This window comes from Balaenoptera acutorostrata, chromosome 20 (assembly GCF_949987535.1).
Source record: "Balaenoptera acutorostrata chromosome 20, mBalAcu1.1, whole genome shotgun sequence".
In the NCBI taxonomy this organism is placed as follows: Eukaryota; Metazoa; Chordata; class Mammalia; order Artiodactyla; family Balaenopteridae; genus Balaenoptera; species Balaenoptera acutorostrata.
This window is the reverse complement of record NC_080083.1, coordinates 45,740,484-45,791,219: the sequence shown is the minus strand read 5'-3', so window position 1 is coordinate 45,791,219 and position 50,736 is coordinate 45,740,484. Positions and strand designations below refer to the sequence as shown.

The following is a 50,736-nucleotide window of genomic DNA, read 5'->3' as shown; positions in this document are numbered from 1 at the left end:
CCTGCTCCAAATAAAGTCCATGTCACAAGTCACCTGTAGCCACTCACATGCCTGCATCTCCAGAATCACCTTGCAACATGGGTGCCCCGTGCATCCCCTACTTGCCCAATGCCCACCCTCCCACGGTTGTGGTTACTTGAGACAGTTTGCAAGACCTTCCGCTACAAGGGTTTCCTCCCCACCACAGCCACAGAGGGCACAGACCAAGCGCAGATGGAACAGGTAAGTTTTATTTGGACTTTCAACTTGTTCAGAGAGCTCAGGGGCCCCACTCCCCTCTCCAGTCCCCCTTCCCCATTTCCCCTCCCTGGGGGAACACTCAAAGTACAAGGCCATGTGTCTCTGGAGTCCTCAGCCCCTGCCCTGCCCCACACACCCCCTCACTCCCCTGCACTGAGGAGGAGGGGAGGGGTGTGAGGAGGTGGGGGACCTGGAAGAGTTGGATCAGAATGGTACATGCACTGACAGTGGCGTCCACTGCCCGCACCGGGCTGGGACCCGGGAGAGGCTTGCAGTGAAGGGAGGCGGACTCATCGTGGGGCGGCAGGCTCTTGCCATAGCAAGCTCCACACCTCAGCCCTGGGGACCCCCTGGCCTCCTGCTTACCCGTCCTTCTGAGGGTTCGACTCTGAGGTAGATTTCACAGAGGGAATGTGGGTCACTGGGGTGTGGGAAGGGGGTTAGCTCTTTTGAAGTTGATCTCCACAGCACCCTGGGCCCATCCTCAGGTTCTGGACTGGGAGGTGGGGCTGATGACACCCACCCAGCTAACAGAGGCTGAGTCACACCCGGGCTCCAGGGCACCTGTGGTGTCGGGGCTTGAGTGGGGTCAGGGTGGAGGGAAGCATCTGCCTTAACAATCTGTGCCTTGGTGCCGGGGGCTCCAGGAGGAGGGCATGGGCCTGGGAGGCTGGCACAGATAGTTCCCTAGCCTGAGGGTCATGGCGCCTCAGGGCAGCCTCTTTAGGCTGGATGCTCCCAGTCCTCCAGGATCCTCCCTCTTCTCTCCCACCCTCCCTATTCCCCAGGGAGGGCAGAGGGGGAGAACAGGGTTGGCCTGCAGGGAACGGCGAGTCCCGACCTGGCCGTGGGATGGAGGAACTGGCGTCAGTGTGCAGGGAAGGCTCTGAGACCCCACAGGGAGGCATTCCCTGGACAGAGCACAGCCTGAGAAAGATGGACATCTGGGGAGGTGCTAGGGGAGCTCCTGAAGTCTTCTGATACCCTCCCCTCCCCCAGGCCCAAGCACTAGACACCTTCTTGGATCCAACCGTTTGAAAACAGAAAGGCAGAGGGAGAGGCTGGGTGGGATATGCCCCTTCCCACCCCAGCCCTGATCCCCACCTCCCCAGCAGAAGCCAGGGAGCTGGGGAGAGCCCCAGCTGACCTCCCGGGAAAAGCCAGGGCTGAGTGGTGCCTGGACCAGGGAAGATGGCACACACGTTGACTCGGTAGCTAGTGGAGGTATCTGGGGGTCGCAAGGGGCAGCGGCCCCCTACGAGATTCATGCAGCATTCAAAGTGAGTGAGTGTTTGGGGGTGATGGGAGAAGGTGGAGAAACAGCCAGCGGGTGGGGGAGGCACCCTAGATCTTGCTGTTCTCCAAGTGAGAGTCAATGTGTTTGATGAGGGCATCATCGGGGTACCCAACAGGGAAACCCAGTTGGCAGAGGGGGCAGCTGCGGATATCAGAGCCCACTGTCTCCATCAGCAGCTGTGGGGAGAGAAGGGAGTCATTTATGGTCCACAACCCTCCATCATGGTCCCCACATCCCAGCCTGCTCTTTCCTGGGACCCGAGGCAGGGAGGGCTGCAGCATGCAGAAGGCATCTGGGCACCCCTTCTCCTGCATCACCCCCTTCCTCCCCCTCCCTGACCACCTTCTACCAGTTCAGCATCCACTGCCCCGACCCCGGGCATAGTGTCCCCAGGAGGTGTGAATGGGGAGGTAGGTATGCTCAGCCTCCCAGAGCATCTGCCGTAATAAGGGAAGCCAAGACCCAGACATGCCCTCAGAGTGACTAAGACACAGCTCTCAGATAACTCAAAGCAATGGATAATCCTAAACAATGTACAACCCAAAAATAATTTTCTGTCTGGCTTTGGAATATATTTTGGTCCTTTCAGGTGGCAAGGGTTGGCTCTGACGTCCAGGAAACTCATTATTTCGGTGAAACGATACAGCTGTGAGATAGGGTTGTCTTCTAGGACAGACAGAAAGGGGCAGGGGCTCTGAGGCCTGATGGACAGAACTGGATGAGCAGGCCTGTCCCTGTCCGGAACCAAGACCCATGGCATCAGCATAGCCTCCATCACCAAGTAATAGCAGATGTTTACTACTGAGCCAGGCACTGTGCAAGAGTGCTTTGGGCTCACTGCCTCCCTCTTAAGAACTCTCCAATGGAATTAGATAATAAATCATTGACCTCATTTTTGCAGATGAGAAAACTGAAGGCCAAGAAGATAAGTAACTTGCCGGAGGTCCCAAAGCTACTAAGTGGTGGAATCCAGAATCAAAGCCAGGACTGTCACTCTAAAGACCCGGGCCTTTAACCGTGAAACTGAACAAGTTTTAATGGTGCGGGGCCCCAATTCACACCAACAAAAGGCCACTGGAGAGAGAGGGGTTGCTGCGCCCCGGGGAAGGGGGAGGTATCAAAGGAAGGGAGCCCCGCCCATCAATCAGGCGTGAAGAAAGGGGCGGGCCCCCACCACCACCAGCCCCCGCCCCCCGCCGGGTCTGAGGCACGTGCGCACGTGCCCACTCACGTTGATGGACGGCCAGGACTGCGCGTGCTCGGCGTGGGTGTAGGCGGTGGCGGCGGGCGACTCCGGGATGGGGAAGCCAGCGCAGAACGAGGCGCAGCGGATGGCGCCAGCCTCCGGGCTGGGCGGGCTGGCGGGCACGGCCCACTCCTCCTCCTCCGACGGCTGCTTCTCGAAGCGCAGGCGGATGCCCTCGAAGGCGTGCCGTGGGCTGAGGGGCCGGCCGGGGACGTAGAGCTCGCTGCCGTAGGCCCGCGGCTTGGGCAGCGTGGCCGCCTCGGCCTGCAGCCAGGGCGGGGAGGCGCCCGTGTAGCCCGCGCCCTCCGCCATCTCCGAGTAGCTGCGCCGGCCCTGGAAGCCGGCCTTCACGTGGTGGCTGGGCGGCTTGGCGTAGGCTCGCTCGGCCAGTGTCCCCTCCCCGGGCGGCGGGGGTGGTGGGGGCCGGGGCTGCGGGGCCGGGCAGGCGGGAGGCCCTGGGGAGCGGCACTGCGGGCTGGGGGACTGGCACGGCGGCGGCGGCGGCACCGGCGAGCGGCGCTGCGGGACGGGCGACGGGCAGGAGGGCGAGGCCGGCGAGCGGCGCTGCTGGGGCGAAGGGCAGGGGGGCCCGGGAGAGCGGCGCTGGGGGACAGGGGACTGGCACGGGGGGCAAGGGGGCGCCGCTCGGGCCGGCGGGGAGTGCGAGGGGCACTGGGGGGCCGGGGAGTGGCGCTGCGACAGCGGCGAGTGCCTCTGGCCTAGAAGAGAAGGGGGACAGCGGTGGGGAGAGAAGACGTCAGAACTGGGGAAACAGGGCCTTGCCAGCGGCCAGTGCCCACCTACTCTCCTCCGAACGCGAGTGGAAAAGGCCTGGGCACGGGGAAGGAAGTGAAGGGTGGTCCCCGGACGCAGGACGGTGGCCACAGCTACCCGCTCCTTCCGGATCCAGCTCCAGGCCTCCCCTGCCCCACCTCACCGCCACTCCGAGCCTGCTCCTGCAGCAACGTCCTCAAGATCCTCCCCTGCAGGGAACTCAGCTCCCGAAGCCGGCCCAGCTCCTCTGTCAGCTCCGTGTAAGCCAGCGCCAAATTCACCCTGAAGGACACCCAGTCACCCAGGTCAAGGCTTGACCCCAGCCTGCCCTGACCCTGAGGTCAGAGGGCAGGGAGTGGGGGAGAGGAGAAGGGAAATGGGTTTACTGCCACAGCTGTGGAGAAGAACTGCCTCTGCCCCAGCATCTGGCCCTCCCCTCCCCTCCCCGGCCCTGCTAGCCCCGCTGCAGAAATTCTCTTGGGCTTTAAGGGCCACCTCAAAGGGAACCTCTTCCAGGGAGCCCTCCCCCGACCCCGAACCTTACCCTGGGCTAGGGCAGTGGTTCCCAGACTATGGGCTGGGGATAGAGAGCTCAGTGATTTGAAGGGATCCCTGAAATTGTGTATTCACTGAGCATTGTCTGTGGCCTGAACACATCTCATACAGGTATGTGTGAATGTTTTTCTAATCTGTGCAGAAGCTGTGGTGACAAAACACAGATTCATCAAAAAGCTGCACTGAATTTATAGTAGGTTTTGTCCCTGTGAATTTCCTCAAAGAGTTCATGGTAATAGTTTAAGTGCAATCTGTGTATTGGGGGCAGGGGGTGCCTGAGGAGTCCTCACCTTTGAAAGATTAGGGACCACTGCTGCACAGCCTATGAAGAGCCCCATTCCATAAGTGAAGACATGGCCTTCTGGCTTGGCAGAGGTGCCAACTGATAAACTTGAACCCAAGTCTGCCTATTTCCAGGTTCACTGCTCTTGCTCCCACCTCAAAGCTGCCTCTGAGCTCGATTCAGCCTTGCAACTCCCAGGATCAGCAGGGAACCCTTTACATGGAGTTGTTGTGCACCGAACACCTCCAGGGGGCGCCACTCACATTAAGCACCTAACAAAAGTTGCCTGTTCTGGAACTTCACTGGGAGTTCCTCAAAGTTGGGGTCTATATCACTGTATTCGTATTCCCAGCATCTTGTCCAGGGTCTGGTACCCAGGAGCTGTTCAGTAAGTGAATATTGAATTGAGCCTCTCTATCCATTTTTCTCTCTTCCCTTTTTTTCCTCGCACTTCGTGCTCAGGCCTCCTGGTCACCCACCCTCATGGAGCTGGAACAGACTTAGCAAAGACTTCAACCACTTCCTTTTCTCTTCCTTTCTCTTTGGGTCCCTGTGACCCAGAATCACTGAAGGTTATCATTCTCAGGACTGCCCCTCCCCTCTCTCCCACCCCAGCCTGCACACCTCCAAGGGGCCTGTCCTGATGTCACATGAGGCTCTGCCATGGCCTTGGGTCACTGCTTTCATCTCTGATCTGGGGTTGGACCGATCCTGGGAAGCAGGGGATTTTGTTTCCTCAGATCTTGCCCCCTCAATCCAGAAGGGACTCTGGAACTTTGTGGAAGTTGGAGCTGGAGGGAAGTGGCAGGCAGAGGCTTGGCCAGTCCAGAGGGATTTCCTCACAGGGGAGGGCCTCTTGCCCCAGTAGCTGAAGGGCCCTGGGCAGCAAGGAGAGGAGGGTGGAGGGAGTTCTCCAGACTCTGAGGGCCCTGTCCTCATCCCATGGTAATGGACGTGTGAGAGGATGTATGTGAATGGGAGGGAATGAAGGGAGGTGTGAGACCACTGTGGTGGGTGTGAGGAACAGGGTGAGAGTGTGTGTGTGTGTGTGTCTGACCCCGGAGAAAAGGAGGGGAAGTCGTGAGATTAGGGCTTCAGAGGGCAGGAAAAGCCGAGGTGCAGAGGGTAGATGATGACTGAACTCCCTCGCTCTCCACTCACTGGCGGGCTCTCTCTCGCTCTCTTCCTAATCCTGGGGCGGAGCTGGGTGGAAGGGGGAGCCCCTCCCCCAACAAAGCTATTTTTAACCCGTTTGGACCAAAGCCAAATTCTTGCAAATAGGCTGGGATTCTGGGGGACAAGCCCACTTCTAAAGGCGGGAGAGTGCCCTCTACCCATCTGATGGTGGACACGGATGGACAGGAGCCGAGAGGAGGGAGTCCTTTTGGGAGCCCCTGCCAAGGTGCTGCAGCCTCTATCCCATCACATCTCAGCCGTCGTGTGTCCTGTGTTCCCCCACCCTCTTCTTCAGCGTGGGTCTGTGGGAAGAAATGGCATTGCCCTCATCAGACTGGGAGACCAGTCTGTGTCCCACATTGGGGACTTCCCAGTGGAAGTCTCCCCTCTTCAAACTGAGGGAATCTGAGGGCAGGAGCTGCATCTCCCCCGCTCAGACTGGGGGCTTTTGGAGGATCATGCTAGCCCCTCAGTGGTGGGGGCAGGAGGGAGCCCTGGGCAGGGCACTGATGGAACATCCCCTCTGACCGAGCAACCACAGTTTCTCTCCCTATCCGCCTTCACTGCTGTATCTCAGGTGACGGATACAGGTCGTCGCCTTCACACCCTGCCTCAGAGATCTCACCTGCCACACTCAGTTGCCAGGCCCCATCTCTCCCCTGCTTGCCTTCCTCCCCATGTCAGGAGCTACCCCAGTTTCCACCGCCCAGCTCCTGGCACCCTCCTCGCAGCAAAACAGGGCAGGAGGAAATGGAAGGGAGAAGGCCCTAGCCCAGAATGCCCAGCCCCTCTTCCAGCTCTGACCCTGTGTCCTCCTGGAGCTCCAGGCAGCCAGCCCTTGCAACGACCTCTGAGACCCCGGGCAAGGTGGGGGGACCCGACCTCCTGATGCCCCATGGCCCTGTGGGACCTCCCCCTTCATCGGGCATCTCTTCGTCTCTTCCCACCTCAAGATGCGCAGGCCCAGGCTGCTAAATGCTCTAACGACCTGAATGGCTCACATTAGAAAACACTGCCAATTCAGTGGAAAAAAATCTCAACTTCACAGCACAACCAACAGTCGCACACGTGCACCTGAATACACATTCTACTTCCTGGCTTCCTGGCCCACACCTGAGTGCTATTTTCCACCATCACGGCTTTGGGATGTTTGGGAAGGATGGGTCAGGTGAACGGCAGCAGACGGCTGCATTTGGGTGCTTCTTCATTGCTTAAATTATGGGGGAAAATCCTGTCTGAGTCTCTCAGAACTTGGGAAGGACTCAGGGAGAAAAGAATCATAAATAATCTGTATGAGCCCTTATGGGCCAGGCATTGTGCTAAGAATTTAATCTTCACAACAACTCTACAGTGTTACCACTCTTATTATCTCCACCTTACAGATGAGAAAACTGAAGCTTACAGAGGTTAAGTCACTTGACCAAAGCCATAAAGCCCAGTAATAGTGGAGTTGCTGGAAGGGGAGCTCCTGTCTCCTGGACTCCAAAGTCGAGGCTACTGACCACTAAGCTATCTACTGCCTTCCTAAAGGATCAGGGAAGGGGGGAAAGGAGAGGTGGGAAGGCAGCAGAAGGGAAAGGTAAGGAGGAGGAGGAGGCTGGGGACCTGCAAAGTGGCCTGGGAGCCCTGAGCATCACCAGCCCTGCCCTGGGAGGGGAGAGGAAGGCGCTAGACACGTGTGGAAGTGGAAGGACAGAGTTTATATTAAGAGGCCGGGTCAAGGGCACAGAGCAGTGGTGGCACAGAGCAGCGATTCAAACAGGCTCTTGGCACCTCAGCCTGCTGAGCTGGCACCTTCGGAAGAGCCAGAGTGCAAATGGCAGCATTGGCAGGAAAGAGGGCTCCCACCACTGCAAACCTTTCCACCCTTTGTTGACTTATCCTTTCATTCATTCTTTCCACGAATAATTGAGGGAGCTCAAAAATTCATCTGGAAACAATCATCTTCACTGTTACTGACAAAGCAACTGAGATGAGAAAGGTTAGAGACCTAAGCGTCTGCCTCTATAAAAGGCCTCTTTCTGCCCCAAACCAGCTGGGAGACACGTGGGCTTCCGAGTGCAGTGTCTTCCCCAGGGAAGTTCACTGGGTGCCCTGTGCTGCGCTGGAGCCTCCGTGAGGATGCGGATTTGAATGCAGACACAGATGCGGCAGGGGTGAAATTCAGACCAGCACTGGGTCATGGGATTAGAACTAGGGATGGATGGGCTCAAGGTCAGGATTAAGGCTGGGGTCGGGGCCAGATTAGTTCATTTTCAGTCAGGATTGTACATGGAGCTGGGGACAGGATGAGGGATAGGGTTACAGGGAGGGATGGGATCAGTATTAGGGTTAGGACTGGGGGAAGGATCAGAGCTGGTCATGTGGTCAGAATCCCTGGCTGACAGAATCAGCAGGAAAAGAGAAATCCAACATCCCCACCCCCTCCATCCTTGCCCATAGCTGCCCCCTGCTGCCCCCAGCCACCTCACCCCCGCGGGGGAATTGAGGGACCCAACTTTCCACCACCCACAGGCACACCCAGCATTAGTCTTCCCACCCGGCCCGACCCTCAGGGAGGGGACCACAGGCACCGGGCCGTGGAGGGACTTGAGGTTGCGGGCCGGGGGAGGAGGAAGTCGCATGCAACAACCCAGCGCTCCACCACTTCCTTTCAGGCGCCTTGAGCCCCTTCACTCTCCTCGGCCAGCTATGACTTGCGGTCCACAGAGCCCGGCTCTTCATGGCAGCCCCTGCCATGCTTCCAGCTCAGCCAGATGTTCTCTGTGTCTAGAAAGCCTCCCTAGATACAACCAAACCGAGAGGCTCACAGCAGGGCTAGGAACCAGGGTCCCCATTTCGGTTGGGGGGGCCCACACATCCCAATTTGCCCAGGGCTGTCCTGGTTCACAGGAGTCACCTGGCATAATTATTAATAGGGCCCCCTTTCACTTTTAAAAATGATCGGGTTTAGTCAACAAATCATCTGGCTGCCCCTCATATAAGGGCCTCCTACTTGGATAAGAATGTGAACCAGAAAAACACCACAGAGGTACTGTCACCCCATCTGCTCAGGACCTGTTTGGAATTTGCACTTAACTTCTCTGATTACTTCTTTGTAACCTTGGTTTGCTCAGCTGTAAAAGGGGACAATACTGTCACACATTTTTTGGTGAGAATCAAATGGGATTTTGTAGGTAAACTGCCTCGCACGGTGTCTGCTGTGGATGAAGACTCAGGGAGGTGCCTAGGAGACGGGTGGAGAAAGGGGGAAACCAGTTTTGATCCTTTTCTGGAGATACCAGCTCAGTGAGTTTGGTTTGAATGAGGGGAGGACGTGGAGTTCCCCATCGAGGGAGAGAGCGTGGGTAAGAGCTGCTCTCTGCCTCCCTGGCAGGGAAAGGGTCAGAAACAGTTCAAAGCCCACCAGCCCCTCAGACCACAATTAGGTGGGTGTGGTGGGCCCCAACTTCAGAACCCCTCCCCACCCTTGGGCAGCCCCGAGGCTGCAAGTGCTCAGGGCTTAATTCCTGTGGGCCGGGTACCCAGGCTGAAGGAAATTTGAAAGAAAGGAAGTAGGGAGGGTGAGAAGCGTGAAGGGGGAGGCCCTGGGCCCGCTGGTTCTGGGGCATGAGACTAAGCTCAGGGTACACGGGGGTCTCCGACTTCCGTCCTGACCCCCCCCCACTCTGCCCTTGACCTCTGTGCAGAGTTTCCATCCTCTCTCTCCGAGTTCACACTTCTCCCCCACCACTAACCGCAGCCCACGCAGAGGCTTGTGGGTGGAGAGAGGGGTGGGGGGTGGGCGGAAAAGCACCCAGGCTGCAACACTGAGCCCCCCACGTTGGGGAGAAAGGCCTCTAGTCCCCCCCTCATCACTCATACCGAATCCCCGTCTTCTCACAGGGTGCTCCCCTCTTGGATGAACCCCCTCCCTCACTGGCCCTCATTCCCCTCACTGAGCCCCCTCAAGGACCCCCCTCTCCACAATCTCCCTTCCACCCTCAGCGCTGGCCACGCCCTCAGGAAGGCCGCACTCAGGACCTGTGACCCCGAGTGGGGCCCAGAGGGAAGGAGGCCACGGGTTCTGCACCTCTCACTTGGCTGGGACCCTCCTGGGGTCCTCAGCTCCCTGCGCATCCTCAGGAGCCGGTGGTCTCCACTCCCACCTCCTCCTTCATTATTGCCTTTGGCCCCCGAGTCACCCTCAGCGGCTCTTCCTCTGGGGCAATTTGTCCCCCTGGGCACCGACCACCAGATGCTGGGCGGACCAAACAGCAGGGAAATCTTGACCGGAGGTCAGACCTGGAGGGTGGCAGTCTGGTCTGGGCGCCCATTTTCAGAGGAACATTGATGACCTGGACTTGTGAGCCAGGGGCCGGGATGGGAGGGGCTGGAGGCCTTGGGGCTGGGGCTGCCTCCCAGGACTGCCCCCTCAGCACCTGGGGGGCTCACTGCGGGGAATTAACAGAGGCGGTGGCAGTACAAGGGAGGGCGTGTGAACAGCCAGGACTCCCACGGTGAAACTGGCCACCTGGAGGCATCCACACTGAGACGGGGGAGCACCTCTCGGGGGTATACTGGGTTCCCACGGAGGACTCGGCTGGACTCAGGAACCTCTGTGGCTCCCTCCTGAGCCTTCACACCTCCACCTGGATAATCCACCCGTGCAATCCTCTCCTAGGAAGGTCCACATGTAAAATTCCCACTAGCCTGGAGGGTTAGGCAGAAGTAGAAGGAAAAGGAGGGGCTGGTGGGGGAAAAGGAGCTGAGAGCAGGTGACTGAGGCCTCCTCAGGTGGGAGGACGGGGAGGGAGCACTTGGGAAGCGGCTTATTACCAAAAGGAGCTGAGTTTATAAGAAAATAAAACTACCGGGGGAGTGAGGACTTCCTCTGAGAATTAACTCTTGCCAAGCTGAGGCTGTCCAGAGATGCTTGGCCTGAAAGGAAGTGTGAAGCTGGGCAGGCAGGGCCCAGCCGGCTCCAGGGGTAGACATCCAGGAGGCCCTGAGGCAGAGCCCAAGCCATAGAGACTGAGGGGAGGAGCTGGAGGTCACCTCTGGTAGGACCAGCCCTGGAGCAGAGCCCAGCTCCCTCTGGCCAAAGGGACAGGGTCGGGGGTGGGGGGGATGCCGTGGGGTGCGAAGAAAAAGCGGCTGGCCGGGCCAGAATTAGTGGCGTAGACGATATATGACCTCCAAAAGCATCTGCGGGAGGGGTTCTCTTCTACTCACTCGCTCAAGTGGCCCCTCGGGACCCACCGCCCCCTTCTCTGCCTCCCCCACATCACCTTCTGCCACTTCTCCCAGCAACGATGGACCTCTGAGCCCATGAGGGAAACCTGGGGCCAGACAGGTGAAGTGGGCAAAGCTAAGCCACTCGGCATCCCAGGAGGGGTCCCTGAGATTCAAAACCTGGCTGTTCGGACTCCAGCCAAAATAAATCCTCTCTCTGAGTTCAACCAATTGAGGGACGCTTCACTGCTGGTCTTCTAAGAGGGAGTTGGATTCAGTGAGCCATAAAGGGCCCCACGGTGTGACTTTAGGGGCAAGCTAGGATTCTAGAACATGTGCGTATGTGTGTATGTGTGTATGTGTGTGTGTGTGTGTGTGTATGCGCTTTCCGGGTCTGGGCACACGGGCTAGGATGGACCCTGAGCCCCAGCCACAAGCTAGGGTGGACCCTCTCTGCAGAGGCCCCTAACAGCTGAGGGGTCCCGCCCATCAGTCCCACACACTGGGTTCTCACTCCCCAGCTACCACAGCCCCACCCAGGCCCTCACCCCAGGGTGGAGAGGGAGGTGAGAGGTACCCCCAACCGGCCAGAAGCCGGGAGGAAGGTGAGGGGGGAGCCTGCTGGGAGGAGGACCGGGGGTCCTGGAGCTGGGTGTGTGGTGTGGTGGAGGGTTAGCTCCTGCCCTCGCTGGGCCTCAGCCTTCCCCTCTGATGAAAGTAGGGAGTCTGTGCCACACGTCTCATCTTGGGGGAGAAGGCTTAGGCGGAAGGAGGTTTGTGCTCTATTTCTCAGAAAGTGGGAGAGGATGAGTTCCGGTGCGGATGTGAAAGGCACCAGGCTCACTGCTGCCAGACTGCGCTCACCTTCTCCCTGGCTGCCCAATGCCTCCCCGGAGGCCCCGCTACTAGGCTCACACTGACATAGCTCCCTCCCCACCTACTGCTGCCACTCTTTAATGGCAGGATCCCCAAGGAACACCCCAGCATAATACGTTCTAATTCCCTGCATGCTGCTGTATGAACTCAAGGAAGTCCATCCTCTCCCAAGCCTCAGTTTTCTCTCTCCTGAGATAGGAGACGAGGCACCACAAATCCTAAAAGAGACCATCTCCTTCCTCCTTGTCAGGGAGGAGAGGGTTAACCCAAGTGGCTGGGCCTTGTTACTGGGATAGAAAATGGGCCCCAGAGAGGCCCCAAAACTCACCAGGGGACACTGAACATAGCAGCAAAGCTGCTGAGGAAGTCTCTCTCAACACCTGACACCTCGAGAAGACACAGGCCTGGGTGCCAGAGGAAAGCAAAGGGAACCTCCCAGAACCTGAGCACCTCCAGAAGCTCGCCTCCTTCCTGTGAAGGGCGCAGAGCCACACAAGCAACCCAAACCTCACAGCCCTGACAGCGTGGAAGAGAGGTCCCCCAAACAATGTGGAGGGGGGAGGAGAGAACCAAAGGGGGAACCTGGGAAATGCCATCCCCGGGGGTGCAGAGGTTAAGAGGAAGAGGATTACAGAGTGACTTACTGATCATCCCCAACTCTTTTCACCCACGCCATGTCACGCTCTGACTGGTTGGAGGCCAGATCCTAAGGGAAAGATCGAGCAGTCAGACCCCAACCTCACCTTGCCTAAACTTCCCTTCTTTACCATTCCCAGGGCTGGTCGGTACTCAGTGAGGAAGTCCCAGATCTCTAAAGTTGTTTTCAGCAGTCCCCAGACCTTCAAGGAGATCTGCAGGTGCCAGAGCAGGGACCCTGGGTCAGCGCCCCACCCCCCTTTTTACCTGGGCCCGGGTCTCCTGCAGCTGCTTCAGCTCCCCCTGCAGCCGCTCACACTCGGCCTGGAGCTGCTCCTCCCGAAGCTGAGCCCCCCGGGCCTCTCCCTGGGCAGCCTCCAGAGCCTCTTCTAGCTGCCGCCGCTCCAGCTCGCTCATACTCGGCGTGGGGCCTGGCCAGCCTGCCGGTAGAGGAAGGGACAATGTCAGGCTGGAACCAGCTGCGGGACACTCTCCACCCACTCCCAGATCAATACAAAGTGAAACAGGTGAGAACTGCAGCAGGAAGGATCCAAGAGAGACATCCAGAGGGTAGATATCCCAGGATGAGAGAGAGACCTCTACTGAGGGCAGACGGGAACGATGGGCTGAGCTGCTTTTTCTAATCTTTCTGGAGGCCAGGGGAGAAATAAGACGGGCTCTGGAAGGGTGTCCCCAGCCAGACTCAAGTCTGCAAGCATCCTCGGGGGCCTCTCCTAATCACAACGGAAGACAGGCGGAGGGGACTCTGGGTGGGGCCGCCCTCTGCTGGCACATACAGGAATTGCATGGGAGAGCCTGGGAATAAAGGAGTTAAAGGGGGGGGATGTCAGTGGGAGAAACTGGGATAATAGTTGATGAGGTGAGGGAACAGTTGGTAAGGAGGGATGAGGTGATTATGGGAGAAGTTTAAGACATTGTAACGGGTTGTTGACTATCAATCTGAAACACCGGAGGTGCCCAATGGTGTTGAAATGGGGGGCTGGCTTGGGAACTTCAGAGTATGGAAATCAGGGGTGGCTGAGATCTCACCGTGACTCAAGCCAGATCCGCCTCTCAGTGCCAAGTAGTGCAGGTCCAGATCAGCACAGGGCAGGGCAGGGGCAGTGGGGGGGCTCAGGCTGGGGAAGGCTGCATCCCGGAGGCCTTGTTGCTGCCGCAGCTGCTGCTCCAAACCACAGATCTGCCGCAGGTGGGTCTCCACCAGGGCCCGCTATGGGGGGGAGACAAAGGGGTGAGGGTCTGCATCAGGTCAGGGCACCCCTGTGGGCCGCCCAAACCCAGAACTTCTCCATGTCTGGGTATCCATCACCCCCCTAAACTGAGCAGAGACCCCAGGTCACATATCCCAACTCCACTCTCCAAGTGGCCATGAGTCTCCTCTCCCAGCAACTGCAATGCAGATGTTTCTGGCTACTGCCCCTTGCAAGGTCAGAGTTAATACCTCTTCCTTGTCACTAACACGCAGAGACACTTATAAGAACACTCAGCCCCCTGTCCAGACACCACCACCCGCTCAGGAGCATAATAACTTCCATTTGCATATGTGACTTAACCACTCTGGGCTTCACCTACCTCATCTATAACATGGGGCTAACCACACCTACCTCTTAGGTAAGTTTGTTACGAGGATTAGAATGAGTAAATATATCTAAAGAGATAAGAATGATGCCTGGCACACAGTTAAGTGCCATGTAAGTGTTTATGATTGTTAAGTCAAAGCATTTTTTACACGAATGCCCAACAGCTCAGCAAGGTTGTTATTATTTGCCCCACTTTTCAGAGGCAGGACAGAGGCTAAGTGACTTGGCCCAGCTCACAGCTAGGAGTCAGCAAGAGACCATGCCTCCTGATTCTGACACCTGCCCACCTGCTCACATGCATGGCCATACCCTGACTCAGAATCACACACAGGCCAAGGCCCATCCCAGCAGCCACGAACACTTTCAGTCACCTCTGCCCTCACCCACACAGCCTTCCAGCTCAGTGCTATAGGCGCAGGGTCAACGCACTGTGAGCACCAAACATACACACAGATTCACAGTGTTCTACAGGGCTACTCACATAGTCACCTCCTGTCACTGCATGGCCAGGATGTACACAGAGCCACTCACAACCTGTATGATACACACAACCCCACTCACCAGGCCAAACGGGCACTCACTCACGGACAGACACGAACACGGTGGGGTGCATTCCACAAGCACACAGCCAAGGTCACACCCTCAAGCACCCGGGCTCCCTGGACCTCACCATCTCCCCCAGCTCCGTCTCCAGGTCACTCTTCTCCACGCAGAGCTTCTCGTAAGCCTGGATCATCTCCCCGAGCTGTTCTTCCTGCTCCTTATTCTTCTGCAACTGGATGGGGCCCGGAGGGGGTGGAGCGCAGCCAGAGTCAGGCCCATCTTGACTTGGGGGCAGAGCAGCACCCTGTGCCTCCCACCCCCACTCCCAGCACCCAGTGGAGGGGTAGGAGGAGCTGCAGCTGGTTCTAGGGAGGACCATGGCCATCTCTGATCAAGGAGATGGAAGGTCAGAGGCTGGGGAGGTTATCAGAAATGGACTGGAGCAAAGAGCTCAGGGAGGGCTCACCTCGTGCTGGAACTGGTTGAGCCGTTGCTGCAGGCTGACTTTCTCCACCTCCAGCAGGGAGCCATCCTTGATTTCATACAAAGAGAAGCCGTGCTCCTCTCCAAAGTCATTGATCAGTGGGTACTGCGGGTGGGGCAGGCCCTCAGGACAGCTTCAGCCTTGCTGTGTCCCCATCCCACAACCTGCGTCAGAATCCTCGCCTCTCCCTCCCCACTCCAGTGGGATCTGTACATCCTGATTCCCATGGCCCTGTAGGCATCTCCCACCAACCAGATCTTTTTTAGATCCAAGGTCCAGCACTCCAAAGCGGATCCCTCCTGATCCTTTCCCGATTGGTGCTGGGGTCTCCAGAGTTCCCATCCGTCCAGAGCAGCCACATCCCTCGTGAGGGATTCTCAAGTTCCCAAGAGTCTGTACCCTGACCCCTCTTTTGGATCCCTGGAATCTCTGCCAGATCCCCAGTTCCTGACACCCAGCAGCCCCCTCCCCTGTCACACACACAGCCAGACCCCCGTCATCTCCAGGTTCTGACCTTAATCTCGTAGACTTTGAGGCGGCGGCGGAGGGTGGCATTCTCCCTCTCCAGGCCCCCCAGCCGCTCTTTGATGTCTCCGTAGGCCGTGATCAGGGCAAAGTGGGAGGCGGAGCACATGTCCCCCCCCAGCGAGGGGTCTCCAGGGGCATCCAGCCACACCTCACTGGGCCCCAGGGCCTCCTGGGTCAGGATGCTGATGTCATCCTCAAACATGGACTCCATGGCAAGGGCCTGGGCCACGGCCCGTCCTGGGCCTCCTGGGAGAGCAGGAGCAACGAGCAACGGTGGAGAGGGTGGCCCAGAGCTTGTCCCTAATACCCCTTGTCCTGGCCTGAGGAGCTCTGCGGCCAGCTGAGATGCAGCCTGGTGCTGCCCCCGTGTCTCACAGCCCTCTCCCAGACCCATCTTCTCTTCTCTGCTGCCTTTGGGGGAAGGAGCTGGGACCAGACGGAGGTGGGGGGGCGGGGAGCAGTGACAAATAGGGACAAGTAAGCGAGGCCAGCAGCAGGGAAGGGCTCCTTCCGGAACCCAGGGAGAACTGTGGCCAGGAGAGGGCTGCCTCCCCAGCACACGGGGCCCAGATGGGGCCTGCCTTGACTCACTCCTCAGCCCCTTCTCCACCCCAGGTCTCACTTCCCCAAATACCTCTCTTCCAAGCTCCTCATGCCAGGCCTCTGGCACCCCTGGCTCCTCCCTAAGGAAGGCCCAGTGCTTCTGGGAGTGTCAGCCCCACCACTGTCACAACATCCTCTGCTGGGCCCCCGCCCAACTCCCTGGCTTCCTCCTCTAGGATCCCAGAGTTCAGGAAAAGGAAGTGCTTCCCCCACTCACACCGGCAGCTGTGGCAACCCTCCAGGCCCCCCTCACCCCTGACTTGGGACCCACAGGAGGTCATCGGCTGAGTGTCTGAGGGTACACAGAGGGGAAGGGGGCTCTGGGAGAGGGCCCGGCGCAGGTGGAGAGGGCTGACAGAGAATTCCGAAGCCCGGCCTGTGTGCCTGCACACAGGGAAATGGGGAGCCCTGAGAGGGGGCAGGAATGACTCAGGGCTCCCGAAAGAGTAGGCGAGGGGGTGCGTGTGTACTTTTCCTGGCCCTGTTTATGAATGTGTGTCTGTGGTTGGCATGTGTGGGGGGAATGTGTGTGTCTGTGAATGAGTGTAGGTGTGTCACAGTCAATGAGTGCTTTAGCGGGGCTGCGGGCGGGCGGTGCGGGGGGTCGGAGGGTGGGGAAGTGGCCAGGAGGCCGTGTGTGTTTGTGTGCGCGTGTGTGCACGCGTGCGTGAGCGTGTGTGAAGGGTGGGCACGTTCGGGGCCGTGTGTCACGTGAGGCACTATGGGAATGTCCGAGGTGTGTGCGCGCGCGCCAGAGCGTGTGTGCGCGTAGGAGAGGGGGCTCCCGAGGTGTGAGTTGAAGCAGTGGGGTCCGCGACCTCCCAAAATCGGGCAGCAGGAGCCTGGGGTGGAGAGGGCCCAGGCCCAGGCCCCAACACTGCCCCGCCTTAAGTGCCAGGGAAACGCGTGTGACCGGGTCTGAGTAAGGAGTGTGTGCGCGTATTTGTACGGCTGGCCCCACCTTTAACCCTCTCCTCCCCAGGCCCATCCCCTCTCCCCCAACTCCGCTCGTCCGCGCTCACCACACCAGCCCAGACCCCCGGCTGGCCGGCCACCTCGGGCCCAACCCCACTAGCCGGGGCTCTGGCCCCTTAGCGGCCGCGACCAGTGTTTGCTTCCTCTGCATCCCCCCCTCGGCCCAGCGACCCCGCGCGAGAGCGACAGCAGGCGGATGGGGAGGGGGTGCCTCCTCGGCCCCGGGCCCCTTCTGCGGTCCCTTTAAGAGCCGCCCTTTAAACCCCTTCAGCTCGGCGGACAGAAACTGTCGCCCCTCCCCTCTCAGGGGCCGAGACCAGGCAGCCCCCTCCCCCACTGCCGGCCGAGCCCCGGGGCCCCAGTCCGGCGTCGCCGGGCCCGGGAAGGGGCTCTGGAGGCGGTGCGGCCTGAGGAGCGGCGGAGGAGGGGGAAAGGGGGAATGCGGGCTGCCGACGCCGGACCCTTCCCCTCCCCGCCACCCTGGGCCAGCTGCGGGCCAACCTCCCGCCCCCTCCTCCGGTCCACCCCGCGACCCAGGGGCCGGCCCTGGACGCCGTTCCCCTCCCCCCCGCCCAGCCCAGCCGGGACTCACAGCTGCTGCCGGTTCCTGCTGGTAATCGCAGCTTACCCCCTCCGCCTGCTCCCTCCCCAGACGGGCACCGGTGCCCCCACCCCCCTGGCACCGCGCTCTGCTCTCGCCCTGTCGCCGCCGGGTCTCTCCCCACCCCCCACCCCTCCCCCCAACCCCCCTCCCTCGCTCCCGCCCCGCTCCTCCTCCGCCGCCGCCGCCGCCGCCGCCTCCTCCTCCTCCTCCTCCTCCTCCTCCTCCTCCTCCTCCTCCCCGGCTGCTCCGGGTTTCTCCGGCTGGGAAGGCGCCCCGGACCCGGCCGCGGCCACCACCACGTGGCGAGGGGCGGCCGGCCCGGCGTCCGGCCCCGCCTGGCAGCGCGCCCGGCGCCCACCAGCTCCCTGCCGCGCGGCCCACGCTCCGCGCCCCCTCCCCGACGCCTCCCAACGCAGTGTGGCGTGGCGGCGTGTGTGGGGGAGTCTGCGGACAGCGCCGGGGCTCAGGTGGTGCTTTGGAATTTGCTTTGGGGCTGTATGTTTTGGGGAAAGTGAGGTTCTTTATTTGGATTGTTTTGGTCTTTGATCTTTTGAGAAGGAAATATTAGACCTACTCTTCATAGCTCTTGGGAGAGGGGGCATTGCACTGATAATGAATACAATGACCTTAGGGTCCAGTCGGAGAGATGAGAGTTAAATCAGTAACTTCTTTGGAAGTGAGAGTGAGCTAAGAAGATCAAAGTTCATTAGGAAGGGGGACAGCTTTCCTCTCCCACACACAATCCCCTCCCCCCAACACACAGACGCACCCACAGGCCAGCGAAATGAACAAACAACAGATTTCACCCTTCCACAAAGATTATTTGAGCACCTGCCAAACTGCTGGGCAGGAGTCACAAGTTTTTGCCACTTTCCCACTGTGTGACCTTGGGCAAGTTACTTAACATCTCTGAAATAAATTGGAGTTAATTCCTGACCTGGGCAACCGTGGGAGAGGAATGGGGATCAGAACTAAAGGTGCTCTGTGAATCCTCAGGGGGGTGTTAATAAGTCATTTTGGTTATTCCCTGATGGATTAAAAAACCATGGGCAGAGGCATGGTCAGCCTGGATGCAGGTAGGGAATGATCAAGGGAAACTCTGGAGGACTCTGGCTAACCCCTAACAAGCCAACCCTGGAAAGAGAGTATAGGCTAAGGAGGGGGCTTTTGGTAGGCTCAGAATTTAGCTTGAAGCCTCCCATCTGGAGAGAGGGTTCAGGCTGCTGGGAACCTGAGCCTATCTTTTTGGCTCCTGGAGGAGGTGGGTGTTGAATCTGGAAGGGGCAGGAGAAAAGGTTTCTTGCTTGCTGTGAGCTTTGAGAAGCAGCAGCAGCAGCTCCCATTTTGTCCCACTGTAGGGAGAAGATTGGGCTGGAGGGTGAGCTCCTCCTCCTAGGAGGAGTACACAGTACACAGCAGGGGCTGTGTACTCTTTATTTTCAAAGAAGGATTCTCACTGGCTCCCTTCCTCCTCCTCCTCCTCCTGCTGGGTTCCCTTCCAGTTGCTCCTGCTAGCCTTTTACAGTCCAGAACACTAGCTTTCTCTGAGCCATGTGGGACAACCCACCTGCCCTTTAGATATAAAGGCTACCCACAGGTGTCATCTCCCTTAAGGCTGCACAGGTTCTCTTCTAAAACTTAGAAGACCAGGCAAAAGATTGGAGGCTGGGCTTAAAGGCAGTGGGGTTGTCTCTGAGGCCTCAATGAGTGTGGATTTGGCCATCAACTGGCCTGAAACTGACTGGCAAGCCTTCCCTCACTGAAAAGGGTAATGAGTCCAGGTACCGTCTAAGCACACACTCTACAGGATGAGTTGTCAGGTCCTGATGCTGCTGGGCTGCTCAGGGTACAGGCCTGAGTCACCCGGCCGGGCACAGCCCAGTGGTTTATCTGGGATTCTAAGCAGTTGGTAGCAAAAGCCCAACAGAGATTACGCCTGGTTCAGGTGCCCCAAAATACCTCCCTGGAATCTAGACCTGATCTCATTGCATTCTCCCTGTTTCTGGTTCTGTTGCTCGTATTGGACAGACCGTTGTGAGAACAGAAACTGTATCCCATCTGTCTTCATAGCCCCAGGTGCCCAGATAGTATCTGCTCACTATACACTTACTTATTCAACAAAGATTTCTTGAACACCTATTATGTGCTGGATGCTGAGAATACAGTGATGAGCATGTCTCTGAAGGACAAACATGTATCTCCTGCCCTCTTGGAGCTTATATTCTAGTAGAGGATTTAGACAAAAAAAGAAAGAGATTAATAAATGAAACGATTATAAATTGTGATTAAAAAGTAAAAAGACACAAGGGGCAACAATAGGGAAGAATCGGAGGGGGGTATCTGCTTTAGATAAAGTAGAGAAGTTCTCCCTGATGAGGTAATGTTTAAGCTAAATCTTAAAGGGTAGGAAGGAGTGTTCCTGGTTGAATGAATAAGTGAATGAAGTTGTGTAACTTTGGATGAGTTACTCTCACCTCTGTAGGCCTGTTTCTTCATCTGAGAAAACTGGAGATTGGTCTGAATTCCTTCTAAGAACCCATGATATTATCAGGGCTCATCATGATAGAGACAGAAAAAAGGTAAAACCCAGGGTCCTGGTGAAAGGGGAAGGGTGGTAGAGGGAAGTGAGAGGAGAAGAGGGAATGTGGTGGACAGCTGGTCAGGCTCGAGTTGTGCGACATTTGTAAATGGCATTCACAGGTGCTGTGAGAGGACCTGCCTCCAGTAGTTACTGGTAGGAGAGACAGTGCAGAAGCAGGAGCCAAGTCACCCCTGCATGCTTCCTCCTTGGAAACCATCAGGGGGAGACTGTTTCCCACTCCCAGGACCCTTGCTTTGGAGAAACACTTTAACCTTCCTGTCCCATTCTTGCCTGAAAAGAGTAGGAGGAGGTGGCGTTAGCAGCTGGCAAAAAATTGAATCAAAATAAAACGCAGATGACTCAAATAGAATCAGGCAGGCAGAAAAATTGATTAGACACACGTGACAATGCAGGATCCGGTTGCCACCTTAGCCCTTCAGTTCTAGATCCTAGAAAATTAGGGTTTGCTGCAGAACCATCCTGGGATTCCAACTGTAGCTGCTAGTCTTCCATCAAATCAGAGGTTTGGGCAGTGGTGGAAAGTCTCATTCCTTCCCCAGATCCTCCAATTCCTGTGGAGGTAATGCACATCCTCCAATCAAATTTGCGAGGTTTGGGTGGAAAGTTTATAACTATTTGTGCTTCATATTCTCCACGACTATGTTCATTTCTGCTCTCTCCCAAACAACTAAAAATTAGTCTACAGGCATACCTTGTTTTATTGTGCTTCGCTTTATTACACTTCTCAGATACTGCGTTTTTTACAAATGGAAATTTTGTGGCAACCCTACATTGTGCAAGTCTATTGGGACCATTTTTCCAACAGCATTATTATTATTATTTTTAATATTTATTTATTTGGCTGCTCCGGGTCTTAGTTGTGGCACGTGGAATCTTTAGTTGTGGCATGCGAACTCTTAGTTGCAGCATGTGGGATCTAGTTGCCTGACCAGGGATCGAATCTGGGCCCCCTGCATTGGGAGTGCAGAGTCTTAACCACTGGACCACGAGGGAAGTCCCCCAACAGCATTATTTTTAAATTAAGGTACGTACATTGTTTTTTTACACATACTGCTTTTGCACACTTAATAGACTATAGTAAATATACTTTTTTTTTTTTTAATTTGGCCACGCCACGAGGCATGTAGGATCTTAGTTCCCTGACCAGGGGTTGAACCTGCGGCCCCTGCATTGGAAGCGTGGAGTCTTAGCCACTGGACTGCCAGGGAAGTCCCTAAATATAACTTTTCTATGCACAGGGGAAACCAAAAAACTGGCATGACTCACTTTATCGAGATATTCACTTTATTGCGGTGGTCTGGAACAGAACCTGCAGTATCTCTGAGGTATGCCTGTATTGAATTTTTTTTTTAAATTATTTATTTTTGGCTGTGTTGGGTCTTCATTGCTGTGTGCAGGCTTTCTCTAGTTGCGTGAGCAGGGGGCTCTTTGTTGCAGTGCGCGGGCTTCTTATTGCAGTGGCTTCTCTTGCTGTGGAGCACCGGCTCTAGTCGCGTGGGCTTCAGTAGTTGTGGCTCGCGGGCTCAGTAGTTGTGGCACACGGGTTCTAGAGCGCAGGCCCAGTAGTTGTGGCGCACAGGCTTAGTTGCTCCGAGGCATGTGGGATCTTCCCGGGTCAGAGCTCGAACCAGTGTCCCCTGCATTGGCAGGCGTATTCTTAACCACTGGACCACCAGGGAAGCCCTGAAGCCATGTCTTAATTCTTTTCCTCAGGATAGTGATAGGCTGCCCCTCTGCATCCAGAGCTCAGGCTGGGCACCAAAGCTGAGATGTACTTTGCCTTCAAACAGGAAGGTATGTTTCACACACACAGCTAAGCTCAGGAACTTATGGCTTAGGAGCACCCGGGAGACGGAACAGCTCAGGCCTCCTACCCGCGCTGCACTGCCCAGGGTCGGCTGACAGCACAGGGGTAATTCAGACGTGGTGCGTACTCAGCAGCCTGTGGCCTTTTGGGCCACCAGGCACCAACATCCACCCTGCCCCCCAGTCCTGGTTCCCAAAAGCTTCTCGCTCAGAGGGAAAATGAAGCAGAAGTGCAGGGAGATGATTCAAATCCCAGTTGGGAGGAAAGTTGGCTTTAGGGAAATATGCCCCCTCCCACCAATCCTTGAATTGAGTCTGATAGTTGACAAAGGTTAACAATGGACCTCACTATAGAATTACGGCAAAATGACTTTGCCATTTAATTCCAAAGCCCCTTCATCCAGGGCTCTCCCTGCTTGTTACCTGGAAGCTTGCTGGGTGCAGAGGCTCATCTGCTCATCCTCTAACCCCGCATAGCACACAGTCTGCAACAGCCCAGCAGGACAAGCACAGCCTATGGAGTCGGGACTGCTTGGCTAGCCCACGTGACTTTTGGCAAGATTCTTGCCCCTTCTGTGCTTCTCCTTCCTCATCTGTCAACTGGGACTAAAATGGTGCTTTTGTTAAAGGGTTGATGAGGGTTACTTTCATTATTCTATATAAGATGCTTATTACAAGCCTGGCATCTGGTAAGTGCATAAAATCAACACTAATTATTGACTAATCCTGTTCCCATTCCTCCAGTTAACCCAAGGTTAAGAGGCTAGCCTGAAGTCATCCAGCAAACGAGGAGGATAAGAGTTAGGAGCCCAAGTCTCTTGAGGCTCTGCCATTCCCAGGTTTCTGGATGCTCTGCCCTTCAAAGGCTAAGTGATGCCATTTCAGAAACTCCCTGAACTGTACTGACATGTCATTAGTTCAACAAATACTTACTGAGTGAGGGTCTACTGTATATCAGGCACTGCTCTAAGCTGGGGAAAGACAGTCAAGGTCACCAAATTTGGGAGCTTTCATTATAGTTGGGAAAACTGGCAATAAATAAGCAACAAATATACCTTTAGACAGTGCTGTAAATGGATGGCATAGCATAACTATGTACGGCATGGATCCTTGTTTTGTATTACTAAGATAACGACAGCATCTGTCTAGGACAAATGTGAGGAAAGCTTGGGTTTTGGTATGACAGAACTGGGTTTGAATTCGAGCTCCATGTGACCTTGGTCTGATAAATTAATCTTTCTGCTCCTCATTCCTATATATTCCCCTATACAGAAATCTGACTGTTAAGGTTGCTGTGGGAATTAAGATATAATAAAACAAAATCTTCTCAGTGTTTACTGTTTTTCACATCAGACAGGTCAAGCTGGAATCCTTGATGAGGCCAGGTGGCACTGTAGCCTTGTACTGTATGTCCCTTTTCCAGTGTTTGTTGAGGAGGCGGGTATATGGGAACAGGGAATTACCTGGAGGACTGCTGGGAAAAAAATTCTTAGGAGAAGCAGTTCTTCCTTACCATTTGATAATGAACCGATACCATTCTTTCCTCTAAGTATACCTTCAATGGAGAAATATTTAACACAGTCTAGTCAAGAATTACAAGTTACCCTCTATAACCCAGTAATCTCCAAATTTGGGTACAGAAAGAAAATATTAGAACTCCTATTTATATTTATTTTTCATATAATTGCTTTTTAATTATCTATTTTTGTGTCTTATTACACAATATATGGGTACAGTAGTACAGGTATATAATTTATCAACACATGGGGGTACGCATGATCAAAAATTCCTTACTGCAGGGGTGTGCAATTAGAAATGGTGAAAGGCCACATGGAGGCTAAGGTAGGAAAATAAAGGTCTGCCCTCATTTTACTTGCCCAACATAAACTAAGAAAGTGCATTTTTTCATAAAGTAGCCTGCAGGTATCTCACTGCACTAATAAACAGCAGGGTGAAGGAAAGGACCCAGTTTCTTAATCTCAAGTCAGTGTTCTTTCCTCTACAAGTCTCTAGGGGGGGGGGGGGAAGTGGAAGTAGAAATTAAATACACGCTGCAAACTAAGTAAAAATCCAACCTTTGGATAAGCCATTAAACAGACCAGATCATTCGCCTGAAAAATATGCACAAGACAGAGGACAATCTCCAGCAGTTTCAGATCTCTCTCTGGACAGGAAACCACCTCCACGTAGTCATTTTTCACTACCTCATTTGTAGAAAACTTTCATTCATTTCCCATTGTACTACGTAGAGTTAATTTTTAAGACAGATGTGTCCTTCCTCTCCCCAACTCACACATCTATCATCACACGCACCAGCTTCTTTCAAACAACTCATTTCACCTCCAAGGAGGTGACACCATCTGGAACCAAAAATGAAGCAGCAAAATGTTGAAAATAAAAATAAAGCGGACTTTATTTAGAAGATAAAGGTGGTGGTATCAGTTTTGGTTAATGAAGTTGGGCTCAAGTGTTTTAACAGGTCTTTACTGCCATCACAGACTGGCATGCCAAGGGCATTCTGAATGCCAATTACAGACTGAAGTTGTTTCAAAATCCAAGATGCTGTCAAAAGCTGATGATGGAGTTTGGATTTGGAATTTTTTCTTAAAGTTGGACTGACACACTTCTTATATATGAGTGACTAGATTACTTGGTTCTGAAAATGAAAACACTACACTGAGCAATTCCCCTCCTTCACAAGTCCGTAAGGCAATGTTGCAGTTGCCTCTGACAGCCAAAATCTCAACATTTCAACAGGGGAGCTGAGAGGAACTGGGAAAATGAAAAGCAAAATTAATAAATGTAATTGTAATTGATATAGGCAGCTGCCACTTGTGGCAAACCAAAGCCTAGTCCGATGCCTATTTTCTTCACATTTGCACTGACATCTTACCAGACGGTGACTACATTCTTGAAGGGATGTGCCAAGACTCGAGTGGGGAAGGCCCAGACAGTGAATGGGCAGAAGGCATTTTGCATCCAGTTGCCTTAGGTGGTACAATTAAGGACAAATACCTAGTGGGAAGACCCACTAGCCAAAGGTAACTAGAAAAGAGGGTAATAAATGCATAACCAGTGCAGGGTAACTGCGAGGCACCAAGACCACAGTCCAACCAGCCCATTTTCCTCCTCTCCATCACTGAGTGGATCTGGGAGAAAGCATTAATAACAGCATTTGTCAACTGCTTCCCTGGAACAAAACATGACAAAACACACGGAAGGTTTTGTTTTCATTATGGTTCTCGGTGTACTTTATTCTCCTGCTGTCTAGCTAAGCAGCCCACACAGGACAGAAATGGGTAGCACTGAGGAATGATCAGATTTTTTTTTCTCCCCAATATTCCTGCCCCCTCCCTAAGCCCTGACCAACCCTTACCAGGAATGGTTAGTATATCATCCTTTCCCTCAAGAACAACTAAAATTTGAACAAGGCATTATAGGGCCAGGTCTCTTCAGAGGGCTCAGGAGCTGGTGTGAGCTCTTTATTCACAATGGAGTGTCTTTCCTTCAAACACCTGGATTTTTTTTTGTACACTGGTTCATAGATCGGCACTTGACTTTGAACCTGGCACCAAAAGGCACAATATCTGATACCCTGTACAAGAGCTATTAGAGATGCTGCCGTATGGATGGGCAAAACTGAGCCAATCCCACTTATGAATGGAAGGCTTGAACAGGGAGTTGGCAAAGAGAAACATGTAAGCCCATATTTTTTGCTAGAATGGAAATGAAAGTGGGAAATTAAGGTCTTGTTTTTTAATCCTCCAAATACCTGGAAGCAATTTAAAAATCTTCCTTGGTGCTTTTGAAAGCATATTCAAAATGCCAGCAAAAACTCCTAATAACTGCAAAACCAAAAGGGGATCAAAGCTTACCAACATCCCTCCTTATTGCTGAAAAAGTCTAAAACCAAAATTCAGGGTGCCCTGTTTCCTTGTAAAAGGGAAAATAATTAAGTCTGATTTATCATTATCATAGCACATCACACTTTAAAAAAAATATTACAGCGTGTGACCAGGGGAATGTTTTGACACCATTTTATTAATCTTCAACTTCAGTGGAAAAATATAACCTTTTTCAAGTGCCATTTTCATCACAAGAGTTCTAACATATATATATGTGTGTATATATATACACACACATATATATTCCTTTGTTTTGATTACTTGGTTTTGAAGTGCAGCAAGAGACCAATACCGCATTATAATCAATCAAATAAAAGAGAACAGAAGGCCAAGCAGTTTCCAAATGGTTATTTTATCAGATTGTTTAAACATTAAATTTATCCTTGTTTGCAATCCAAAATAGTTACCTGAAATTTGCTGTTTGTGTGTGTTTACTTTTATGGTATGTTTGTTTCCTAAACTCTTTGGCACAATTTTCTGGGGGCGTTCAGACTGCCAAGATACATGTCAGGAGAGAACTTTTCTTTTGTGCTGCCAATTATGAGCATTTAAATTTTGATTTGTTTGGGTTGTGGCTTTCTTTTGTTTTCGAAGTCTGCATTCTTTATTTGTAACAATTGTATTTTTATTTTTTCTATATCCTCTAACTCCAGAGTTCCCCCCCCCAACTTCTACATTCACAGTTGAACCATATTATTAGGAAAGGCGCCTTGATGAAAAGATCAGGGTGGGAGCTCTGACCATTCGTCAGTGTTTTCCCTAGAATTAGAAAAAAAAAAAAAAAAAAAGAAAAAAACCCAAAAAACAAAACCTAAGAGCGTCTTTCCTTTTTTTTCCTCTTATATCTCTTGTGCTGCATCAGTAGACAGAACTTCAGTTAGTTTCATGAAATGCAACATCCTAACCCCTTTTTTTCTGGGAAAAAGAAACTGCAATGACTTGAAGTTGAGAATGTGGATACCGCCTCACTCACACACACTCATTCTCAGACTGTAAAGAATCCCTCACCCTCCTTTCAGCCAGCACACATACAGTACCAGTACCATGTGGCAAAGGTACACCAAAGGTGGGCTTGAGACCCAGGCTCCATCTTTCTCATCAGTAGCAAAGGCCAGGATGCCTTTTACAACAAAGCACCACAGCTGAACCCAGTCCCTCCTCCTCTCCCCCAAACTAGTCATTCCACTCGGCACCGGCCAAAAGACAGAAAAGCTAGTTCTAGCCTCTCCTGGGAAGAGAGAGCTTTCTTTTTTTTTTTTTAAGCAAGTAAATCCACCATTTTTCTCTTTTCCAAGATGGCTGACATTATGGTTTTCTACGAAGTCAGTGATTACTTAGCTCACTAACAGCGCCGCTGTTGATGGCTGCAGCTGCTGCTGTGGCAGGATTTTCAATGTGGTGTGTTTTCAAGCCTCACTCACTCATCCTCTCATTCCCAAACATTCAGCATCCGTGCACACTCCTCACTTCCGGGTTTCTCAAAAGATTGGAGATTTCCAGTGGGGGTCTCAGGTTATCATCCCAATGGTAACAGATCTAAAAACAGATTGGAAAAAAGGTCAATTTTTGAGATCCCATATAGCCAGTAGAGTCAAACACCTCTCTGATTCCTACAATTAAGTGCTTATAGACCTGAATGGAATTTGTCAACTTTTCAAGGACTGATTATTTTTATTATTTTGCTATGTGCCATCTACCTGCTCTCATTAGCACTTACGAAGGGGGGGAAACTGAAAAGATAAAACTCAAAATAGCCAATTTTACTGAGACCTGTGCTGTAAGATAACTCAGTAAGTGAGAGGAAAATAAATTAAAACTACATTTCAAAGCAGAGGTCAGACAACTCCGACTTTGGATATCTTCTGTAAAACAAAGCAATGTCTCAAAGCACTGCAGTAAAGAAAGAAAAGAACATGAGGAAAGAAATAAAGAGTAGAAAGAGAATTTTGGGAAAATGCCGTTATCGATGACTTTATTAAGGTCCCAAAATGATTTGGGGACTTCAGTGAATTCTAGTTATGTAAGTTCTGTTCTTTATCACCATGAGGAACCAAAAATTTGGCTCAAGGAAAGATTGGCTGCCTGACCCTTCCACTAGTACAAGGCTGAGGAACAAAGGCCTGGCTCAGAAGCACTTACATGGGAAAGAGTACAAAACAAAACACCTAAAGAAAGCCCTTGTCAGAACAGTCTGAAGAAAATGTACCTCCTCCCCAAGAAAGTAGAAGAAAGAGGGCAGTGGAGACAAGCTCTTACCAAGCTTGGTTCTTTAGTTTCCTCAGTTCTTTTGTTGCCCATGTAGCAAGGGTTTTTGCTTTGTTAGTCTTCGATCTCCGTCCTTCAGTTAACAGTTCATGGATCATTGGCCTAGCTTCTACTAATTTCAGTACATCCTTCCCAAATGCTGTACACAAGTCCCTGTACAAAGTAAACACACCTGAAAATGGGCTCCTGGACCTACAACAAGATCATATTTAGAACCTTCCGAACCAGTGCTAAGCTAGATATAGGTTTCTTGGTATTTACCTACTTTTTAAAGCTGGAAGAAATTTTAAAGATAAGTTAAGTCTAACACCTGCCCTCAACAGATTAAAAAAAATGAGGTCTAAAAAAGTAGAATAACTTACCCAAGGTTCCACAGCTAATTCATGGTAAAATCAGAACTAGACTCCAGGTCTTTGAGCTGCTCAAAACCAATGTTCTTTCTTCTAATGATACCTCAGAAACCCTCAGTAGAGGAGGCTAAACAGAGGCAATTTGTTGACCAACATCAGAATATGGGATGGACATAGATCTGATGCTGCTTCTATACCTCTGAGAGCTCACTTCATAGAGTTTGGTGGGGAGAAATTAGAAATCTGGAGGGTCTGAAATGAGATTAGAGCTAAATTCTGGAATGAATTATTATCTGAGAACTCAAAACAGGATATGATGGGTTCTATTAAGGAAAGAAATCCCCCCTGTGCCAAAAAGGTGGGTAATTGCCATCCACAGGCTACTCTCAATATTCTTTACTACACGTCTTCTCATTTTCCGTGACATGTTCTATTCAGCTATCAGAAGCAGGGTATAACCTACCCGATCAGTCCAGCAGCACAAGCTACTACTCCGTCTGTATGATCCTCATCTCCAGCAATGTGGTCAATGAAAGACAGAATAAATTCTACTCTGGGTTGTACCAGCATCACATCCGCTATAAAAGAAAGAGGTCTGATGAGGTTGTCCCACATTTGGCAGGACTACACCCTGTTTCAAAATTCCCAAATACTCTACTCCCATCAGGCAGGTTTTGGGCTGGAGAACTAGTTGCATACAGTTATACCAAATTATTCTTCCTCAGATTAATTAAGATGTCATTCTTCAAGTCAACAGAAGAGGCAGATACCCCTCTTCTTATAAGCAGATATATATATCTGCAGAAGCACAAATGGAACCTTTCCTCTAAGCCTGTAATACCAAAGGAGTGAAGTACAAATATTTCCCCAATCAGTAACAAAAACATCAGGTGATAGAGGAAATCTAATCCCCCCAATCCTTCAATTCAGATGCATGGTGGAGGATAGGAAACTCCCACTCAGGGTTGGTACATATGCAACCAGCAGCAACAGCCTTGCTGGATCCCATCCCTTGCAATGCTAAAGAAACGTGAAGCAAGGTAGCTGAAGAAGCAGGGATCAGAAATAATAGTCTATATCCTCCTCCAAAGCTACTCCCTTCATTAGAGCACTGTTCCTCCTTCTCCCCTTCTTTAAGCAACAGGTGTTAGTTTACAAGTAAACTACACAATGAACACACAGCCCATTTGGCTAAGTGCACACTGGACTAAGTCAACTGGGTTGTATACTCAACGGTGTACGTTCTCCTGGTCTCCCTTCAATCCCTGGACAATTCCAGTGTAGGCTTCCAAGCAGCCTTCCCTTAGCTCATTCAGATAATCCACCATGTCATAGTCTGACTGTAAGAGAAAAAGAACAGAATCTCCATCATATTGATGGCCTTTAGTTGTATATTTGTCAAAAGTCCTGCTGCTCCAGTCAGGGCTGGACTTAAAGGTAGCTTTAAACTTACCTTGTCCACCTGGGCTTGGGAGGCCTGCTGAAGGGTATTCAATACAACCTCTAGATATTTTTTAAACTCTCCACCAATAGCAAGGGCAATATCACCAAACACTGACAGAATCTGTGGCTTCACAGACCTGTGGACATTTTCATTCTGACAAAGAGAAAAAAAAAAAAGTTAGCTCTGTCCAAAGATTCAAAAAGCTTTTTAAAATAAGCAACTACTGATATGTTGGGTATAGACCTTAAGGGACATACACAAAAATTAGCAATGCTTACCTCTAGATAGAGAAATTATATATTTACTTTTCCTTTGTACTTTACTGGTCCCCACCTGCCCCACTCAAGTTCCATGCATTGACCATGCGTTCCTTTAATTAACTTCACATCCTTAGGTTAGAATCATCTTGTGAAAATGAACAATTCCCTTCATAAGCCCACAGCCAACATTCTGGGACATATACATTCCCTGTCACGGATCTTGATGTTTAACCATCTTTCTAACCAACGGTAAATTAGATTGTGTGTATAGACACTCACCCCCAAGTTCTCCAGTAAGAGCTGCATCACCTCATCACAGAAAGGTAAGATGTTGGATTGCAGGGCACGGCATAAGTCTCCCACTAAGCCCACAGCCGCCAAACAAACCTGCAAAGAATCAAGAAAATGACCTCTAGAACAGAAAAGGCTGCCTGCAGGGGTAAGGCATGATTTTTTACCGAGCTACTGGTCCTTTATCACTTGAACCTAGAGTCAAAGAAGAAAACACCCTTCCTCTCTCAGATTAGTTCATTTTTAAACAACCAATATGGCAGGAAGAGAACTAGGACAATCTAAGCTATCATTAAGAAAGGACAGAAAAGACAATATTCACCAGGGGTGGTGGTGGCAGAGGTGGATGGTTTATTGAAAACAAAACAAAACAAAACCCCTTCTTAGGGTGCTCTTCTGATGTGTCTAATATCCTGTCTTTCACTGACTATTTCTAGTTCAGACACTCAGGGCAACAAAGTAGCTCAACCCTTAAGGGTGATACAAAGGGAAACACTACCTGGGCTACAGGATCCAGACTTTTGTACTACAATGACTACCAAGTATAAATGAGAATATAAATGTATTATTGTGAAAAGCATAGCTTACCTGGTACTCAGCATAATTTTTCAATCCAATGCCCAGGAAGGGTTTAAAGGCCTCCATGTACTTTAAGAATTCACCACCCAACACTGTAAAGAAACAAACTATTAGTACCACAGGATATCGCAGAAGTGAGCAAAAATAACCATCCTAGCTCTCCCAAATGTATGCACTCCAGTCAAAAGTTAAGTAGAATGTGAGTTAATTACAGATTCTATCACAAAGACTTTGGGCTGCCTTGGACAAGCCAAATTCAGAACTGCTGAAAGGGCCCAACTCTTATACCCTGGAGATAATGCCAAATCTCCACAGAGTGGGATTTCACTCTGGCTGAAACTACCAAGTGGTATGGCCCCCAAGGAATGTCAAGGTTAATTATGAATTGCCTGAGCTAGTGATACTGCCTCTTGTCCACCTCTTCATCTGATTATAACATGTCCTCTTTTGGAAGCCAGCTATTTTTTTGGCCTCGCCGGGCGGCTTGTGGGATCTCAGTTCCAACCAGGGATTGAACCTGGGCCACGGCAGTGAAAGTGCCGAACTCTAACCACTAGACCACCAGGGAACTCCTGGAAGCCAGCTTGGTCTCTAGCCAATTCCATCAAGGACTTACTTAATAAGCCAGTCAAGAAAAGCTGTCTGGGTTTCATATCCAAATCAGCCATTCCAGGAGCCAAAATCAACTTCTGTGCCCTGCCAGACCAGTTGCACATAGGCTCCTTATGCTAGAAATGGGTCTGCCTTAATAATACACCTTACGGGGCTTCCCTGGTGGCGCAGTGGTTGAGAATCTGCCTGCCAATGCCGGGGACATGGGTTCGAGCCCTAGGCCCGTGAGCCACAACTACTGAGCCTGTGCGTCTGGAGCCTGTGCTCCGCAATGGGAGAGGCCGTGGCAATGAGAAGCCCGCACACCGCGATGAAGAGTGGCCCCCGCTTGCCAGAACTGGAGAAAGCCCTCACACAGAAACAAAGACCCAACACAGCCAAAAATAAATAAATAAATAAATTTATAAAAAATAATAATAAAAAAAAGTTTAGTTTAAAAAATAAAATAAAATAAAATAATACACCTTACAGGGCTTCCCTGGTGGCGCAGTGGTTGGGAATCTGCCTGCCAATGCGCGGAACATGGGTTTGGGCCCTGGTCCGGGAGGATCCCTCATGCCGTGGAGTGGCTGGGCCCGTGCGCCACAGCTGCTGGGCCTACGCTCTGGAGCCCGCCAGCCACAACTACTGAGGCCCACGCGCCTCACTGCAGAGCCCGTGTCTGCAGAAGGAGAGGCCATCGCAGTGGGAAGCCCGCGCCACGGCGAGGAGTGGCCCCCGCTCGCCGCAGCTGGAGAGGGGCCCACGTGCAGCAACGAAGACCCAACGCAGCCAATAAATAAATAAATAAATAAATAATAAATTCTTAAAAAAAAAACAAAAAACACCCTACAGACCACCACTGAAGAAGCATTCCAGGTTTCTGAAGTGCTCTTTAATGTGCTTTTAATGGCCTTTCAAAGAGCCTTAAGTCAGATATGGCTTCCCCAAAGCAATTCTGCATAGTTAGACATGTAACACCCAGAAAATCAATTAATTCCTAGAACTCGATGTGTTTCATTCCATTCCATACCAGGCACCATATTGCGTCAACCTGAATCCAAAGCGTTACAACCCAAACCAGAAGGTACCAAGTGCCAGGAAAGAAAACAGAAACCTTTACTTCCTCCATCCTTTACAGGAGCCAAACCTCAATAAAGCAAGTAGACTTTAGGGGAAAAAAGAACCTGATGAACATGAGGTAGGTAACAGCTCCCTCCACCCCCAGAAAGGTTTCCAATCTGATGTGCAAATTGGCTCCCCATTCACTTCAAGGAGAGTGGCAAGGCAGTTATACACAAATTTACACTTATGTTCAATCCAGCTCTGAACTGACTCAATACCCCAGTAAGTGAGAAGATGGGACTATGCTTTTTTGCAGTCAAAAATTCTTCATGGCCATTGATACTCTTGCATTCTAAAGACATTCCCTGCCCAATTTTGGCTCACTGACCTTCCACCAGTGTGCTAACTGCCATTAGGGCATCCTCTTGCACTCCCCCAGACCCAGCTGTGCTTTGGAACATCCTTAACAGGGAAGCCATGACCACATCAGAGATCTGCAAAGCATCTTGATGTTGCACTTTCCGGAGAACATTCTGTGAAATGAATAAGAGTTCAGAATCTGTTGATTCCAAACCCTTCAATCAGAACACCATACTTTTTTTTTTTTTTTTAAATCAATTAAGTCCCTAGAATTTTTTTTTTTTTGGGGGGGAAGGCTTTTTATGCTCAGAGGTTTTGACAGTGCAAATCATCTGCAATGAAACATACATTTAAATATCTCATCTATTTCCCAATTCAGAACAAACACAAGATGATCTTCCATGGTGCAAAAAGTCATCTCCTCTGTGTTTCATTTAAGTCTGACAAATCCTTGTCAGCAGCCTCCATAATCTAGTTGTACTGGAATGGCAGTTAAATTATTTCAGCTTTGAAGAAGGACATGTCATATTAGAGTTCTTACTCATAAAACAAAAGAGCAACCCTTTCTATAGCCTAAGCCATTTACAGATGATGGTCAAGAAATTGTCTTGATAAACTGAAGCCAATCTGATTTTTCCCAATTCAATATTCCTCAAACCTCCCTCCCTACCCTTTAATTTGTTTCAGCTAATGTTACTGGATCAGGAAAGACCTCTTAACAGTCATGTTTTAAAAAATTAAGTTTGGAGTAAAAAAGAGAAGGGAGTCATAGGTAAGATGACCTAGTCAGCATCACTCAATTCTAAAACCTAGTACCCACCTAAGCACTAGACAAGTTCCAAGGTTTTCCTGTTCTTGGATAAAAAAGGGAATAGCTCCTCAGCCACGCCATGACTCCAGTCACGAGCAAGGAGTTAACAGTTTAATTTTCCCAGTCTCTCCTCAGAAAAAGTCTACTGTGAACACCAAATACTATAAATAAATTATAATAAAGTTTCCAACAGCAATTGTTTCAAAAGATGATGGTAAGAACACAAGGCTATATTTTTAGCTCAGTGAACCATAGCTGGGAACCAAATCTGACTGGGCTACACTTGGATAACCCAATGAAAACCAGACTAAAAGTTGTTAATACAAAATAGCTGCACAGCTGGGAGGACCATCACAAATGGAGTAGTTTCCTTCCCTACATTGTACAAAAGACAAACTGCATTTTTATGGACAGACAAGAAAGGAAAATGGGAAATTACTCTCCTAATGAATCAGACTAAGGCCTTTTGAGAAGAGCTTCTGACCATCATCATCTATAACATCATCTTCAGAGTTCTGTGTGTACATGAACTTGTCATCCTGAGATATGATTCTCTTCCCTGGAGCTATTAAATGATAAGGCACCATCATACCTGAAGAGTTGCGCAGAGTAAAGACTGAAGGTCATTGAACTGGATCCTATCCGATGTGCTCTGAATATGTGACTACAAAAAAAAGATCATGTTCTGAATAAACACCTTCTGAAAGGACTCTAAACTCCCTCAATGCTTCCAGTTTTGCTGGGTTTACCAGGACCATTAAATAATCTTTACTGGTGCTAATGCAGGAAAGTAAATAAAACTTTGGTATATGGTGTTACACATGTATAAATAAACTGTAGCAAGCAATACAATTTTAAGTTGCAACATTTTTTGTATAAGCCTTATATCTTTCTGAGAACGTATATGCTTAAACACTAAAAAAAAGAGAACAGTCTTGAAACCAGAGCTCTGTGTTAAGTACCACACCGTTCCCACCAGGAACCAGGAACGCCCTCAGTCTCACCTCCATCTGCAGCACCTGTTGTAGTCGTTCCATGATGACTAGAGTTGTTTTCTGAACCGCAGGGTAACAATCCTTGGCACTGTTTTTCACAATTTCCATTAGAGATTCATATGCAGAACTCCTCAGGTTGTTCTGGTGTCCATCAGGTCTGTAAGGAACACACAGCAAAAATCGTAAAGCCTTAACTGAGAAAGGACAGAGAAGTCATTATAATATAGAAACTCTCTCACTGAAAATAACCCAGAAACCGATATGGTTGCAGACCTGATCTGAGTTTGGCAAACACAGTACAGCCTGGAACCAAATTTTCAATCTCTGAGCCAATGACTACGTTCAATATGGTTTCCAGACCTGGTTAAACTTTACAACGGCCCTTCTGGAAATGGGCTAAAATTGTAGGAAAAATAGTTAAAAATGCTGAAGAACCCATGTGGACAATTGAAGAGGTTGCACAAACAGCTATGAAAAAGACAACTTGGGAATTCCCTGGCGGTCCAGCGGTTAGGACTTGGCACTCTCACTGCCAAGGACCTGGGTTCAACCCCTGGTCGGGGAACTAATATCCCACAAGCCGCATGGTGCGGTTGGAAAAAAGAAAAAAAAAAGGTTATATCAATTTTCTTCATTCATCTGCGAGAGACGCCTTTATATACAATCTCGAATAGAGAAGAAGAAATGAACTAGTTAAGCATGAAGAATTGATACCCAGCCCTCTTCCTAATGGTTTCTTTTGAGCATGGCTTTAGGTATAGCTTACCCAAAATCACAATAATTAAAGGTTGTCCCCAACTTATAACCCCTTCAAACTACATTTCCAAAGCTCATTTATAAAACAACTGTGTTTAATGCCAAGTTCCTCACCCAATATCATAAATGGTGGTTAGTAATCTGGTATGGCAACTAAATTCATGAGAACTACTATTTCTCTTATACCATAATCAAATACCCCTAATTAACTGTAGACACTGCAAAATGAAGGGACCTCTCTAGGTCAATTACTCTCTACCTGTAGAGAAATGAGACTATTTTCTGACTTTAATTATAAACTGTACAATTCTAAGGTAGTCAAAAGTCTACATTTCTTTTCTCACTCTTATTTAAACAATCTACAACAGGATTCTTTTAATTTCTCCTATTGCAATGTTTCTATGATTAGGTTAAACAGTCTCCACACAAGAGGCAAAAGGAGTTGGATGCAAAGACACCACTCATTTCACTCACTTCTGTGTAGTATCAGTTACCTGTCTGTGGTCTCCAGGAGCTTCTGAACTATGAGTTCAAAAGAAGATGATAAGCAATAGGTAGCTGGTTCTTCCTGATCATCAGCTACATCTGCAGCTTCATAAGCAGCTTCAGCCAGACTGGAGAAAGCCTTAAACCCAGACAGAGTAAATATTAATTAAACTTGAAAAGAATCCCACTCCAGGATTGCCTCATTTTCCCTTAAGATACCTTGGGCAGAGTTCCTTTCCAACTGATCTAAGAATAAAACAATGGCAGTGAATCCTCAATTCTTCCTATCAAGGTCATCTCAAGACAACTTAACATGTACAGCTATCCTTAAAATTAAATAAATGTATGTATGTATATATGTTTATTTATATTTCGTTTCTCCTGCCTAATAATCTATGCACAACTCTCTAAGCAGCAGAGTATTTTCACCTACCACGAATGCCTGCCACTTCATTTCTTCTCTTTCCATTCACAGAAAGCCTTTTTGCCCCACTCCTTATTTTACCTTCCTCCCCTAAACCCCAAAGGTCCCTAACAAACTACATTCAGCCTATACTGACTCAACACTGAGCTGCCTACCTTCCTTCCCTCATACCCCCTTCTCAGCAATGGTTACTTTTCATAGCCAGCAACTCTCTACCTTAATCAAAATTTCTTGTCCCCAAGCAACTGAAGAAAAAAAACCAAGTCCAGATAGTTTTCCCACTGGGTTAACATGACTGTTCTAAATGGCTCGGGAACCAGTCACCATGAGTCAACAGCTCCCACTGGGTCATGCAGCTCGCATCTCCCCCACATTTTAATTGAAGAAATTAGAAAGGAGATGCTATTCAGAAAAAGCCTTCTAGTGAGGTAGACCCATTTCTCTCCCACACCTCCTACTTCCTTGCCAATGGCTTGGCCAGCCTCCTTATCTCACCAGGAAGAAAATCCCTCACCCAGCACACATTTGAAGCCACTCTGGGTTCAGCACTGAGGCCCTCAATCAGACACTGCAGCAGGGGAGTCAAGTAGACATCATTGATGGCAGCTTCGGGAAGCAGTTCACAGATTCTGCCCACAGTCCATGCAGTTGTGTCTCGAACAACTACACTAGGGTCTTTCATTAATTCTATTAAGGTGGGCATAGCCTGAAAATACAACAGTTACTGGTAAAGTGAAACAAAGATTAAAGTTCATGCTGACTGATACCTCAGAAGAGGAAATACTGATGTTTGGAATCTAACTCAAAGTATCATAATGGTTTTGTCATTTTATAAGACATGCTTATCAAATATCCAACAATATAATAAAAGTAACTGGAAAAGTGAAAAAGTCTGCCTCTCTTCACCAAATCCCAGTATACAGTTTTTTGGGTTTTTTTAAATAAAATATTTATTTATTTTTAGCTGTGTTGGGTCTCCATTTCTGCGCAAGGGCTTCCTCCAGCTGCGGCAAGCAGGGGCCACTCCTCATCGCGGTGCGCGGGCCTCTCACTATCGCGGCCTCTCTTGTTGCGGAGCACAGGCTCCAGACGCACAGGCTCAGTAGTTGTGGCTCACGGGTCTAGTTGCTCCGCGGCATGCGGGATCCTCCCAGACCAGGGCTCGAACCCGTGTCCCCTGCATTGGCAGGCAGACTCTCAACCGCCGCGCCACCAGGGAAGCCCCCAGTATACAGTTTTATTAAGAGTTTGGTATGAATACTTTCAGCAATCTTTACTGAATTACTCAGGCAGAGATCCCAGGATGCAGCTGTGATGGCATTTAGCTATTCCTGAAAGGTTGAGGTCTACATACACTAAGCTCAATTAAAATGTACTCTTGGGCTTCCCTGGTGGTGCAGTGGTTGAAAATCCGCCTTCCAATGTAGGGGACACGGGTTCGATCCCTGGTCTGGGAAGATTCCACATGTCGCGGAGCAACTAAGCCCGTGCACCACAACTACTGAGCCTCTGCTCTAGAGCCCGCGAGCCACAACTACTGAAGCCCATGCACCTAGATCCCATGCACAACAGGAGAAGCCACCGCAATGAGAAGCCTGTGCACCACAACGAAGTGTAGCCCCTGCTCGCCACAACTAGAGAAAGCCCACGCGTAGCAACAAAGACCCAATGCAGCCAAAAATAAATAAATAAATTTATTTAAAAAAAAAACACACTATGGAGAACTGTTTATGATATAGCATTTAGTGAAAAAACAAGTTTTAAGACTATTTGTACAGTAAGATCTCCATCCTGTTGCACATACATGCACACAGAAAAAACCTTCAAGGATAAATACCAAGAATTAATAATGTTATTCACTGGGCAATGGGATTAAAGGTAGCTTTTTCTTTTTGGCCTTTTCTGCATTTTTCAAGTCATGTGATTTTTGTAATAAAAAAAGAAATATATTTTATGCCTCATTGACAGCAAATAGCTATCTAGAAGTAACCTTTGTGGATGACTATTTACAGCTTTGTCCTTAAAATAAAGGCAAATCTTCAAGCAAAAAGTTTAAATAAACAATAAATATCCCACTTTCCACCCACAAACTCCCTCAGCTTCACCTGTATAACTAGTGGTTTGAGCTGATTGGGCTCTGGTCCTTCCAAGATACAGCCGAAAGCCATCACTGCCGCATCCCGGTACCGCCAATCAGGGTTCTTGATGTGTTCTTTGATGAAGGGGAGGACATGCGGGACAATGTCATCTTCACAGCAGGTGGCCAGGAGCATGAGGCACACCCCAGCCGCTTTGCAGGGGTTCCAGTCGTCGTCATCATCATTTTCATCCTAGTGCAAGAATGTGGCACTAATTAAGTTTTTGTTCAAAGAATCACTTTAACTCAAAAGGTCCTCTGACTACTCCCAAATATCATTACAACTTAAGCTTTGGGGATATAAATAAAATATAAAACCTTCATATCTTTATCCCTTCCACAAAGACTCATCACAGCACAGCCTTTGTTAAACAAGATGCAGACAGAGGGAAAATACTTCTTAGTACTATACAATGAGATGAACAAACTCCAACTACATGCAATAAGGATGAGTCTTGAACACATAAAGTAAAAAGCAGAACAAAAGAATACATGCTATATGATTCTAGTTATATAAAGTTCAAAATCAGTCAAAATCTATGCAGTTAAAGGTGAGGGAGGAGTTAACGACCAGGAAAAAGACACTGGGGGGATGGGGGTGGGGTGTGTGGTTCTGGTGTGCTAGTAATTATTATTTCAATAAAAAGTTTAAAAAGATTCCATTCAGATCTCCCTTGAAACTAGAATTCAAGGTATATCCTTCTTATTGTGGCTGTTCACACCAGAGTAATTTAAGGCAGGCTGCTTATGCAACTTCAGAAAATTATATACCTAAAGAATGATTTGTTCCCAAATGAGAAAAGCACAACAAAAATATACAAAAGTGAAAATACTAAGGTCAAAGATAGAAAAATAGCAACTGTAAAACTAAAAGATGAGATGAAAATTTAAGGGAACACCCAGTCCATTTCAAACTAAGTATATCTCTATTTATCTTTCAAGATTGCTATATTAAGAGTCATGTACTTCCCTAAAAACAAATTACATTCCTGTGCACGAAGAAATTTTGCAGTGCTCAAAGTTACAACTGTTTCCTCAAAGCGCTGCCAGCTCTTTGATAATATTTCACATGCACCAGAAGAGATGAGGTGACAGAAAGAATCTTTCCAAACACCATACCGAGAAAAACTGTGATGCATAAAGCCAAAAGGGAACAATGGCAACCAAGATACACTTCTTATAAGATAATTTCTCTACTTACTCATTAAACCCACATCCCTCATGAAGTCTTGCTACATTTATTTTGTCACAAACTACTCAGAGCCTAGAGGATCCTATAGATCCAGCTCAGCTCTTCCCGAGGCATCTATAACAGAACATCAACTAGTTCAAGAGTTGCTGAGTTCCTTCGTGGCAACTGTTCCACAGCAAACCAACCGTTAACAAGGCTTCACAGCTCACCTGGCTAGATATGGAAGGTAACTCACCTGTTTAGTTAGTGTCTGTGTGAGGATTGGAACCAGGTACTGTAGTGCTCCCTTGGCATAAAACTTGCTGGTGTGCTCAGGGGGCCGTCCTTGTTCTGCTGCCTGAGGAGAAACATAAAGCAAATTCTGGACAGCAGCAAACAAGCTATGATACTAAAGGCATACAGTGAGAGCTGCCCACAGGTCTGCACAGAAATACATGGAGCACATGGCAACATGCAGTGTGTGTGGTCTTTGGAGGCGCTCATTTTTGGGCTACTTCAATGGGATTCTTTTAGGCCATACATATAATCTACCTTAAAGGACCAAGGCAACCTTAAGAATTATATTCTTTTTTCACCAAGTGACCTCTGGATGAAGAGATGTATGAAGTTTACATAAAGATGCCAAAGATTGTGCTTTTTGTAGGACATAAAGACAATCAAGGTTGGAAACAAAGCTTGAATTCGAATTTGCGAGTGCAGAATTAACCCCTTTCTCTGTATCTAATTCCTTCACCAGAGTTAGTAAGCTATCAATTATACATCCCATGCTTGCATTAGGCCTTCCAAAAGAAAATAATTCAGCATCAGATGTCACCTGGTTAAAATGTGACTTCCTGCTGCTGCCCCCTTGTGTTCACAGTACTAGTATTTTCAACAAATCCTGACTGGTAAAAACAGGAGATGCTTCATTCCTGATCTGTCTCCCTCATGAGGGCCTTTGGCTAGCAGAAAACCCAAAATCTCTACAAATGGAGATACTCCCTAAGCCTGGTCACAATAAAGCTCTCCCAGAGGAAAAATAATATCCACAAAAGAGGTAAGTCCCAAAGCCCAGTCAGAATAACAGCTCTCCCACCACATGGACTCTCCCAGGCTCACCTCTGAAGCTTCAATGGCCAAGTCCATTTCCTCATCACAGACATTGGACCAGAATTCTATCCCTTGTAGGGCCACCTCATCAATGTCACTTTTCATTGCTTCAATTGTGATCTTAAGAGAGAAAACACGACACCCCAGGCCCCAAATAAGTGCTGGTTCAAGTTCGACCCCTCCTATAACCACAGCTACTCAAGTTTCAAAAATGTAGATTTATGAAAGCTAGGTCTGAAATGAAAGGTAGGAAAAAGAAACAAATTTTTAAAATATACTCTTCTTATTAGTACAAAGGTAGCAAAAGTTTTCTTGGCACACTGCTGATGAGCTTAAATCTAATATGCAGACTCAGGGAATTTCCTTGATTTCACAACATTAAATAAAAAATTACAGAACTGACGAAACAGCAACTAAGAATAATGGACTTTTGCAATTAGCTCTATGCTCAACTACATAAAATAGAAATACTTACTGCAAAAAGAGCAGGACCCATATATGTCTCCATGTACTGATAATATAAGGACATTATCTTCACCAGATTCTGTAAGGCAGCCACTCGTACCTTTTGCAAACATCAGATTAAACAGTTTACTATTTAGTTTAATAACAATGCAATCTGACAAAGGGAAATAACCACTTCACTCAAATGGGTTAATAATCTATAGGGTCAATTGAAGTGTATTTCCTCTCCTTCTTTTTTACTTTAAAGATATCTGTGGAACCCTTGGCAGGACTAAACTCACTAACGCCCTCAGACTGGACGTTACTCCCACCGGCTTCAAGGGTCAAGGTTTAGGTTACTGCAATAGGAAAGCTGTTTCAATGGCTACAATGGAAAACAATCACTTGAACAACCTACAGCAATTAAATAGCAAGGTTGATCAAAAACCATTTCTCCCTTAAATCTTTTTTAAGAGGGTGGCAACTTCCATCATGTTAGCTTTCCAAGAACTATTCTTCCCTCTTCTCCAATTCAGTGAAGAAAAATTCTTATTTAATAACAGTATTAGTCAAACCTATTTCTGAAGTCACCAGATTCCAACATTTCAAACTACTATGCTAGAGTTAGCATTTCCTAGGAAAGACAGAAGACAAAGTTTTCACATGACCTCTCACTTACCCTTGTATCTGGACACTGTGTGGCTTCACAGACCACCTGCATAATAAAGTGCCTTTCGGACTGCAAAAGAATAAAAATAAAGAAAAGGAGAAGAGTATAAACCACATACATGAAGGTTACTAGACTATCCCTTCAAAGAAAACCTCTCACTCTCTCAGGGACCCACACAACCCTGGACCAATCAAGCAGGTTTTCCTGACACAGTAATGGGACTATGAAGGCTCCACAGAGTTTGCCCCCAGTGTCTACTATATGACCTGCCCTCTAAGGAGGTCCTTAATCTTTTAATCCCCCAAATGACCTTCACTAACAAGACTTGAGGAAGGAAGCAGACAGGAAAATGTAGGTCACAGGATTTAAATAAAGATGGTTAAAACAAAACAAAATACCCCCCTACATTAGGAAAACCCCCTTCCTTGTATTTAAAATTTAAGAGAGGGACTTCCCTCGTGGTCCAGTGGCTAAGACTCCGCGCTCCCAATGCAGGGGGCCCGGCTTCAATCCCTGGTCAGGGAGCTAGATCACGCATGACACAAGTAATATCCCACATGCCGCAACTAAGACCCGATGCAGCCAAATAAATACATAAATAAATAAATATTTTTTAAAAAATTAAAAATAAAAAAAATAAAATTTAAGAGAATTCAAACAAGCCCAGATCAAATGTGGTAAGATACAGGAGAAGACTAATGAACTACATTTTCCAAGCAATTAGAATTGCAGTTTGCTTTGGTTTCTTAGACCTCCCTACTTTGTCCACTCTAAGGCCAAGAAAAGGCAAAAAGCCCAACAAAAGCATCAACAAACACGCAGAAATGCTTTCAGACTATATCACCCAGCAATCGACTTCTGGGTATATATCCAAAAGAACTGAAAACAACTTCTCAAAGATGTATTTGTACACCCATGTACACAGCAACACTATTAACAATAGTCACAAGGTGGAAGGAAGCAAACCAAATGCCCATCAACAAACGAATGTAATGGAATTATTATTCAGCCTTAAAAAGGAAATTCTGACACATGCTATAACATGCATGAACCAAGACATGCTAAGTGAAATAAGCCAGTCACAAAAAGACAACTCAAATACTGTATGATTCTACTAACATAAACTGTCTAGAGTAAACAAACTCATAGAATCAGAAGTATAAAGGTGGTTGCCAGGGATTGTGAAGGGGAAAATGGGGAGTTAATAATATAATTTCAGTTTTGCAAGATGAAAAAGTTCTGGAGATTGGTTGCAAAACAATGTGCATATACTTAACACTACTGAGCTTTACACTTAAAAATGGTTAAGATGGCAAACTTTATTTTATTGTAGATTTTAACACAACTAAAAATTAATAATGGGGGAAATACTTTCAGGCAAAATAAACTTTATATATATATTAATTTTCAAAAGCACTTTTCTAAGGAAGTATGAAACAGCCCAATTTGCATAACATTTAAAAAAAAATCCCAAAGCATACTCACACTTTGGACTGCAAAAGGGAAAACCTAAACCTAGAAACATTTTAGATCACATTATTCCCAAAAGCCTGATGAGAAATGACAAACACCTACTCCATGGCCGTTTCACACAACACACATCTTAACTAGATGGGAAACAAATGCTTCTAAACAAGATGGTACCTTCTAAGTCATAAACTTAAAAACAAAACAAAACAAAACTTTTATTTAACTCTCACGCCTCACCCTCTGAACCTACACCTTTTAATCAAGAGATACTTACCTCTTTGTCAAAGTTTGCTTTGGTGAACTCCAGTGAGTTCAGGAGTGCATTAGTAGCCGCTAGCTTCACATTATTACTAGGCTCTTCTTTCCTCATCCCCTGGATTATGGCAGTCAGAATCTCATTGGATTTATCCTGTAGCTGCTCTGGGTCCTGAAACAGCAGAGAAGTGCAGTGAATATAATAATTGAGCTCATGACTAATCAGCAGTCCTTTCAACTGTAAAATCTATTTGAGAGAGTATCATGAGACTTTCCTGATCTTTTCCCACACACTTCCATTTAGGGACAAACCACCTGCAAAATATCCCAGGGTCTGGTAGTCCAAAATTGAACTGAAACAAGTTAAACTCATCAACTTCATCTCTGCTTCTTAGCATAATGACTCTGGGCATGAAGTAATGCTGGCTTTTTTTTTTCCCCTTCTGTGCAAATGGAGATGGCAGTCTGGTGTTTTTTTCCAGGCCATCTGTACCAACTGAAGTAAAGCTTCAGAACATCTGAGGACCAAGGATCAACACCTGGGCACATCTATGGAGTCTAAGTCCAGGTCAAGTGCTGTGGACTTCTTTGCTTCATCAAATCTGTATATCAAAACAGACACCAAGAGTAGTAACCTCAGCAGCAACAACAGTCCTAGGAGGGCTGCATTTAACATACTGTGTTGTGGCTCCAGTGGTTAAACCACTACAGCAAAAGCTGGCAAACTGTTTCTGTAAAATAGTAACTGAAAAAGTAACACAGCATCCTTGGTACACTGAGGATCTACAGAAAGTGATCAGATCAAGGAGAGGAGAGAATACCTATGCCCCTCCATACAGGGATTTCCATCTTGAGTTTGTAAACCTTGAGTCTCTTTCCTTTAGGGCATGCTTAGCAATATGAGAATAAATTAACTATCTAAATACAGAAGTCTAAAACAACAAATAAAGCAGCCCTACTTTCAAAACACTCTGCAATAGCTTGGTTTTTTTCATGATGATAAAGAATAATTCTAATACCATGCATGTTACAACTAGAGGGAATCAGAGGTATATAAGTTAGATACAGCACTTACTATATCTTGGCAAATGTAACCAATAGCTTCCAATGTCGACTCTTTCATGTGCTCTGTGCTGTTGGGGTTTGTGACATTGGCCACCAGCTGAGGAATGAGTTCTGGCCATTGGTTCACTGGGATCTCTGCACAAGCAATACCAGCCACACACTGCGAGGCAGAACTAGGCCGGTAAGTTTCTGTGCCCAAAGTCTGCAAAACCTATATGCAGGTACACACACAAAAAGACAAAAGATACCAATTTTAATACTACTTGAATATATTTTGCCTACCAGAATACCTCCTACATCAGTCTCTGAATTTTCTATAACACAGAAAAGTAGGAAAAGGTATATACAGTATAGGCCACCTGTTGGGAAAACAGCCAGCCTCAATACCAACAGCAGCACAATCAACACTGCCCCAAAGCCTAGAAATGAAACCAATGATCTCCTACTTCCAAATGGAATCTCCAAAGCCAGATACCTCACCTCAGTGTTCACCACAAGGTAAGAAAGTAGCAAAAGCATAGGTACAGATAAAGAATGAAGCCACAACTGACCCTGGGTTAATCATTACCATGATCAGCTAATTCAGTCAATGAACTAAGAATCACCAGTCCACTCAAAAGGCAAACAGTTAACTGTTCCTGGCATGAACACAGGACAAAGAGTAGCTGCCAGATATTCAGGCCAGCTCTGCTGACTAGGTCAGGTCACTTAGTATCCTGCTTTGTAGCTAATAATAATGAAATCCCCATCCTTCCCCCTTATAGGGTATATCATCATCCCTGCCCACTCCCAACAGCTCTACCCAATAACAGTTCTGATTGATTCTAAATGAAGGTTTTGCTCCCTAGGGCTACCAGAGCTAGACTGGACTTTAACAAAAACTGTTATGGGGAAGGGGGCAGGGAACAGGGATGAGATGAATTGTCCAAAAGGGCAGGGGCTGAACAGGTATTAATCCAAGCCTGACTAAGAAATCCAGGGTGCCTTTATACTATATTGCACCATCTCCTAGTACATACATGGCCATAGTGAATCCCATTCTATCTTTAACTTTTCTCCTTTAAATTGCTTCTAGAAGACCATTAATTAATATTACTTGGGGTGACTTAGAGACTACAAATGTCTAAATCCTGAGTACTGAAAGTTATTTTTTTAAAACTAGGGGTGATCCTAATGATAACTGTCAATTATCAGAAATAAGAGGAGTAAGAAATTAGCTCTCAACTGTGTCCAGACCCACATTTAAAAAAATAACCACCAGCACTGAGAAAGTATTACCAGATGTGCTATGAAAGGGAAAAAAGCCCAAGATAACTGCTATTTTTTTTCATGCATGAAAGCTCAATAATGCCTATACAAATTCTTACTCAAAAATTTAAAAAAATTTGATGTTAAGATTGACGTGCCCCCCTCCAAAGTCAACTACAGTTCCAATCATGTCTTCTCTCATTTACTATTGTGTAATTTGAGGAAAACGAGAAATTGAATGAATACAGTTAAGTATCAAGATTTCCAGTGATTATGGGACTTCCCTGGTGGTCCAGTGGTTAAGACTCCACCCTTCCACTGCAGGGGGCATGGGTTCAATCCCTGGGTGGGGAACTAAGATGCCACACGCCACACGGCCAAAAAAACAAAAACAAACAAACAAACAACAAAAGATTTCCAGTGATTAATGGAATAAACTTCATTTATATCAAATTACTGAAAGGAGAATTAAAATGTTATTATATAAGGAAACCCAATGTGGATAGAAATAGCTCTACATATTCCAAAGAAGATTCAAAATAAGTTGGCTTTTGTAACCTAGTTTCCTGTCATGAGTTCCTCCATGCAAGAGCGAAGAGGGAAGGAGGTACATAATTAGAAAGAGAAGTTACTGCCGTAAAGAGCACTAATTTACCTAATGCTGACACCCAGAACCAGGAAACAGAAGATTGATGTGCAGAACCACGACTAGCACAAGTACAGACGCAGGAATCCCCCCACTGGTTTCTCCTCAAATACCAAGGACCAGCTGATGACTGCACACATGTTTGACTTACTACCCTCTGTGCCTTATCCATGTAACAAAGGCCACTAAAGAACCCAATTTAAAAAAAAAAAACAAAAAAAACCCATATATGTCCATATATTCTGAGTTCTTTGCTGCAGCAAGAATTATGGATTTCTAATTCAGCAAGCAAATCACAAGAACTCCATAATGCAGTGCAACAAGTGACATTCAATTTTCCTCAAAAAAAAATAAATAAAAACTAAAAATCCATCAGCTCACTTTATAAACACCTTGACAAAAAGCCAGATGTTTCTAGAAGTTTCTCATTATTTGCAAAGTAGATAAAAACACGATTAATGTCATAATCTTATTTCACAAACTCTTTGGGCTTGAAAGCCCAGGAGATCATTTAATTCCCCTTCTGACTCCACACAGTGCCATGCTTAAATCACCAAACAATGAGATCTACAGCAGAAGTTCAGCAAGAGCTAAGTGCTAGTTAACTAAGGAAGAATCACTTGGAGAAAGACAGTTTGAGAAAGAAGACTTATATCAAATACATTTTATACCTTCAAGTTAAGTTTAGATCCCAGACATCTATTGCACTATCAGCTCTTTCCCATGTAGATGACAAAAGAACTGACATTCCCCAGGCTAGTATGACCAAAAGGAGATGAAAGCTACTTACATAATTTTTGACTTCCCGTCGAGCATTAGCATCAATAGCAAGCCACCTCTGCTGATACTGTGTCTTGATATCTGGATCTTTAGATGTCAAAGAATTCTTGATTTGTAGACCAGCTGCAACTCTGGCAACCTGACTGTTTCCTGGATTTGCCAGCACTCTGGACAGTTCCACAAGGAAAGTGGGCTGTTAAGATGTGAATGAAAATACCTCTTAGGAATTTCACCAATTGAGAATAGCACCAAAAAACTGGGGAAAACCTGAAATTTTTAGGACATATCATAATATTTCGGAAAATGCCAAAATATCTACTTCAAGATTCCTATAAAAATGTTATTTGGTACATGAGGAAGTCATCCATCTTCTCACACAGACTCAGCATTTAACAAGGAGTTACAGATTTTCCTATCAACATCAACTAAGAGTGCCCAAATCTTCACATTAGGTCCCCCAGAATTAAAGCAAGCTTGACAATCTGGTAGAGGATTCTTCTTCATACCTAGAACAAAACCTGGTACTCAGTAAATTATATTTGTTACATGAATATGTTATGACAGGATAGAAAGTAAAATCATTACTTTTAAAATTTACATTAAAAAAATCTTAGTCCAAAAAGAACGATACCCAGGGTGGCTTTTGATCTCACGGAAGCATGTATAGGAGAGGGAAGTCCTTCTAAATGTAAAACATAGACTTAGGAGGCTAGTGTTCTCTAGTTTAGTTTTCAGTGTTTCAGCAAAATGGTAACAGTGAAAAAAGATTTATAAGGAAAAAGTGATAACAAATATTTAGAAACAGGGGGCAGCTAAAAGATAAAAATGTCAAGGAAAATGACTTCATGTTTAATAGGCAACAGTTAACACACTAAAGGTTCCTATTCCTTGAGTTGTTCCTATTCTTGGGTTGTTTAAACATTACTGTAGATTCTTAAGAAGTATACTCAATCTTTTGTACTGCTCAGGTCCTCAGTTTGGTTTAAAAATTTGAACACACATTAGTCTTCCCTGCAAAAAGCTCTCTCCAATGGAAAAGCTAACAGGAAAAACTAAAAGCAGATCGTTTACCACTAACAAGTTCTGCAATCACAATGGAAAATAATTCTTAAAAGTTTTATTAATTATGTACCACTAAAGAATGTTAGGAATGTTGGGAATAAGATAAAATGTTAGGAATAAGAGAAAAGGCTCCTTGCAAATTTAGCAAAAGAAGAAAAGAGGAATATATACCAAGTGGAAATATTATCAGTCTATACTAGTGGATAAAAATCTTTTCTATAGGAAGTTAAGAATAAAAATATTAGTAATAAAAACGAACACATGGAAAGGCAAAAAAAAAAAAAAACAACAAAAAACACGAAACTCCACAAAACACAAAAAACCCAAAAACCATTCAAAGGCAGTTTGGATAAAATAAAAATACGCCTTGTCACTTTTTTTCCTTGCGTTATTTTGCCTAGGTAACACAAAAGAACACATCTGGTTACAGTGTTATTTAGAACTATTACCTTTAAAAGATATCTAGTATCATTCACCCTTCTCTCTGCTCCCCATCCCCCCAAAAGAAGGGAATCCAAAGAGAAACATTACTGGCACATAGGTTGTTTCAACCAATACATCTCACGATTTTATACAGAGGTCCAGTCTCTAGGGGACTTAACATTCACTTCTTCTGAACCCTTTAAATTTGAAAATATGAAAAACGAGGAACTTTCCTCTGGAAACAGGCCCGATCTCAAGGATGAGCCTCAGCCTGTTATCTGGGTGCAGATTTAGTCTCTACTGATTCGGGGGGGCAAGGGGGGTAAATACAAAAACCCGGGTGAGAAATACCCAGTCAAGAAAGGGAGAAACACTGCCGGAAATGGGTTAAGAGGCATTCGGGTGCAGGCCTGGCCATGAGCACAGACCAAGGGAGACTGGAAACGGTAGAGCTCTGGGAAGTAGGCGGACAATCACAGAGACCATGGGACAGGAAGGAGAAGCCGGCCCCGGTACGAACAAGGCGGGCGGCGGGGTTCGTAGCTTCCACATGGCCCCTAGGCCCGGCTCCCCCACCCCCACCCTTGCTGAACACGCAGCGCCGCGCAACCTAACCTCCCCTCCCTCCCTCTTTCTCCCTCCTGCTGCACCGCCGCCCTCAGGCTGCACGCCGATTGGGTGGCAGTCACCCCGGCGCGCCGCGCCATTGGCCAGCTGCCGGGCCCGGGGCGGGACACACCCACCGGCTTCCCGATGGCGGGGTTAGGTTGGACGGGGGGGGAGGGGGACGGGATGGGGCGGGGTGGGTTCCAGAGGCCTGGGCCTCCGGGAGGGCGGGAAGGCCCGCATGCAGGGGATGGGGAGACGGCGGGATGGGGGACGGCGGGGTGGCACGCACCAGGTTCTCCACGGCCGCACGCTCCAGGAACTTCTGCGCCGCTTCCAGTTCCAGCCGATCTGGAGGGAAGGAAAGTGGGAAAGGGGACAGGGTCAGAGGAGCCAGGGATTCCCCTCCCCCCACCCAATCACCTCAGTTCGACCCCCGGTCCCCGCGTCCTACCGGGAGACACGGTCTTCTCGAGGATGGTGATCAGCTCCATGGCGGAGGTGGTGGCGGCGACTCCTCTTAAGACGACGGCCCGGCCTCTCGGGCGGCGGCTCTAACTGGGGATGGGGGTTGGGGGTCGGGTGGGAAGGGAGGGTGGGGTGGGGGGCGGGGGTCACCACAAGCCCATTCACCGGCTCCCTCTTGGTAGTCGCTCCAGCTCCCCTTCCTTCCTCCTTTCCGTCTTTCCTCCCTCCTAATTTGCTACTGGCGGCGGCGGCAGCTGCTCCTCTGACGGCGGGGGAGGGACCCCGGGGGCAGCTCAGAGCGCGGCTGGTGCTCGGGTGGCGGAGGGAGAAAGAAGGAAAGGGAGGCGGTGAGTGAACGGCGGCTCTCAGGGAGGGAGAGAGGGGGAGGGAGGAAGGCGGAGGGATATTCGGGCCGGACCTCTCCGCGGCGGCACCGCGCTGCATGTCGATTGGCTGCCGCTGTGGCCACGCGGAATCCCCAATTGGCCAGGCGGTCAGCGTTGAAGGGCCGCCCTGCGCCCATTCGCCCGCTGGTTTCAAGGCCCGGGGTTGGCTG

The 50,736-nt window shown here is 48.4% G+C and overlaps 2 protein-coding genes across 6 annotated transcripts; both read right to left on the bottom strand.

Annotated features, from left to right (window-relative positions):
• Positions 1–214: 214 nt before the first annotated feature.
• Positions 215–17,742, bottom strand: TBKBP1 (TBK1 binding protein 1). Of its 5 annotated transcripts, none has more exons than XM_057536406.1 (10): positions 17,624–17,742; positions 15,440–15,699; positions 14,908–15,030; positions 14,569–14,673; positions 13,348–13,528; positions 12,565–12,737; positions 12,306–12,367; positions 3,721–3,839; positions 2,769–3,502; positions 215–1,713 (listed from the first exon to the last, which is right to left on the bottom strand). In XM_057536406.1, the coding sequence occupies exons 2-10, from the start codon at positions 15,662–15,664 to the stop codon at positions 1,585–1,587; spliced, it is 1,851 nt and encodes a 616-aa protein (XP_057392389.1). In that variant the 5' UTR covers positions 15,665–15,699; positions 17,624–17,742; the 3' UTR covers positions 215–1,584. The 5 variants fall into 5 exon arrangements, with proteins under 5 accessions (XP_057392389.1, XP_057392390.1, XP_057392388.1 ...); XM_057536407.1 differs by lacking the exon at positions 17,624–17,742 and adding an exon at positions 16,088–17,547; XM_057536405.1 differs by lacking the exon at positions 17,624–17,742 and having other exon boundaries at positions 14,908–14,973; positions 15,440–17,548.
• A 6,689-nt stretch (positions 17,743–24,431) lies between these two features.
• Positions 24,432–50,304, bottom strand: KPNB1 (karyopherin subunit beta 1). Its single transcript, XM_057536033.1, has 22 exons — positions 50,167–50,304; positions 50,005–50,063; positions 47,632–47,814; positions 44,958–45,158; positions 43,902–44,054; positions 42,167–42,226; positions 41,519–41,608; positions 41,053–41,163; positions 40,190–40,291; positions 38,731–38,955; positions 37,140–37,331; positions 36,210–36,340; positions 34,969–35,116; positions 34,557–34,628; positions 33,182–33,326; positions 31,147–31,229; positions 30,547–30,654; positions 30,017–30,160; positions 29,798–29,903; positions 29,027–29,141; positions 28,205–28,366; positions 24,432–27,484 (listed from the first exon to the last, which is right to left on the bottom strand). Coding segments are annotated over exons 1-22 (2,631 nt in total). The 5' UTR covers positions 50,207–50,304; the 3' UTR covers positions 24,432–27,483.
• Between the last annotated feature and the right edge of the window lie 432 nt (positions 50,305–50,736).

What these genes read in the sequence shown, in the direction of transcription:
- TBKBP1 (XM_057536404.1), bottom strand. Translation starts at nt 15,847, where the DNA reads ATGGGTCTGGGAGAGGGCTGTGAGACACGGGGGCAGCACCAGGCTGCA. An exon ending in AGACGGAGCTGGGGGAGATG is followed by an intron (nt 13,529 to 14,568) that starts GTGAGGTCCAGG and finishes TCCCCCCCATAG; the next exon opens with CGGGCCCTGGTGGAGACCCA. An exon ending in CGGATCTGGCTTGAGTCACG is followed by an intron (nt 12,738 to 13,347) that starts GTGAGATCTCAG and finishes CTCTACCGGCAG; the next exon opens with GCTGGCCAGGCCCCACGCCG.
- KPNB1 (XM_057536033.1), bottom strand. Translation starts at nt 50,206, where the DNA reads ATGGAGCTGATCACCATCCTCGAGAAGACCGTGTCTCCCG. An exon ending in TCAAACCACTAGTTATACAG is followed by an intron (nt 37,332 to 38,730) that starts GTGAAGCTGAGG and finishes TTGTATTTTCAG; the next exon opens with GCTATGCCCACCTTAATAGA. An exon ending in AGTTAGCACACTGGTGGAAG is followed by an intron (nt 31,230 to 33,181) that starts GTCAGTGAGCCA and finishes GTTTCTTTACAG; the next exon opens with TGTTGGGTGGTGAATTCTTA.